The 61933-nt window shown below is 42.5% G+C and overlaps 1 protein-coding gene and 1 pseudogene across 1 annotated transcript; one reads left to right on the plus strand and one right to left on the minus strand.

Moving 5' to 3' along the window:
* Positions 1-31840: 31840 nt before the first annotated feature.
* On the minus strand, positions 31841-32784 carry LOC118988905 (phosphoribosyl pyrophosphate synthase-associated protein 1-like; annotated as a pseudogene).
* Positions 32785-48316: 15532 nt separating this feature from the next.
* On the plus strand, positions 48317-55481 carry LGALSL (galectin like). The gene is made up of 5 exons (XM_037048035.1): positions 48317-48467; positions 49282-49353; positions 49504-49592; positions 50212-50389; positions 52321-55481. The coding sequence occupies exons 1-5, from the start codon at positions 48432-48434 to the stop codon at positions 52462-52464; spliced, it is 519 nt and encodes a 172-aa protein (XP_036903930.1). The 5' UTR covers positions 48317-48431; the 3' UTR covers positions 52465-55481.
* Positions 55482-61933: the final 6452 nt, after the last annotated feature.

Consider the following 61933-nt stretch of genomic DNA (forward strand, 5'->3'; position numbering starts at 1 on the left):
ACATGCTTTTCTCCACCCTGGGCCCAGGGGAAGTGGCTCCTTGTGGTTCCAGCTGGGCAGCAGCCTTAGCTGAACATTGTACTGAAGGGGGCAGGGATTGTCCTGTCTTGTGCTCAAAGAACAATTGCCAGTGGGAAATGTACCAGGGCTGCTGGCTGTGCCATGAATTCCAAGAAGGGCAACAAGAGGAGTCCCAGCCTCAGGGGCATGGAGGAGGTGTGAGCAACCAGGGGAGGCTCTGGGGCTTTGGTGGGGTCATAGAATTATAAACTGGCATCAATTACAGCTTTGGGAGCTGGTTGTTCAGGCTCTGGCCACTGACTTTGGCAGGAGTCCAAGACCCCTATGTTTGGCAGTGACTGAGGAGCCCCCAACCTCAAGGCAGGCCTCTAAGGGGGTTCCAGTTCTGCTTCTCTTAGTCACCTAAGAGAGCAGGAGTAATGCTTGGGTTTCACCTTAGCATCTGGGAACTTGGACTTCTTCAGCTCATCACAGGACACTGGGAAGGGAGAGAAGGCCATCTTTGCAGTAGAGAGGCTGAGGCTGGAGCCAGACTAATATAAGTGATCAAAGAGATGCAACCTCATTTCATTTTTAATTTTTCAAAGAATTTAGTGTTTTGATGAATTTGAGCAATTCTAGATTATCTTATAATAACAATACTCTTATGTGCATTCTTCCTGTGCTCCTAAATTGGAAAAGAAGCAATGGAGTTAAAGCTAGGGAGCCAGGAATTGCACACAAATTTGACAGTTGTGTCAAAATCTGGTAAGGTCCGTAGGAGTGAGTCGTGAGGGTAATGGTAATGTGAGTTCCATTACAATAAAGATCAAGAATGATTGATTTTTATAGATTTTTCCCTCTAGGGGTTCAATGTTGGTTAAATGTATGATTGCCTCTCTCTTCCTCGTTATGGTTTAAAATATCCAGAAGTCTCTGGCAGTGGTCATAACACTGCTCTCAGCTCTTAGCCACCCCCCCCCCACACCTGGGCATTTACCATGTGATGTGACACCAGGCTCTGCAGCAATCAGAGGTAACAGCACAGCATTCAAAGAAAAGTAAAAGTGTAGACCCTGCCTTCCTTTGCATTCCCTGTCTCTTGGCTTCTCTTGGAGTCGGTCCTCCATCTTCCTATAAGGTGTCTGTTTTTTTCTCCCACCCTGGGTTAAGGTTTGCATTTTCCTTTACAAGGCCAAAGTGGAGGATAAGCACCCTGCCTATCGTCCGAGCCCCATTTAAAGAAAGTTCTGGCTTCTGTTGCATTTTTCAGTCTCTGATGCAGCCACAGCCTAAGCCTTGTACAAAAGCCAGCTGATAAGCATCTGAAGCCAGCCTTTGAAATAGTGCCAAGGCCACCAGCTTCCCTTGCTATTTCCCTGGAGCAGGTCCCAAGGCCAGTGCTGAGCTCCAGCCCCTTGGGTCCGCCTGACCTGAGCAGGGCCCAGTTGGGGGTGGAAAACCTTAGGAAAGGGGGACCTTCCCTCACCAATCAGAGGCTGACTCAGCACTGCCAATCTGGAATTCCAGCTCCCACAACATAACAAATCTCTCCTTGCTGCCAGGATGACCCTCGCCCTCACTGGCTGCCAGTGCTCGCCTTCATTGGAAGTGCTCACTGGGTCCTAGAAATATTTTTCCATTCCCTTCAGCACCTAAGGGGGTTGGTTGTTGTGGTGACTTGAGTTCATTTGGAGACCTGCCTGCTCAGTCTCCTCTGTCCCTCCTGCCCCCTCGCTGCCACTGGGAATGGGCAGAGCTAATCCTAACACCTGAGTTGAGCAACACTACAGGGAAGCCATGCTAGAATGAATAAAACCATGCTGGGATTATCTTGCCTTGCCAAATGCAAAGCAGACAGACTCTTACCTCAGGTCCACTTCCATGGAAAGGCTAATGTGTCCGGGTGTCTGCATATTTTTGGCTGGGAGGGATAGAGTGGACTCATATTCTTGGGAGCACCTCTGGCTCCCAGTTTCTGCTTCCACTGAATTCCTTCAGTCTGAGTCACTCTGCCATCTGTGTGCACTGTGCCGTGTCTGCACTCAGATGTGGAATTGGGACCTTGTCTGGAAGTCCATTATAACCAACCCAAACTCCCATGTAAGGCTTGTGTCTGTAGCAGACTCTGCCCAGGGCTGCTCAGGCCAACGGGATTTACACTGTGGCAATGGGAACAACTTCAAATGGGTTTTTGATCTTTAATGAACTTCTTTGAGGCCACTCTGACCTCCAGAGATTTCTCACTGGCCAGATCACCCCCCATTGCTAACCAAGCAATGTCTGCACTCATGAGCTAATAACCAAGCTCATGTTTTTCAAAAAAGTGTTTCATGAAACTCCTGCACTAAAATCACCAGTGTAGGATGAGGGGGGTGGGGGATATCAGTGGAGGTGTGTGTGTGTGTGTGTGTGTGTGTAAGAAAGAGATGGGGTAGGGGTATATTTTGGGCTTTTTGGTTTGAATTTTGTTTTTTGTTAGAACCCTAATTTGTAAATGAGCCTTTACATTTGAGAATGTTTCTCCATTTACAGTGTCCCCTCAGTAAAGTGACCTCTTAGGCCATATCCACAAACTCCAAAGAATTAAAAGGAACAGTAAATGCCATGAATCCAGGGGTTTTCAAGAATTTTTCTTGAATAACCCTTAAAAAATTGAATGATTATGCACTTCCCTTAAACATTCTTGTTTTGATATTTAAAATTTTTCATCTTAAGTTTAAATAGCTAAAAAATTTTAATTTCACTATAACTTTGAAACATCTTAACAGTTTAAACATTTTTAAACAACCTGTGTCACTCATTTAAAATTATCCAAATAGAACTTATGTCTTACAGCAGTAGATATCCTCCATTATCCTTCTAAAAATACCATGAGCCCTGGCCAGGGTGACACAGTTGGTTGGAGCATTATTCCACGCACCAAGAAGTCACGAGTTCTATTCCTGGTCAGGGTGCATGTGTAGGTTGGGGGTTTGGTCCCAGTCGGGGCACGCATGGGAGGCTGATCGATGTTTCTCTCTCACTCTCTCTTCCTCTTTCTCTAAAAGCAATGAATATATCCTTGGGCGAGAATTTTTAAAAAATGAATGCACTCTTATTTAACATTCATAAATATCACACTATCCCTTTTTCTCCTTGAATTTGTATTTTCATTTTTCTTCCCCAAAGAACTTTATCTTAATAGACACTTACGATAAAAATCTCTTAGTCACCTTATCATATTTCTCTTAAAATGTATGCAAATTCAATTTTTTGTCTTTTCTGTGGCCATAAAGTTTTAAAACTGTGCTGTCCAATATTGTAGCCACCACACATATGTAGCTATTTAATTTTTTTCTTTAAATAAAATTTAAAGTTCAGTTTTTTATTCATGCTAGCCACATTTCAAGTTCTTAACAGCCACATGTGACTTATGGAACAATATAGGACAAAGTAAATAGAAATCTATCATTGCATAAAGTTCTATTGAACAGCATGAGCCTATGGAGTAAAAAGATTTTCATCTGGAATCAGTTATTATTACCGTTAATGGTAACACACAATTCTTTAAGAAGAAATATAGCACATTTTGAATTATTAATCATTTTGATAATATTATAATCCAAAAAGTAATATTAGATTAGATATGCCTTTCTTAATGATGTGGTTGGTAATTTTTAAAATATGTGTGTATGTGTATTACTTCTTCTAGAATGAAAGCGACTTCAGCATCAATTCTACCCTTAATTTTCACTTTTAAGGACTGCGCTAAGAAAACTCGTTCAAAATTAAGGGGTTTTATTGCAGTGGTGTTATCTGATTCTTTGTACTTTTTCTGACTGGTGTGCCAACAGTCACTCATGTTGACAAGATTATCAGTGATTTGTCATCTGATATTAAATGTTCATTAGTTTGTCTTTCACCTTTGTTAAAATAATGAGATAATATCCGTCTTGCAAAAGGATTTATAATCCAATCTTTAGAGTAATTTTACCTTCTTGGCCAGAACCAAGAACTTTGAATTGGCTCTTTGAAGTCTGGAAATGTTTACCAGTAACAAGATGACATCTTTCTTCTGTAAAAACTGGGGAGAGAACATTTGTGAAAGAGAAAAGAGGAAAGGAGGGCAGTCCGAACAGCAGCGCCTCAGGGAGAACAGTTTTGGTAAATAGGACATCTGGGAGTGAGCATCAAGAAACTGGTTTCTTTAATATCATCGGTATTGCGACCCTTTAGAGCATCCTCATGAACCCCGGGAGCATGCTTTTCCCAGTTTAAAGACCACTGCTCCAGGAATTCCAGATACTTCTCAGTTCAGCTCTCATCCTTTCCTCTCATGACCACTACATTTGTTAAAATCTAAATATGTGAATGTGTTCAACACAGTTAAGGTTCTATTCTTTTTTCTTTTTCTTTCCAACATTTTATACTTTGTATACATGTGTTTAAATAATATATACATGTATGGTATATGGTAAGCATAAATTTATGCATCTATAAATATACATAGTATAAAATACTTAAGCAAATACCTATGAGTTCACCAATCAACTTAAGCAGTAGAACAATGCCAAATGACCCCAATGTTTCAGGTCCCCTTCTTCTGTCCTTCCCGGGACATGTTGCACACCCCTCTCCATTGAAGTGACACATGACTATGTAACTTGCTCTGGCCAACAGAATGTGGTAGGCAGAAGCAAAAGTGCCACTTCTGGATGAACTTTAAGAACCAGTGCATGATTTATTATGTTCCCTCTCCTGCCACACCTACTAGAGACATCCAATTGATGGAGGCCTATTAGCTTGCCCATAACAGAGCTTTATTGTACAACCCACTGAGATCTGAGGTGATGTTTGTTACTGGAGCCTAACTAGCCCATCATAACTGAAACAGAAATATCTCTGAATCTATGTGTATCCTTCAGCAATGGTACCCTCCACCCCACTGCCGAGAGACAACACTAACCTTCCTTTTCTTTAAGGTTTTACCACATATTCCTATCCATAAATAATATATTTTGTGTGTTTTTGAACTCTATAAATATGAGATCCATTTTTATTTTTATAAAATATTTTTCTGAGAGTCATTGACACTATGAGTATACCACAATTTACCCATCCTACTATTTATAAATACTTACCTTGTTTTTTTGCTTGTTTTTACTTATAAAACCACTATGAACATGCTTGTACACATCTGTTTGGAAAGAAGTGTAACATTCTCTCTGGAGCAGCAGTTTCCAAAGTGCTTTCTAAGGACCTCTGGGAGCCTCTGAGATCCTCTCAGGGGAATCTGTTAAGTCAAAACTATTTTCATAATAATGCTAGGATGTTACTTGCTTTTTACTTTCACAAATAACAATGGAGTTTTCCATCAGCTACTTGACATGCTTTGTCACAAGACACGGATACAGAAGCAGATGGGAAAATCCAGTTGCCTTCCATGAAGTCAGGTTTGCAAAACTACAAAACAATGCCATCTTTCTCACTAAACTGTTTTGCTTTATATAGCTTTTGCAAATATAGCTATTTTTAAAAAATAAAGACATTATTTATGTTAGTGTGTAGGGGTTTATCACTGTTACTTTTAAATGAATTAATAATTTTTGAATACTTTGTCTTAAGTTCTAATATTGTAAATATAACTCACCTAAACAAAAGTTATCGGAGGTCCTCAATAATACAGTATTTCGGAGTACAAAGGGGTCCTTTGGCACTACTAGTTTGAAAAGGAGCTTCCCAGGAGAAAAGGTGTTTCCCACTTTTTGTTTCCTGTCCTGGAATGAAGAACCTAGAAGACTTGATCCTGCCTGAGAAACTTGGAGAGGTAGAGCCGATTTTTGCATTCCATTATTCCACAGCATTCTCAGGCAGGGGCCACAGAGAGCTTCTAATATCCCTTCTCTGAAAACACACACACACACACACACCTGGCAGTAATTTCAGTCACAGGAAGCAGACCATGTGCACAGCAGCCTGGGAGAATAAGAAACCATCCTGATTTTTACCAGGAAAAATGCTCCTGGGTTGTGTCTGCTCCCTCCGTGCCCTTGCCCACAAATCTCCCACTTCCGTCGCAAGCTGGCAGGAACTTGCTGTTTCTCAGCCCTGGGAGGCCTGCCAGAGGCCTCCCATCTTTCCTGAGAGGTTCTCTTCTATTTCTAAACAGAGTTGTTTAAAACTGGATGCCACAGGGAGCCCTGGCTCCTCGACCTTCAACCCCTCTTGTAACCTCTGGCCCCATGGAGGGGCCCCTCCTCCCTTCATTGTTTGGAGCCCACAATGTAACCACAGCAACTTCCTCTGTGAGAGGGGCAGGCATGGGCTTTGGGCCAATGCGGGGGAGGAGGGAGGAACTTCCAGAGGAAATTTCACTGAACCATCACTGAAGCTCCCAGAAGAACTTTCAGCCATTTCTTCCCTCAGTTCCTTCCATTACCTTCTCCCCCTGCCTCAATGTCCTAGAATCCTCACACCAGAAGCATTAGACCAGCTTCTCTAGTCCTAATCCCTCCCTTAGACAGGGCCAGACAAACCAACACAGATTACAAGGATATAGCCTTGTTGAAGAAACAACCAAAGGCGTATCTACTGCTTCCATTCATTTAGTTCTAACACACCACTCCTTAAGCAGAAGGTACTCATTCATTCACTCATACTGCCATTGTTCATTCATTTTCTATTCTAAAAGGTATCTACTATGTACTAGCTACTGTTCACAGTACTGTGCCCTTGTGAATTATATGTACTAATGGATGTTAGAAATGCAATAGAAGGAAGGAAGGAATATGAAGTCGTTGAAAATGATAATAAAGAGACTAATTAGAAGGCTTCTCATTTCCAGAAAATGACAACAGCCTTTGGCCCTGTTGCAATCTTCTGGGTGCGTCTAGGGCTCACCAGGCCTGAAACCCAGATCTGGCAATCAGGAAAGCCAGAAACCCAGACCAGAATGCAATGGTTAATGGGAGTGAGAAACTGGAAATGTGGCTTTGCATTTCCCCCAAGTCAGGTGCAGAAGGAGGTGAGCCATCTGAAGCTTCGGTGAGCAGACCCTGGAGCCAGCAGCAGCCCCTCTGCGGATGTCTTCAGAGCGGTTGGCAGTCAGAGGGTCTCCCTCAGACTCAGGAGGGGCCCTTGGCCTATGTGCCTGCTGCTGTCATTCTGGTTGTGGTAGGAGCTGTGACATTATTATACCTGCAGGCCTCTGACAATGACAGTGAGGGAGAAAGAAACAGCCACTACCTTCCTTAAGAGCTGTGGTGATGTCCCTGTCTCTGCAAATCAAATTCAGTTTCCCTGCAGCAAACTAGTCGTCTGGGAGGGGGTGAGCGGGAAGGAGACTGGATTCCCGCTCCTGATGATTATTCTTGGGCAATGCCTCCAACATTTTGCTTTCAGTTTCCCTGCTTCCCATTTACCTGTCACACGGATTGTGACCTATAGATATTCATTCATTCATTCAAAAAACATACTCTGGGTAGGTGCCAGACCCTGTGCAGGGCACTGGGAATGCTCTTTGAGAGGAGAGGCATGTGTCCCGCCCTGAGGGTTGTAATGGGACAGACAGGCACCACCAGGAATAGGGCGCACTTGAGAAACACTCTCAGGAGGGCCCCAGGAGCCGGGTGGTCTGGAGGCAGATGGGAGGGCACTCCTGCCTCCACCTTGGGCCGCCTTTGACAGTTCAGCTAGTGCTGGTTTCACTGTGCTAGGTGCTTGGATCTCAAAGTGTTACCTCGGAGGAGACGTTGAGCTCCTTCAAAATGAATGAAAATCGGTTTCCAAGACAGGCACCTGGTGAGAAGGGAACTGGGGAGTTTGTAGTCAGAGTAAACAGCTGGTACAAAGGCTATGAAGTGGGAAGGAGCAAAGTTCACGGCAGGGCCAGTGAGTGGTTCCCATGGTCTGAGCCGCAGTGTGGGTGTGGGGAGGCGGCCTGATTGCAGGGGAGCTGGGGCTGAAGGGTGGAGAAGCCAGAGGGTGTGGAGGCTGTGCCAGGGGGAGTTTGGACTTTATCCTATAATAAGAAAAAGGAACTGTGGAAGGTTTTTAAAGCTGGGTATAACATAATTGGATCTGATACATAGACTCACACACAAACACATATATAGTCATGTATTAACACACACTACATATAACTATCAATCAATTAAGATATTTAAATATTCTAAACATATGCACATTTAAAAGACATATGTATGTATACATTTCAGCCATATAAACCTTGGTAAGATAACTATGCTTTTCTTCCTCTATTCTGTCTCCCCTAGCCAGCAAAAGCCTGCACATTTCCCAAGAAAATAATGATTCTCTTCACAGAAATGTAACGAGAAAACCACAGTTAATATTCAGTAGGTGGTTTTTTTTCCCTTTCGTCCAAATGGTGCTCTGGAGAATCAGTTGGCAAGGCTCCTGGGAAGTGAATTTAGAAGAGAACAGAAAAGAGGGGTGGGCAGAGGACAGCCCTTCTGCAGAAGCCTTCCTCCTCCTTCCCCATGAGCGGTGTGGACAGGGGTGGGCACTGAGGGATGGCACAGAGGAAGGCACGGCCTTGGGGATGAAAGGGCCGCGTGAGGGACTGCCGGCACCTTGGATGTTGAGCAGCAGAAACGGTGTCTGCACCTGCGACGCACTTCTCTTTTTTCCCACGAGCAGATCTCCACACCTGATCAGAAGCTTTTCAGTGTCTCGGTGGGTGGGGCGAAGTTATCTGTCACTGCTGGCTGAGCGCTGCTGGGGGTCACGCCACAGCAGGAGGCGCGCCTGAGACAGGCAGCCCTATCCAGACTGGCTGTGTGGAAAGGCCTGCTCCCCCCGCCCCTAAAAATACCCCAGAAGTGTAGTTCTTGACACTCCATGCAGGAAAGGGAAAGAGTGGTGGGAAGGGGAAGCCATATACATACAGCGTACCATTAAAATGTCTTTTGAGGTGACTTACCAAACCCACCGAACGTAAGATTTTTTTTTGGGGGGGAAGGGCTTGATAAAGGAATCATGAAAGGAGAAAATAAAGAAGAGGTAGAAGAAAGAAGATTAAGTAGGGGAAAAGTTAGAACTCACTGATCTATAATGGCCTTATAACATTAACAAAAGTAGGAATTGAATTAGACTCTGAACTTCCTAGAAACAAAGTGAAAATGAAAACAAAATTGACGATGTACAAAAGATAAGAGGAAACTAGTTCCTCGGGAACAGCTCTCCTTTCCCTTGTTCTGAGTCCTGAGTGCACTCTTACCCGCCAGCCCTCACAAAAGGGGAACCCTGGGCTGTCCCCGCAGCTTTTCAGCGATCTTTACAGCACTGTTTTCCATGGAGGTTTCCATGGGATCCCTGTGGATACTCCAAAGCTTGATTAGCAGTTGTGTGAGGTGTCAGAAAAGGAAGGCCAAACGCATCAACCCGCAGTGCCAAACGTACCTGATCTGGATCTGAGGATAAAATCTGCGTTGTCTAAACAACGGACTGACATCCTCCCAGCAATCCTCCACAGTGCTTGCTACAAACTGTGTTGTACTCAGAAGTTAGTCAATTGGAAAGAACCCAGCTAGAGCAATTTTCTAGACCCATGTAAAGGCAGATCAGTAATTTTAAAAGTCAATCTAACACATATCTAAAGAAATTCTAGAAAGCCATTAACAATTACTTTCTATCTAGTAACTTTCGTGATCTCACAAATGTCTATAACACTACAGCTAAATAAAAAATCAGTAGCAAAATATAATGTACAGCATGAAACACTGAGAAAAAAAGGAAGGACATAGAATATTAATTGGTTACTTCTAAGTAGCCAATTAAGAGAAGTGATTGGGATGGAAGAATATAAAATGTTAATTGTCTCTCTCTAAGTGGTAGAATTCTACCACTTTGTCCTGGTCATAGTTTAAATATCACACTCTGAGATAATCCCAGGAAGCACTAGAAGGTGGTGGGGAAGTAAAACAGAGAAAGGAAGAAAGCCAATANAATCAGTAGCAAAATATAATGTACAGCATGAAACACTGAGAAAAAAAGGAAGGACATAAAATATTAATTGGTTACTTCTAAGTAGCCAATTAAGAGAAGTGGGTGGGATGGAAGAATGTAAAATGTTAATTGTCTCTCTCTAAGTGGTAGAATTCTACCACTTTGTCCTGGTCATAGTTTAAATATCACACTCTGAGATAATCCCAGGAAGCACTAGAAGGTGGTGGGGAAGTAAAACAGAGAAAGGAAGAAAGCCAATAAGAAGTGCACTGAGTGGGTTACTACTATCAGCAACAGGAACTAAATCTCCCTAGGGGCCCTCCGAGAGACGCTGTGGAACATCTCTCAGGACTGCCCCACGAAAGAGCGGGGTTTTCACCCACCTACTCTCATCTCTCATTGTTGAGAATTGCTCCCTGGGGCCTTCACTCCAGGCCCTTTTAACCTGCCCTGGTGCAGGCCAAATAAGCTCCAATGGCCAGAGAAAGTCATCAAGGAGGGGATGGAGGTGCTGAAGAAAGGAAGCCACTGACATGCTGTATGAGGGAACTGTCCACCCACTGGTGGGGGGATCCTCTAGCACAGGTTGAGAAATATGCACAGATTACCAACACTGTGGTTTCCAGATTTTCAACATATACTATTTGTGCTATCAGAAAAATAATAATAAACATCAATTTGTCAGAAGCTACCTGTTGAGACCTGTTATGAGAATTAAGGACCTGACCACGATTTTCTCATGAACAATGGCAATTGCATCTCTGTCCAAAAGGTGTCCTGGGGCAGCACTCTTGAATGAATGAAGTTTTTCTCAGAAAATACTTCTGAAACCAATCTAGAACACACTAAAAAGAGAAGTCAGGATCTCAAAACTATAGAATAGCTAGCCACATTGATGATAGCTTAAAATTTGTTCATGTTGGGAATTACCAACTATCTACCCAGAGCTGTAGAGCTCAGTCATGTGTCATGAAATATTTAAACTGGAGCATTATACTTTCCAAGGAAAGATGGCTTTCACTTTAAATTCACAATCACAGATGTCAAATGGGTACCCAGCAATGCCTGGCAGCAGTAAGTTCATCTTCCCTGTTGTTGGGGCCATGAGAATGCCTTTCAGGGAGCACAATTATCCAAAGGCCCAAGTGGCTGTGCTCTGAAATCCATCACCGCATTGATGCTTAAGGCCATCTTCCCAGGGGCTACTCCTAGCCAATGGCTGAGCTCAGCAGGGATAACAAGGAAACAGGTGATTCCTCTGACAACCAACTTTGCCTCCCCTTTGTTCTTGCAAAACCTTCTCTAGATTTCATGGCAATTGAAGTCTGGTATGCTTCTGTCTGGTACGCTTCCACTCAACCTTTCTTTCCTCTCTCCTTTACTGTCTGACAGCTCTCCCAAACTTTCTTCTTCCCTCCCCATTTTTACACACATCACTCTACTAACAAAATCATTGTATGTTCATTCCCACCTTGACATCTGCTTCTTGTAGAACCTAGGCCAATACCCCATCCTTTAAACTGGCTCTTTCCTCCCTCTTCTCCCTTCTCAACAACTCCCTTCTCTTCCCCCTTACAGCTGATGACCTGGTCTCCTGATTTATTGAGACAATGGAAAGCATCAGGTGAGCCTAAGTCTACCAGCACCTCCTTCCATGTGAAGGGAACTATTCCTTTTCTGTCAAAGCCCACCCTTTCCAACAGCACAGAGACCTCATCCCTTCTCAAGAGGATCTTTATTGCGTCAGATCTCTCCTTCCTCTCCTGCAATACCAGTCTCTTCCTCACTCTGCTTTTCAACCCCTCCAGCTCTCATTCTTTCCCCTTTTCCGAAACCAAAATTTCAGACAATATTTACATGTAGTGTCTCCACTTAATTACTTCCCATTCACTCTTAGTCCACTTCATTTAGCCTCAGCAACTGCCACTCTAGTGCTCTTTTTTTAAAAGATTTTATTCATTTATTTTGAGAGAGGGGAAGGAAGGAACAGAAGGAGAGAAACATCAATGTGTGGTTGCCTCTTGAGCGCCCCCTAATGGGGGCCTGGCCCTCAAGCCAGGCATGTGCCCTGACTGGGAATCGAACCAGTAACCCTTTGCTTCACAGGCCAGCACTCAATCCACTGAGCCACACCAGCCAGATCATCCAGTGCTCTTATTAAGCGCAGTATGGCCTCTGCATTAGCAAATTCATGGAACATTGTCTTACCTTCATCACACTCACCTGTTAGCAGTATTTGGCATAGTTAAACATCTCTTCATTCTTTAAAACTTCTCTTTTGACTGATACCATAAAATCCTGGTATTCCTCCTATCTTGCCGGCTACTCTTTTTCATTCTCTTTTTTTGTGACGCTTCTTTTGCCAGATATCCAAAATGTGAGTGTCTTCCAAGGCTCTCAACTCTTTTCTCTACCCTTTCTCTCTGAGTTCATCCACTCCCTTGGGCTTTCAATAACATTGATGTGCATAGGACTGTTCAACTTTATATTGCCAGCTCTTACATTTCCTCTGGACTTCAGACTTATTGCAGTCATTTGCCTACTCTACATCCCCACCCAGATATTTAATGGGCATCTCAAATTTAATAGGTCAGGGGCTTTGATTTCTCTCCCCAAATATGCGTCTCCCTAGCCCATCTCAGTTAATGGCACCATCATCCACTCTGGTTGTATGTGTCAGAGTTCTACGGGTCACCCTTAAATGCTCACTCTTCATGTTTAATCTGTCTGTTAATTCTTCCTCAGAAACAGATCTCAGTCCACATACATCTCTTTCTCTTCACTGGTCCCACCCTAGTCCAAACCCACCATCTCTAGCTTCATGTATTCGTTTGCTAAAGCTGCCATAACAAAGCACCACAGGCAGGGTGGCTGTGAGAAAATTGTGAGAAAAAATTGTATAAATTGTGAGAAATTTATTTTCTCACAACTCTGAAGGCTAGAATTCTGAGATCAAGAGGTTGGTAGGGTTGGTTTCTTCAGAGGCCCCTCTGCTGTGCATATAGATGCCATTTTCTATTTGTATCTTCACACGGTCTCTTTTTCTGTGCTTCTCAGTGTCTTAATGTCTTATACAGAAACCAGTCATGTTGGATTACGGCCCATTCTGCTGATCTCATTTAACCTTAATCACCTCTTTAAAGACCTGTTTCCAAACATAGTCACGTTCTGAAATACTGAGCATTAGGACTTTACCATACAAGTAATCCAAGTCTTATAACACTTGGATTACTATAAGAGTAAAGGGGATGCAAAAACTGTATAATTACTCTCTCCAGTTTCCTCCTTGCCCCTCTCCAATTCACTTCCATAGAGAAGCTAGAGCAACTTTTTAAAAACATAAATCTTATTTCACTCCTCTGCCTGAATCTTTGTAGTGCCTTTCTATTGCACTTAGAGCAAACCCAAACCCCTTGCCCTATATAATCTGGCTCCAGACTACCTCTTCAATCTCATCTCATGTTCCTCTCCTCCTCGGTCACACAAACCCAACTTGTTTCAGATCCTGGGACAATTCCCACTGTTTTACAGCTCAGTGGCTTTGTACACGTGATGTGTTTGCCTTCAACTTCCCTCCTGTTGTACATAACATGGCTGTCTCTTTCTCACTCTTCATGTCTAAATGTCCCTCCACCCCTGTTATTCTTTTATGACAGCACTCTGCACTTCCTTCATAGCACTCAGATGTAATTGTTCATCCCGGCCCTGGCTGGTGTAGCTCAGTGTATTGAACTCCGGCCTGTGAACCAAAGCATCGCCAGTTTGATTCCCAGTCAGGGCACATGCCTGAGTTATTGGCCACATCCCCTGCATGGGGTGTGCCAAAGGCAACCACACATTGATTTTTCACTCCCTCTCTTTCTCCCTCCCTTCCCTATCTCTCTAAAATAAATAAATAAAATCTTTTTAAAAATAAATAATTGTTTATCCCTTTGTCTGGTTATCTATTTATTGCCTGTTTTCTATTTCTCCTACTAAAATATAAGTTCATGAGGGCAGGCACTTTGTCTTCTTTTTCATGACTATATCTCTAGTACCCAGAAGAGTGTCTGGCATATTATAGGTACTCTGTAAATACTAGCTGAATGAAAGAATGATCATACCAGAATAAATTATTTAGAAAATATACCTATAAGGAACTAAATTATTTGACCTGTTGTATCATATTGTTGGATGCACATTAATTAAATTTCCAAGATGCTGCCTAAATGACAGTTGTGTTTTCAGAATAGTTTTTTTCTGGCAGTGGTTGAAGAGCAGGAGCAATTTCCTGTGGAAATCACGTCTAGCTCTCCACCATTAAATCATCACATCAGTGGATTGCAGCATGCTTCTTAATTGACTAGAGCAGGATCAACCGACCACCAGAGTTCCCCACTAGAATGTCAGACTTTGGCCTTGATAAATCCAAATGGTTTGAATCTCATTTCTGTTACTATAAGCTGCATGGCCTGGCAAGGTCAAAAACTCTCTGAGCCTCACTCTCCTCATGGGTAGGTTGAAAAGTATCTACCTCTCATGAATATTCTGAAATTAAACGACATTGTGCACATACTATGCCTAATATAGTTCCCAATACATGGTGAATATTTATAATAAGTGGTAGCCGTTGTTATGGATCCCAGAAACAATGATGCAGGATTTTGGAGCTGAGTTGTGGAGGCAAAGAAGAGATAGATTAAACACATATATGACTGAATCTCTCCATTTCTCTTGCACTGGACGAGGAAAACCTCACCTGGGAGTGGGGCCTTCACTTGGCAGTCCTCCCGAGTTTACAGATTTAAGTTCCAGCCCCTTGGAGGGCTCCACATGCTCCCATGGGGCCCCTCGGCTGTCCAGGTCTTTCAGGTGAGTGTGTGCATGCTGAAGCCATGCACTGAGAAGAGCAGAGAAAGCGTATCCCTGAGAACTAGGAATCTGTACCCCTCTGAAATCAGATTAGCAACCACAATGCAGTCTCTCAAGTTTAGGGTGAGTGGTTGCTGTTTTTTGTTTAACTGGTTGCTGAAAGGAAAAATGGAGAGGCGCGGAATCATCTGGGAGGCTTTCATAAAATAGGGATCTGATCCCTTGGCAAGGGGAGAGGAGGTGAATCTCGATCGTCACAGCAAAACGCAACCTCTCTTTTATCTGCCAGCCCAGTCCTAAATCATGATTCTTTTAAATTGCCCCAAAGACTCTGTAGATAAGTGTTGAATGAATTAAATTAGAGAAGAAAAAACTTTAGCATGCTAATCATATACCCTAGAGAAACGAATGCATATATTTATCTAGAGATGTGTACAAAAATATTTAATACAGTTTATTCATAATACCCAAAACTAGAAACATTGCAACTATTCATTAGTAGCAGAGTAGATAAATAAATTGCAGTCTATTCACACAGAGAAATACTATACAATAATGAAAAAGAATGAACCATGGGTAGACTTATGAATATGCATGGAGTTCATATATATCAGGTTGCACAAAAAAACCACATATGAAGTAGAATGTGGTAGACACATTCTGCATGACTCTGACCTTCTTAATTCCCAGGTGAGGGATGACAGGAGGAGAGGGAGAGAATACAGATGAACCCCACACCCATGTCACTGTCATGGTAACAGCATTTTACCCAAGAGGCAAGTGTCTAAAACTTTCAAAACATTCAGCATCCTCGGAAAGAATCTCCGCCCCGTGACTCCCACAGGCAGCCCTGGTCTGTGTCCTGCATCAGAGCAGCAGGGATCTACTGGAAAGCCCATGAAGATGCAAGATTCACGGACTCTCCTTGCACTGGCTCCTCCATGGCCATTGAAGGGTCCTAGCAATGGGTTCATATGGCCATAAATTTTTGTGAAATTGGCAACATATATGTATGCATGTAGAATATGTATATAGCATGATATATAATATCACATAATGTATAATAAATATATAGTGGATATATGTAGTGAATATATGGGTATGTATTATGTGGAAATCATAGAATCTACCTGTAACATACATTATACCATGTACATTATAAATAATAAAGTATACATATATAAATAAAAATATATATAATTCACCCTTTGACAGCACAGATTTTAACTGTGTGGGTTCACTTACACCATGAATTTTTTTAATCGACAATTTGAAAAAACTTGGAAACCATGTAGCCTAGAGATATTGAAAAATTAAGAAAAAGTTAGGTATGTCATGAATGCATAAAATATGTGCAGTTATTATTCTATTTTACCACTTACTACTGTAAAATAGTCACAAGTTTCTTATAAAAAGTTAAAATTTATCAGAACTCATGCACAAAATCACTTCCAGGCCTTACATGTCTCCATTTGCAGTCAAGAGAAATATAAACCAGAGTAAAGATGGAGCACTAAACCATCACTGCATGAAATGAACCGTGGCCCATACTGCACTACTGTCATAATTTCACAGCCACCCCTGTTACTATTGCCATGAGCTCAAGTGCTGTAAGTCTCCACTTCAGACATGGTGTGAGGCTGATCATCTCCACGTGAGCAGTTTGTCTCTCCAGTAAATTGCCTATCAGGGTAAAAAGTGATCTCTTGTGGTTCTCGCGTATTTTTCACTGTGGTTAGTTTTAACACCACAAACTTTGAATAGCACCATGAGACTCATACGAAGTGCCACTGGTTATGTTGGAAATGCCCAAGAAACTGAAAAGAGTCATGACATGACAAGAAAAAGTTGAGTTGCTTGATCTGTACTGTACATTGAAGCCTGCAGGTGAAGTAGCCAGCCACGCAAGATAAATGAATCCACGGTAAAGACCACTGTGAAATAAAGGGAAAGGGAATTCATGAGGCCATCACAGCAGTGACGCCAGCAGCCATGAAAATCTTGCACTTTTTGCTAAACACCTTTTTTTCTCATATTGAAAATGCAGCTGTTATGTCAATGCATGGTTGCTATAAACTAATATGATTCAAGAAAAAGCAAAGTCATCATGTGACAACGCAAAAGGAAGATAAAAGATCTAAATCTGGAGAATTTAATGACAGCAAAAGATGATTTCATAATTTTAGAAAGAGGTTTTGTTACCAAACAAAAATGGATGCTGGTCTGCCTGCCACCACAAAAGCCAGACTTGTGAGGTGGGTGCTGGTGTAAAAGCAAAGAGGTTTTGTTCAGGTGCCACACCATCGGGGAGAATGGCAGACTCCCCGTCTCACAGCTCATAAGCTGAAGTTCCTGCTCTGGTTTACAGGACAGTTGATTGGAGCCCACAGCCGGCTGCTAAGTAGTCATCCTTATAACTTAGCTCGTTCCCAGATGCAGTCCATCTCAGCCTCCCTTCTGGAGGCCAGGGGCCATGTGGCTGCTAGGGCTGGTGGTAGCCAGTACCCCCAGACGAGAGAGCACACAAATGCACTGGTCATGCATCACCAGGTGGTCAAGAAAGAGAGAGAGGCTCCCTTCTGGAAACCAGGCGGCCCTAGCAGCCACATAGCCCATGGAGAGAACAGGCCACTCCACCATCCAAGTGAAGGTCATGAGCCAGTGAGCCACAAGCAAGAGAGACAGAGAGAGAGGAGAGAGAGAGAGAGAGAGAGAGACAGTGTGTGTGTGTGTGTGTGTGTGTGTGTTTCTTTGTTCCCCTGGGACTGTATTAATTTTGAATGTGGGACAGACCAGGTGCTTTCTCAAAATGTCCAATTAATTTCCCAACTTTCACATGCTTTGTACTTTGGGGGATCCACCTCCCAGCCAATCCCTTCTTTCCCCAGGATAGAATGACAGGTCTCTTTGGCTCAGAACCTCCCCTGTACCATTTCGATTTCTATGGAGCATGTTCCTGACTTGCTCTAGTCCCACCCCCAATCTGGTATCAGAGGGGCCAGGAGAAGGGCTTTTCAAGTGCTCAGTGTAAGAACCTCAACCTGTTGCTTTCCCAGTCAATGAGGGAGACGCCCCAGTGGCCCACCCAACCACCCCATGGTAACAATTTGGCTTAAAAAAAAAACCAAACAAATGGCTTCTGCTAACCAAGAAGCAGCAGGTGAGTTCCCAGATGCCATTAAGAAAGTCATTGAAAAGAATGGATATCTGGGCCCTGGCTGGTGTAGCTCAGTGGATTGAGCACAGGCCTGCAAACCAGAGGATTGTGGTTTGATTCCCAGTCAGTGCACATACCTGGGTTGCAGGCAGGTTCCCTGCAGGCCAGTTCCCAACAGGGGACGCACGAAAGGCAACCATACATTGAGGTTTCTCTCCCTCTCTCCTTTCCCCTAAAGACAAATAAATAAATAAAATCTTTTAAAAAAAGAATGGATATCTGCCTGAACAAGTTTTGAATGCAGACAAAATTTCCCTATTCTGAGAAAAAGTGCCACAGAGGACATTTATTAGTAAGGAGGAGAAGTGAGCACCAGAATTTAAGCAGGAAGGGATAGGCTAATGCTACTGTTTTATGCAAATGCAATCAGGTTTATGATCAGGATAGCCCTCATCTAAACAGAGCAGTTTAGATGCTGGTTAACTGCTGAGCCTTGAAGGAAAAGACAAACACTAGCTGCCAGTCTTTTGGTTTTGCAACAAGAAGGCCTGGACAACAAGAACACTTTTTCTGGATTGGTTCCACTGATTCTTCACTCCAGATCTTGGGAAGTACCTCGCCAGTGAGAAACTATTTTATTTTATTTTATTCTTTATTTTTTCCAACAAGATTCATTTTTAATTGATATTAATACTAATCTACTTCCCAGTGAAACAGCTGTAACAAGATTAGGACTTGGTTTCTAAAGGTAATAAAATAACATCATAGACAAAGCACTGGGAATATTCATTGCAAAGAAAGTTGGCTTTTCTTCTCCCGCCAGAGTGACCAGGGTCTCATTGTCATCCTGGGCACCAACTCCCGGTTCTGTTGGATACGCACACCTTCCTTCATTTTGGCCCTCATCACACTGCCAGCTCCGGGCATGACCAGTGGCCTTCTCTACAGCCCTCCCCATCTTGTGCCCCTCGTTGGTTCACCTGGATCAGTTTCCTCTCAGTGAAGTGAGTGTTCATGAAAGGATGAGCCACAGTCTGGTGACAAAAACAGCTAGCACCAAAAACCTTGTTCTTCTTCACAAGGTAAACACAGCACTTTTTTATTCTCATTAATTTTTTTCTAAAGAACTGCCTTAGAAAGGATATTAGACAATGCCCCAGTGACCCAGAACCCCATGGTTCAACACCAAGGCATCAAAGTGGTCTACTTGCTCCCAAACATGATGTCTCTAATTCAGGGGGTGATAAGGACCTTTAAGGCTTATTATGCATAGTACTCCATGGAAAAAATTGTCAACACCATGGAAGAGAACTCCAATAAAGAGAACATCACAAAAGCCTGGAGGATTGCACCACTGAAGATGCCATCATTGTTATAAAAAAAAGTTGTGAAAGCCATCAAGCCTGAGACAATAAATTCCTGCTGGAGGAAACTATGTCCAGATGTGGTGTATGACATCACAAGATTTATGGCAAAGACAATCAAGGAAATCATGAAAGGGATTATGATATGAAAAAAAAGGTGGGGGATGGATGATTTCAAGATCCAGATCTTTGAAAGACTCAAGAGCTAATCGACACCATACCAGAGGAATTTACAGAAGACAACTTGATGGAGATGAGTGCTCCCCAGTTAGGAACAAACGATGAGGAAGAAGATCTAGAAGAAGCATCGCCCAATAACAAATTGACATTGAACAACCTGGTAGAAAGGTTTTCATTATTCAAGAGGCTGCTTTTAACTTCTTTTGTGACGTGGACCCTTCTATGATATGTGCACTGAAATTAAAGCGAATGGTGAAAGAAGGAATGATACCATATAGAAGCACTTTTAGAGAGACGAAAAGGCAAAAAATCAGACAGAAATTACGAAGCATTTCTGTAAATTACAGTGAGTGTGCCTGCCACTCCTGTCCCCCCTTCTCCCTCCTCCGTCTCTTTCGCCTCTGCCACCCCTGAGACAGCAAGACCCATCTTCTCCCTCCTCTTCCTCAGTACACTCAGTGAGAAGACAACAAGGAAGGACTTTATCCACGTTCACTGAATGAATACTAAATAATCATTATGCTGCACGGTAAATGAAGCTGTTGTGTATGTGTGTGTCTTCATGTAAAAGTCTGAAACTATAGGGCAAGAACTGTATGAGATGTTTTGGGGCCTTCATCACCATCATCATCGTCGTCGTCGTTATCGTCATCAAGTACCAATTCATCATGTATCATCACCATTGTATTCTCAGCACATGTAAGACTTTATGAAAGTGGATAGCCTATTGTTACATAGGCATAAAGTGAGTAATATTTGATATAAAATAAACAACATCTTAGTTTTCTAGCTTTGTCTTAGAACTTTTCTTTTGAAGAATTACATTACTGTATAGTATGCCTCTCTCTCATTATCAAAGAAACTGCATTTTAGCCTACCATCCCAGGTAAGTGGTTTTTTGAAAAATGTAACGATGTTTCCAATACTGTATGACACATATGACTATAATACTGTATGCCATAAAAATGTTGTAACAATCCATTTATTAGTGTATAGGCTAGACTACGGTGAAGCAATTGTGCCAATTACAGTAGGCTCCCATAAAGTAATCATATATCTGCTTCTTCATTATTAATGCATGGATCATTATATCTGTAAATAAATATAAACTTCTTTTACATATTATCTTTTCACTTTTGATGTTTAGCATTAGTGATACATATAACATCTACAGTGTTTGTATAGGACAATATTGATGTAGGTACTGATAAGTAATTTATCTTTTAAATAAGACATAGCAAACTTACAGCATCAGTAAACATGGTACGAGACTGTAAAAGTATTTTCTCATTTCTAATTTGTTTAATAACATTTTCTTTTCTCTAGCTTACTTTATTGTAAGAATACAGTATATAATACATATAACTTACAAAATATGTGTTAGATCAACTGTTTATGTTATCGGTAAGTAGGCTTCCAGTCAACCATAGGCTATTAATAGTTAAGTTTGGGGGGAGTCGAAAGTTATATGCAGATTTTTGACTGCATGGGCTGGTGCCCCTAACCGCCCTGTTGTTTGAGGGGCAACTGTATTTCTAACAGCTCTAGTTAAAGATTACGCAGCCCCTTTCTACTCTTCCTCCCCCTCTTTCATGCATCCCTTCCAGGCCAGCCAGCCCTGGAGGGGTCATGGGTGTTTGGAGAATCTGGCCAAGAAGAATTCAAGTTGGAGACACACTTGGTATGGACTTAAGGGTTTATTTGCGGTCACGTCCATGTGCATTTCAGGGATGGTTAGCCATTCCACTGAAGGAACAGCTTCAACTACCTGTTCTGCCAGCTCTTCCATTGTCCTGATGTGGAGGCGCAGAGGGGATGTTGTGCTGTGAATGGGACCTGTGGCTCCCATCAGAACTAGTCAGGTAATGGAGGGGGAAAGAGCCAAGAATTAACATCTAGATGCCAGAAGGTAGTCTATGGAAAAAATTCTCCAACTCCTACAGCTTTGATATTAAAGAAACTTGATTAAGGTTTTCCCAGATCCAATTTACAATTCTAAAAATACACACAAGTTTACTAAACTATTAACAGCTTTAAAAAACAAATTTCAAACACATTAAAGGAAAGACTTAATCATTGCCTTTCTGTTCTCTCCAAAGAAAGTGATAGTACGAAATTACTGTCACATGAAGAAAAAATTACAGTTATGCATAGCAAAACTATAGGAAAAAGTATTATAAAGGTGTGTCAAGGAAGAAATTAATAAAAATGTTATATTATTTTTCTGGATTCAGTATTTATGATATTTTTTATAAAATAGGTAGTTTGTGATTTCCTTTATCACTCTAAATACTCACTTTTATACTTGATTCTAATGGTGATTCCGTTCTTTTTCTTAAAGAGGACTTCTCAAATTAAGTAAGAGTCAGGCTCCACAAGACCAGGATCCACCTTGAAGGAGAGGTCCCTTGCTTGGGATTCTTTCCCCCTTTGCCTGTCACAGTCATGCTTCTCTTTCCCATCGCCTGTCCTCTCTGCCCCTACAAAGAGATCTCCACAGAACCCCTAAGTGGCTCCAGAAATTTGTGTCATAGACAGTCTTTGAATTCTAATGTGGGTGCTGGTACACTTTTTGGGTCTACCACTCACCTTATAGATGAGAAAACTGAGACCCAGGTAGGCAAAACTGTCTTCACAAGGTCACACAACAAGCTGGTGGTAGAACTTACATACAGGACCCTGACTCCTAGTCCAGTGCTCTTTACACTGTTGCCTGTAGTCTGTTATTTGTTATTCCACCAGTTTGCAAACCAGTCAGTGCATCGAAATTACCTAGTTGTTTGAGATGCACATTATAGGACTCAACTCCCAGAGGCTGTGATTCATTACAGCTGGGTCTAGAAATCTGCATTTTTAAAAACCTTTCCAAGTGAAGCTAAGGCAGAGATGAACTGGCCCAGCTTACTTGCCCCACTTTCTTGCTCCTCAAATCCTACAATTCCTCCTTCCACTTAGCTCCCCCACCACCTCCCAATAACTCTGGGAGAGGAAGTGCCAGATACCAGCTCTCTTCTCAGCTTCTTACCGTCCCACCTCCCTCCAGATTATGAGAATAAATATCCACTGAGCTTCAAGGATTGCCTAGAATCTAAACAGCAAATAGACCTTGGATTACATGCCAGGATTTTGGAAAATAATTCTTGGTAGGTTTCACAAATGTTGACTTGTCCTCCATATGAAATGTAAAATCTGGACCTGTCACATCCAGTTTTATTATTGACCATGAGGATAACCACCGTGTGAACCAGAGAATGGCTGGGCGAGATTAATTTCTGACTCAGGCCTTTAACACCAGCTTGATGCTAACTAGTAGTGATCTGCTCTGTTGGCTCCCGATGTCTGGGACCTCGTGAGACTGGCAACCAGAGCAGGACACACACTCTTAATTTCCTGACACAGTGGATGCCATTTGAGTCCTCAGTAATTATGGTTCCTGAAGTTCACCCACCCGTAGTAGCCCACATTAGGAGAGGACAGCTTTACCATCCCCAGGTAAAGTGAGATAAGGTACATGAAACTCTGCAAATTCTCAATATAAACGTAGTATTTTGTCTCCTCACTATTTATAGAAGGCCCAGATCTGGAAGTCCTCAAAAGATATTCTTGAGCCCAGAGTAATGAGTTGGCACTCCCCTAAAGCATGTAATCATGGGCCTGACTAATAATGTGACCCAGAAAGAATTCCTCTTGGCACTACAATTTTATTTTACTTTTGTAAGAGCTATGAGGAAGATTATTAATGGTGATATTTTTTGTTATTAATAACTGAGCTTGCAAAATCAGTTTCCTGTGATGGGCAGGTCTTCAGGCACAGCGCTGATGGGGCTCCCTGAGAGCTGAGGAGCCTCCTGGGGCTCAAACCAACCAACCCTCAGGAACTGCTGGTTTCTTTTGCTAAAAAAAGTATTACCATCCTAAAAGCATGTCTATTTCATGCTCTTTGACCTTTCTGCTTCCTCTGCATTCAGCGTTTCAAAACTAAATTCAAAAGAGCTATGAGCTACTTGTCTCTCTAAGCAGACTTGGGTTTAGTGTTCCAAGAAGAAACGTTATCCCTACCTTCATAAGCATAATGGCCCTGTTCTGGAGGTGATAGCTACATAGCAGCTTGTCCCAGTGGTTGAGGGAAATTCTCTTCTTCGTTTTTAAGATAAAAATAAAGACCACTCAGATCTGCGATTCTGTGTTGGCAGAGAGTTTCAGAGTCTGGGAACCCGAATCTATTGGATGAACGTTCATAGGCTTAATTTCAGAATCTCAAGTGACAGAAACTTTCTCACTGACTGCAAATGAAGATCAGAATGCTTAGCTAGATTTTAGATTTTAAATTAGTACCTTAAAAATAGTGAAGCTCACCTCTTGATTTTCCTTATATCAAAATGTATTCTCAAACTGACTCAACAAATAAAAGTTGAAGTTCCATCATTAAGAAAATTACCCAGCCCTGGCTGGTGTAGCTCAGTGGATTGAGCACGGGCCTGCAAACCAGAGGATCGCAGTTCGATTCCCAGTCAGGGCACACGCCTGGGTTGCAAGCCAGTTCCCGGCAGGGGACACACGATATATTGTGTGTCCTCGGCAGAGGCAACCATACATTGATATTTCTCTCCCTCTCTCCTTCCCTTCCCCTCTAGATATAAATAAAAAAATATTTTTTAAAAAAGAAAATTACCCAGTAAATTATCAGTAAACATGTATCGATATGCAAAGAATTACGATAATTACTTTTGTGCCATAAAAATAACTGGGGCAACATTTTTACGCAGAGGACTTCACAATCTATTCATGGAGACAAAGCATGTACATTGATAAATACAAGTAGAATATGGAAGTATTGCAAAAGAGGTACAAGCAAAGCTATGGGGTTTCAGAGTACTTCTAGCTGAAGGGAATCCATGAAGATCTCGGAGGTGCCACTTGAGCAGGTCTTAAAGCATATGCACAGTCTTGCTACTGGATCTGCTGTGAATTTCTCCAATTACTCAATAATTTTTTCTTGCCACTTGAGCTCATGGTTATGACTTGCGTTAGTTTTCTATGGTTGTATGACACATTACCACAAACTTGGTGGCTTAAAACAATACATCATCATCTCATAAAGACAATACATTTATCATCTCATAATTTCTGTTGGTCAGGAGTAGCTAGGTTTTCTGCTTAGGGTCCCACAGCTGAAATCAAGATGTCAGCCATCTTGTGTTCTCATCTGGAGTTCTTCCAAATTCAAGTTCAAAGTGCTGGAGAATTTTTTTGCTATTGAAGAACTGAGGTTCCCATATTCTGGCTGGCTGTTGTCTGGGGGGGTTGCTCTTAGTTCCTAGAGGCCACCCTCATATTGTAGCCATATGGCCTTCTCACAGTGTGGCAGCTTACTTCTTCAAAGTGAGCAGGAGAATCTCTCTCTTTAGGGAAGACCTGAACCTACCTTTAAAGAACTCACTTGATTAGGTCAGGCTCACCAAGAGTAATCTCCCTTTTGATTAATCCAAAGTAATTGATTAGGGACCTTAATTACTTTTGCAAAATCCCTTATCCTTTGCCGTCTTATGTAACCTAAACACCCATCCTGTTCACAGGTCCCCCAGACTTAAGGAGAGGGGATTATAGAGGGTATACAACAGGGGGCAGATAGCTTTGGCTCCATTCCGACGCCATTCTGCCTATCACATGATTCAAGCAAAAGTGCAAGCTTTAGCACCCCTGTGATGACAACCCTTATTACAAATTCCATCTCTGTCTATAAATTTAAGCCAATAAGACTATAAGAATACATATGTACTCTGCATTGCTGCTATATACTGTGCATACATATACTACACACACAACTTGTACAATGTGGCACTGAACACTTTTCCCATTGAGTAGTGGAGTCTATGTCATCCCCTTTTGGACTTGGAGAGAACTTTGTTACTGCCTCAGCCAATAGAGTATGGCAGAAGTGATGCTAAATGACTTCTGAAACTAAGTCATAAAAATAATATGCACTTTCACCTTGTTTCTTGTGACATTCACTTTTGAAAACCAGCCACCATAAAGTACGATCAACGGTCACATAGAAAAGCCACATGTAAGTGTCCAAGCTGACAATCCCAGCTGAAGTCCCAGCCAACAACCTGTAACAAACACCAGACACATAAGTTTCCGATAACTCGAGACTCCAGTTGTGGAGTACCCCTCAACTTCAAACCACCCCAGGAAGTGCCATGCAGAAGAGCCCTGTCCAAACCACAGATTCATGAGGGAAATAAATGAGTGTTGTTTCAAGTCGCTTAATTTGGGGGTGGTTTATTAAACAGCAATACATGCCTGGAACAGATGTGGAATGGTAAACCGGACCCTAGCAGCTCTGTAGTCCCCAGAACCAAGAGGAAAACCTCCCGTAACCAGGGTGATAGAAGTATTGAAGGCTCTGAGGCATCCAGCAATTGTACAGCATTCTAGTCTTCCCTGCTTTGACCTCAGGTGTCTTCCATGCAGGAAATCAACCCATGAGCTACTGTCCACAGTAAAAAGACAGAGCAAGGGGGCTGGAGAAATAAGTGAGTAGCAATAAAACCAGAGGAAGAGATGCAGAGGGAAGAAGAGGTTGAATTTAAAATTGGAGTCTGAGATGCAAATGCACACGTAAATAGGGGAACACTAGAGAAGGCAGAGAATTTAGTGAAAGATAACCCCTGCACACACACTAAACACACACACACCTTTAGCCACCAGCAAGAGACAGCCCAGCCTGTACCCATCCTTTCCAACTCAGATTTGGGAAAAGGAATTTGGCTTCCAAATACAAATTGAATTTCTCATTGCCATGCCACGTCTCTGGCCCTCTACAAAGCATGTAATTCCAGCTGTTTGGCTGCATCTCAAGGGGCACTGAAATAAGAAAGGCTTTTCACATGTGTTCTTGTTTATTTGGCTGGGTGTGGGAGGGAGGATTTCTGAAGGATCCAGAAATCCAGTATAGATGAGGCAATGTAGGGGGTTGCTCTGGATAGCAAGAGTAAATAGTGCAGGACACATCAAACACATGTATACTATACACAGAACCCACTCATAACACATGCACATTGCACACATATGCCACACACAACACATACACACACTGCATGTGTACGCTACACCTAGACCACACATGTACGTACACACACTATACATGCACAGTACACACACACACACTGAACACACAGACAGCCATCTCACCTTCAGGAAGGGGAACCTAGAGACAGGGTTTGATGGAAACCCCTTTAAGAATTTAAGTAGGAATTACAGATCCTAGATTTATAATATTTTGTAGTCATTTAATCCAACCTCTCCATTTGATAGGTAAAGAAGTTGGGGGTTAGCTGAAAGTAGGAGTGTGTGTTCTCACTCCCAGGCTGGAGTGTTTTCCTCACATCTCAGTGCTAAGGAAACCCACACTGTGCCTCTCCTTGGGTTTTAGAAATATCCACATTGGGTAAGACTTTGGCCCCGGTATCTCTTCTTCTCTCTCTCTCTCTCTCCCCCTTTATCTCCCTCCCTTCCTCATCTGTGCAACTGTTGTTTTGACTTAAGTCGAAAAAAAATTAAAGAAAGGAAGGAATCTCTTGCTTCTGCTCATTACCCATGCATAAAACCATGGGCTTCCTTTTGCTGTAACATATACAAATTCATCATTTATTTTTCAATTTGAGCACCAAATTCAGATCTAAAAACTCCAAGGATAAGGCTGCTGTGGTAGCTGAGGCTCAGAGCAAAATGAGAAAATGCAGACCACCACAAAGCCTCTCTTGTCCCCCAGTTGTCCCTCACTTCCCCACACTGAGAGGTCACCCTTTGCCTTGGGGCCTGAAAATAGTATCTGAGACTCTGAAGTACTTACCCCAGGAGGTAAGCCTTTCAATGAATCCTCCACCCAAGGCTTTCTAGAACTCCTCAGGAATGCAAATCCCTGGGTCTTGATGTGGATGGTTGTTGTCAGAAGCTTTGCTGGTCACTTGTCATTCCATATCTTGCCTCTCCAGGCCACCCTCAGCCTGGTTAGAAAAGGCAGGTCCCCACCAAGTCAATGAATCCTGTGAGAGGAACAGTCCAATTTCCCCTCACCCTTTTCTCCCAGAGGCTCAGCCCCTTCACAAGCAGGTTAATCATAACCTACCAAGAGGCAGCCCTGTCAGCCATGAAGGACTTCTACACCTGTGACCAGAAAGGTTGTCACCTAGTCTGGCCCCACTCAAGTTCCTCTGCTGGTTCTCCCCTTCCACACCATCCCCACCACTCTGGGGCCAAGGACCTTCTGTTGTGGAGGGGCTCACAAGTGCCCAGGGCTGTCGTTGAAGAAGTGTGTCACGGGTGGCAGATGGAGCTCATCAGAGTTACAGATCATGAGGTGTCTTTTCCGTGGTTGAGGGGGACCCTTTCCAGATGGCAGATGTATTCATCTGCTAGCATTGTCATAATAAAACACCACAGACTGGGTGGCTTAAACAACAGAAATTTATTTTCTCACAGTGGCAGAGACTAGAGATCCAAGATCAAGGTATCAGCAGGTTTGGCTTTTCTTGGAGCCTCACTCCTTGGCCGGTACAGCTGTCTTCTTGCTGGGTCACCACATGGCCTTTGCACCTTCTGTCTCTTTCTTCTTTTGTCAGTCTTGATAGAAGTTTTTCAGTTCTATCAAACACACAGCCTTTGAAAAACCAGCACTTCATTGCATCAATTTTCTCCATTGTCTTTCTGTTTTCTGTATCACTGATTTTCCTGCTGTTGTCTTTATTATTTCATTCCTTGTGCTTGCTTTGGGATTACTTTGCTCTTCTTTTCCTAGGTTCTGGTGGTGGGAACTTAGATATTGACCTGAGACTTTTCCTCGGCAAGCGGGGAAGGGGTACTGTGGGTAGAGGCAGAAGTCCAGGGTTTCCGTATGGTCTTTACACTAGATCACCCAGTTAGTCAGTTGTGGAGTCGGAACTCAGGCCAAAGCCCAAAGTCTTAAGTACTCCACCACAATACTATGAACTGTGGTTATAACTTCTTAGAAATATTTACATGCATGGCCAAAGACTGGGGAGCTGTGGAGGCATGAGACCAATGACTCTGCTAGAGTAAAGTATAATGATCCTTTTTGTTTAAAAAATAGTTTAAAGTACTTCTGCCTCTACGAAGATAAAGTAGCATACTTTTCCCTATTCATCCCATTAGGTACTGCTAAAAACTCTGGATATGATATATAAACTAAATATAAGAAAATTATAAAAGATTGAGATAACAAGGAAGACAAACCAGGAACCTCAGGACCTGAGGTTTATGCTCAATCGTCATGAGCCTAAGTTTCATCTTCTATAAAACGTGGATGCTAATAGCACCTCATGAGGTTGTTGAGAGGCTTCAGTGAGATAATGCACATCAAATGCCTGTCACGGGGCTCAGCCTGTAGGATGTGTTTATTGTTAGAATCGCCATCGTTATTAACTGTCATACACAGTTGGGGCTGCAAACACTGGCTTTCAAGACAAGGGAATCCTCGCCCCTGGTGAGTTTTGATCCCCTTCAAGTTTGGCATTTCCATGAGGGTTGAGTTCATGAATGTCTCTGAGATTGTAGATTTTGAAGCTTCTTTCTTAACCTTGTGTTGTTGTTCATTTGCTCCAAATGACAGTCCACTGGCTCCATCAGAATCATTTGGAATCCTTGTTACAAATACAGATTTCCAAGACCCGCCCAACCTACTGAATTAGAAAGGCTGGGGTAGACTCCCTGTAATCCCTTTCATTCTTAACATTCCTGAACTGTCTCCCCTTTGCTTATCCCTTTGCCTCTTACTCACTCCTGAGATCTGTAGTGCTTCTTTCTTACCTGCTTCTGAGATTCTGACCCAATAAAATTTCCTTCAAGAAAGGAATAAATTCTACTATTCAGATTCCTAAAAAAGATCAAGTAACAGCATTAACATTCTAATTTGTTTCTAGTTGAAGGCTAAATTAGACAAACTAAATAGTCTGCTAATAATACTCAAAAATTGAATTAAGTGAAACCTTCGCTCCACAATCTTGAATCAATTTGTGAAGGCTCAGATTACCTAGCCACTCTGAAACACCTTAATGCCAGAACACCTGTGCTGAATATCTCCCGTTTGTTCTTCCAAACACATTCACCTCTCCTTTTCATCCTGCTCAGGGCTTCAGGAGACTGACCTTTCTGGATTACATTAACTGCCCTCTGACAGCTGGGCCGGGGAGGAGGGGCAGTGGGAGGCACCCCAGGAGATCGGAGAAATCATTATGGTCAAAATGTTCATACCCTGTTCCCTTCTTCCCAGGTAACCATGGGTTGACTGTGTCTTTCAAAAGCTGCAGCTCCTCAGAGGGAGCCCTTTCCTGTAACTATTGCTCTGGGTTTTATTACCTGGGCCTTCTCTTTAACACTTCAGGCCTAGACATGGCACCATTGATGGCAGTCCTGGGCAAGGCATCATCCCGTTAGCTTCTCTTAACATTACCCTGACTTTGTAAATATCCCCTTTATTAAATGCTCCTCCCTCACCGTGTTCAAGATTAAGACCTTGACTGACAGAATATCCTACCCATTTCTTCATTTTCTTTCAACTTTCCAAGGGCAACTTCCATAAGCCTTTAATTTTAAAAAAATTATGTATTTTCAAATTTTTCAACTGCAGTTTACTTTCAGTATTATTTTATATTGGTTTCAGGTGTACAGCATAGTAGTTAGACAATTATATACTTTACAAAGTGGCGCCCTTGATGTTTCACGTACCTACCTGGCACCGTACATTATTATTATAATATCGTTGATGATATTCCTATGCTGTGCTTTACATTCCGGTGACTATTCTGTAACTACCAATTTGTACTTCTTAATCTCTTTATCTTTTCACCCAGTTCCCCAGCATTCCTACACTCTGGCAACACCACTTCCATCTCTGCATATATGATCTGTTTCAATTTTGTTTGTTTATTTTTTTTCTTTAGATTGTACACATAAGAGAAATCACATGTATTTGTCTTTCTCTCACTGACTTATTTCATGAGCATAACACCCTCTAGTTCCATCTAATGCTGTCACAGATGATAATATTTCATTCCCTTTTATGACTGAGGAATATTCTACTGTATATATGTACCACAACTTTTTTATCGATTCATGTATTTATATGTATTTGAGGGTGCTTCCATATCTTGGCTATTGTAAATAACACTGTAATGAACATAGAGGTGCATTTGAATTAGTGTTTTGGATTTGTTCAGGTAAATATTCAGAAGTGGAATCGCTGTCATAAGGCATTTCATTTTTAATTTTTTGAGGACCCTATATACTGTTTTTTATAGTTCACCCTTTAATTTTTAAAAGTGAACAAATGTGTCATCAACAAGGTTACCTTTGTACTAATATCAACAGGACTTTTCTACAGGAGAAGATATAGTTAGTAAAATAAACATATGGGAAATTATTCATTATCTAGCTCCATTTTGTAATCAAAAGGCAAATTAAGTAACAATAAACTTTTTTCTGTGAGTCAGTTTCCATTACTCTGGCAAAAATATAAAAAAACAATTAGATCGCTAGTTCTGGAGAGGACAGTGAGTCTGGCACACTCAGACTTTGTTAACAGGTACAACCCTTGGAAACTATGCTAATTGATACAACTCTTGGAAAGTCAAATCGGCAATGTATTTTCAAATCATTCACTGTTCATACCTTTTGACTCAATAATTCTCCTGCTGATAGTTCATCCAAAAGGAAATAATTAATAAAAATTAAAGGGCTATATTAACATTTAAATTAATTAGATAATCATTTTATGGGTTTTTTTCAAGACAACAGATTCTTTTACTTGCACTGAAGAGCGATGCAGACACCCAGTGAGGGTGTTATCCTCTAATCTGGCGTCCTTGCCGGGGAGTAACACTACAAGCACTTACTTGTTCCATGGCTGCAGGCACAGTAGATTCTCAGAGAAAAATATGATTCTCTGTAAAATAAGTATGTGAGGTTGACTAAGGAGAGGACAATTGGCATGGAAACAGTGCCAGAACACTCAGCTTCCCTGACCAAGTTCAATATTAACACATTTCCCTGCAGTTGACACAAGCGAATGAAAATTACAGAGTTAAACCTTTATCTGCCATTAACTTCTTTTCAATATCAAAATATTTTCAGATTCTTTGCAGGAAAGTGCCTGGGACTTTTCTTTAATGAACAGAATGATGAGAGCATACATTTCAGGCCATTTATTCATTGTCTTTGTCTCCCTCTTGACTAACTGACTCCCTTGAAAGGGAACACTGTGTACATAATTGCTGGCACTGTCTTCTTTAGGAGTGCCGGGTCAAGGAAACCGTGAAAGCTAGTCATCCACACTGATGTTTCAGAAAAGGTACACCATGGACTCCCCACTGCAGATTCTCCAAATTGCCTCAGTAAGAATCAAACTGATATTACAGTTTTTATCTTGGACATTGTAGCTTCTGCATCTTATGAAGAACATTATTGGTCACCACCACCTCATCAATCAGGCGAGGGGCCTCTGCAGAAAGGACACTGTGAGTGGCCATGACATAGATCTCGTAAGCACCTCTCTTTCAGGATCTTTGCAGCTGCAGTGAAACTTTCCACATCATTAATAATGTCATCCATCATGATTACTATGCTCCTACCAATGTCTCAGACTACGGTTGTTGGTGGCTTCTCTTTGAACATCATCAATGACAACTCCAGGCTAGGATAGAAAGTAACATTTTTGACCATTGGGGCAAAGTGACGCCCATCATTCATGTCCAGCACGGCACACTGAGCTTCTCCGTGGGTCAAAGCTAAACCCAGACAGTCTCTCAGAAGATGACTGGCTTTTTTTGCAGCATTAGGAAACTTAGCTACAATGACCACATTTCTGTAACTTGGAATTTCATACTGGTTACACTGAAGCAGGAAAGGTGAGGCTCTAAGATTGTCCACGGGGCAGCTGAAAATGCTTTGAATTTCCTTTTGATGAAGATCCATAATGATAATGTGTTAAACCCACTTTCACCAACATAGGTGCTAGGATCTTGCACACCTATCTATCCCATCTATCTCATCTTGCTCTTCTGGCTGGGGGGGAAAGATGAATGATTCCAATAACATTTCTGGCACAGTCTTCAGTGTGTAAGCCATGATCAATAACTCTATCACCGCTGTATTCACATCTCTGGATATTGTCTGTATAATGAGAATATTTTGGTCATGAACAGACTCTTTTATCTCAATTCTTGTTTCTCCATTGCTCTCTTGATATAACACAGACTTCTCAATTCAGCACCAAGATGCAGTTCTGGAGGTCAGATGTTCTAAAATCAAGGTGTATTCAGGGCTGCATTCAGGAGGCTCTGGGGGAGAATCCATTTCCTTGCCTTTTCCAGTTTCTAGAGGCCACTCACATTCCTTGGCTCACGGTCCCCTCTCCCCATGTTCAAAACCAGCAGCATAGCATCTTCAAAGCTCTGTTTCACTCTGATCTTTGCTTCCATTGTCACATCTTTGCTAGATCATCATTTTAAATAAAGCAAGCAACCACATTGGAAACAACTTAAATGTCCACTGATTAAAAAATTATTGAGTAAGTAAACTGATAAATAAGCAAATTAAGTAACAATGAGAGGAATTTCTTAGGGTATAAAGTTAACTTTAAAAGCATTCAAAATTGTAATGATGCTAAATGGAGCAACTTAAATACAAAGAATTGATTTTTAAGATAATAGAAATATGGTTGATTATTTCTCTTTCTCACCTATTTTATCCATACAACTAATTTTTATAGAGTCAAGGACACTTCAGTAAGATAATAATAATATGTAATACAGTGTAACACATATACCATTATCTACCATTTTACACGGTATTACATTAGGCACTCATCTATAGCATGAAGACAATGGAATCCTCATTTTACACATGAGGAAACAGGCTCTGAGAGGTTGAGTATACTTGCTCAAGAACACAACGTAAAGAAGAAGAGCTGGGAGTCAGGCCCAAAGCCGGCAGCAACTGAATCACTTATGCATGACAGGCTTGTCTGCTGAAAGGTCTGGCTGGGAGAAGAGGACCCTGACTGAACCGATGCATGCTTCTGGATGCCTTCCTCCGGAACATTCACAATACAGTTCGTGGCTGTTCTGCTTCTCTGACCATTCCTACTGAATTCCAAGCCTGGAATATGGGTTTTCCCATGGCTTTAGTCCTGGCTTTCCTCTTCTCTACACCTCATTCCTTGGAACACTTGGCATCCCAAGTTGTAAGCACCATTTCTCCATGGGTCTAGACTCCTTCATTCTCTTGCACTGGAAAGCTGCCTTTCCAATGGCCTGGTAAACCTTCACATATGTGGCATCCCAATCAAAACATGTCCAAAGCCACCCAGGCTCCTATGTGATGCCTGGGCCTATAGTCAGGCTTGTGTGACACTCTCATGACTTTGTGACTGACTGGTATCTTCCATATGGACTGTGTGGTCTGGTTGGAGACACCCCCCGCCCCCATCCCATACATCCCACTGTTGGGGCAGCCAGGACTGTTCTCATCTTCCTAGAATGAGGGAAACTTCCTAATGCCCCGCCCACACCACTTCGCCAATAAAGACCTGTGCCCTCAGCAATGGCTCTCCATGTGCTGCTGCTGAGATGTTTGTACAAAACAAAACAAAGTGTCCAAGGCCAGAACATCCTCTTCTCTCAAAATACTGACTTGTCCCCTAACTTCAACCTCCAATAGTTATACCTTCATCATCCTCAATAGACCAGGAATCAAAGAGGTGCTTAAAACCTCTTTTATTCCTCCCTGTTCTATGCCAGCCTCACATTCAATCTCTTGCCAGGGCATGTAGAGTTTTGCTTCACTTTGTTTATTTCATCCTTCCCACTTTTTATTCCCACTGCCTATATCCAAGAACTAGTCTCACTAACTTTTAAGTGGACTATTATAATTCTCATAATTAATTTGAACTCATAAATTCCCAACACTAGCTTCTATATTACACACACACACTTCCAGGCCCAACTCACGCCTACTGAATCTAGAAGTGCAATAAAGTCTAGAAAATTTTTTTAATCCCGAGTGATTCTAATACGTAGCCAGGTTGAGGAGCCTCTGGCCTAAGGATCCCTTACCTTTAGTTTTTCCTTCAAACACCCTCTTCCCTAAATCTTGACCCAGGATATATATATTGTTTTCAGAATTATTTCTACAGCATATGGTAATATTACTCTTTTCGAAGACCTGCAATGGCTCCCCACTGCCCCTCCAGTATCTTTCACAGCGTATGAATCCTTGCTAACAGGTATTAGGAGAGGGGGAAGTCAACCTGAATGAAGTTTAACCACCTCCTTTAATGCAGAACTCAGCCTTTAATATGTAACTATAAGTGTGAGTTTTTGAGAGGGGTATAGCATGCATAGTTTTCAAATTTATCTGACCATGGAACTCTCCTTTTGCGAAACATCTTATTGTTTCACGGTTCTAATGAAGCCTTTGGGAAAAGCCATCTTCCAGGGTAAATTCCAAACTTCCGAACCTGGCCTCAAAGTACCCTACAGTCTACCTTCCCAGGCTCGTTCACACACAGGTGTCAAGCACCCCACTCCAACTGAACTATTCACTGTGGAGGGGCTTTATTAAGAAAGCCAAACAGGAGTCCACTACTCTGTATTCTTGTCATCTCAATTCATAGGCCCATTTCTGCTTACCAACATAAAATATACTTTCACATAATTTAAACTAGATCTTAGAGTGAAAGAAAAAATAAGTCTACGTTTCCCTTCTTTGCTAAAGAACAATGTCATTGATGCACATGTACACACAAGTTCACATGTACATGCACAGATGCACACATACTAAGGAAGTCTTGATCATTTGGTGCTTCCAGGTATGAAACTGACTTTTGTTCTTGATGTTACTTGTTTACTGGAGAAACGTAAACAAGTTTACGTTTGGGACCATTGGGAGAGGGGGACCTATGACATCACTGCCACCAGGAGCACCCAGATGGATCTCATCGAGTTAAACCCCCCACTACATCTCTGCAGATAAACACCATCTTGCTTTTTTTGGTCGAAGTGACCATTGAAAGAAACTCGAGGACTAAGAGAAATTTCAGAGACTTTTATTTTATTCTCTTGGTTAATCAATTCCTTGGGATATTTGAAAATTTATTTTTCTCAAATCCTAAGTGCAGTTACTTCCTGGGGCAACTGAGCCACTTTAGTTTAGAACTGGGGCTCCTTAGGTAAGCACCCCACTCTGAGGAAATTAGGCAATATGCATAAGTGATTCAGTTGCATGAAATAGAAACCTGACTCTAGTGGCTAAAAAAATACTTTATTTCTCTTGCATGAAAACTGTGGAGACAGCATTCCAGGGGTAGCCATTCGAGGGTCCTCAATACCATCAAGGACCAGATTCCTCCCCATTTTAAGCCCTGCCATGATTCACATGCAGCTTCTGCCCTCAGTATGTCCATGTTTCACTAAGAGAAAAGGAGGAAGACCAAAGATCAAAAGGCTCAGGCCAGCTTTTCATGGGGGAAAACAGCGGCTTTTCTGAAAGCCTCATTATCTAGGCTTCTATTTAAATTTCATTGGCCAGAACTGTTACATGATGATTTTCCAGAACAACAAGAGAGTCTGAGGGAATAGAGCTTTATAGCTGGCAAGCAGCCACTTGCCCCAAAATAGGTTCTGGGATAAGAACCAAGGGAGAATTGGATAATAGGTAATCAACTACAAGTGTCTGACATAATAGAAACACCAGTCTACCTGCCCTGCCCCACTAATTCATGACTTTTCACACAGCCTGAAGAGGGAAGAACTGTCTTCCTCAGCTTGCTGTTGCTGAACCTACCACAGTTTTTTAGTTGAAGCTTTTCCAAAACAGTGCAATGCGCGTTTACTATGCATTTAGTGACTTGGATTTTAAAACCTGCACGGCTTCAGACTTTACCTTCCCAGTAAGGCAGACAAAAGAAATGTTAACAACAAAAAACAGTGAAAAAGAACAACTCATTCCTTCCATAAAGGTGCAAGAGAAATAATCATTAAAGATATAATCATTTTCCAAAAAACTTTATTGCCATTTCAAGCAAGGCTTTCCAGAGCTTTCCATGGTGTCATGTGACAGCAATGCCAAGAGAACTAGCTGGCATCCTTCCCCCGTGACTCAGGCCGGGTAGCTCTTTTCAACAGCACTTGTTAATCTTGTTAAATTGTAAGTGCCTCTTGGTTTTATAAGCCAGGCTCACTTTCTCTTCCAGCCCTCCCTGACCTTGCTGTCTTCATGTGGCTTGAATGTCATCTCATGGAAGAAGTGTACAGTTAACTCTAGGACAACACCAGGCTGAAGAGTATGTGTACGGCCTGCATCACAGGGGAGAGGCACAGGGACAAGGGTCCACCCATATCAAGTGCCCTTCCAATTCATTTTAGCTCTATCTGTGACCAAACGTCTTCTAGAGATTAAATTTTAGTGACTTGGATGTTTTGCCCTAGGGTTGGTTCAGCTATGTGGAGATACATCACATATGAGAATGGAAAAATGTATTTAGTTGGTCCAGCCACTCTGGACAGAAATCTAGCAGTATCTACAAAACTATTAGATGCGCATACCCTATAATCGAGAAGTGTCACCTCTAAGTACTCAAATGCTTTGATTTTTTCACAAGAACGTGCCCGATTTTTCTGGTATGCATAGCATTCTACGAAACAGTACATTTTTTGATACTGAATCTTGGTAGAGACAAATGTCCTAGAAGTCAAGATGGCTTCCAAAGGCAGTGTCTAAGGATTGAATGTAGGTACCTCAAAGTCCTGAAACCACCCACCTTTTGAGTGCTTTCTGAGATAAAGCTCATTTTCACTGGGTCCCATGAACTACGACCAGCACTATGACCTGCGGAAAGGCAGATCAGAATTGGCAATGGGTCACTGGGGCGCCTGAAGGGTTCCAAGATACCTCCTCTCCCTTCTAGCATTGCTCCGCTCACTACTGCTCGACGGTGACCCTCCACGTTTATCCCTGCTTCTGCTTTCATAAGCCTGTCATGTTTAGGAAAAGAGTCTTTAGTAGAATCCCAGAGTTCATAAAATATTTGTTGGTCTCCCATTCCAAATACAAACCATTTACTCCAGGAAACAGCTGCGTTTCTCTGAAATCATGTTCATTTTCAAGAGGATGGCATTAAAATATTCTACTTTCCAGATACATGAATACATTCTCTTCACATTCTTCCCATTTGGTTTAGTGTAATAAGTCAGTTTGAGTATCTATTCTGAAGTCTGCATCATGAGTTCTCTTGTAATTGTAAATTAGATTCTAACATCTTCATATTTGCTTTGCTTTGTGAATTATGTAGAGTATTGTTATTCTGTGGGTTTATAGGGCAAGTTTCTAAGACGGCTTTATGTGGTATGAATATGGGCAAAGTGTGTTGAAACACCCATAAGAGAACGTGACAGAGTATGTGACAAGGGAAAGAACCTGTTAACATAAGGGTCAGTGACAGTGACATAATCCGTTCAGTAGCAAGAATGACCTTTATTCAGATCCCAAGTAGAATCCTTTAATCCCTCTAGCTCACAGGACGCATTTGGTCTGCTGGGAAGTTTACATGTCATGTTGCTGAATTTTATCCCTGCTTACTATTTTTGCAGACAGCACTTCCTACCAAGGTTTTGTTTCAGCCTTTTGGACCATGTTTTCATATACAAGTAAAGTAGTGCAGGCTTAAAACAGAATTTCTCAACTGGGCTCAAAGAGGGGATTTCACCAAACTCCAGAAAAGGAATGTGCAACCAGTGAATCCCACTGGAGCTAAAGATCTTAAAGATAATGAATGACTTCTCTTGCATGATCTCTTCTAGACAAAAATAGAATTGCAAAATGGGAAAATGTGTATTCAGAATCATCCAAGACAACACTCACCATCCTTGGCCCTGGCCGGGTACCTCAATTGGTTGGAGCATTGTCCCGTAAACCAAATTGGTCAGGGCACATGCCTGGGTTCCATGCCTTGAGCCCCAGTCAGGTGCTTAGGGAAGGCAACTTCTCAATGCTTCTCTCTCACGCCAATGTTTCTCCCTCCCTTCCTCTCTCTAAAATCAATAAACATCCTTGGGTGAGGATTAAATTTTTTAAAAAAAAACTTGCTATCCTTGGATTTCCTCCTTACCTAAGCCTGGTCTTTAGAAACAAGAAGTCTAATTTTCAAAAAAATATATAGTTCCAAAAACAGCGATGAAAAAATGCTCTGCTCTCACTGGGTTCCCTCTTTCCTCCCCACCTCTGTCCAAGTCCACACGTTTCCCTTTGAGGAAAAGCCCAGACCCCTGTCCCTCAACTCCTTTGATGCCCCCCTGGACCATCACAGTGTTGTACTACCTTAGAGACCCTCTGAAGAGTGCCCAGGGCCCACCCTGCTCACACCTGCTGAACCCTCTTCTCCTTCCTTTACCCTTTTCCTAAGGTGCCACCTGCTTTGCCCTCAGGCCCTTTTATCTAATATCTCACTCTTGTGCCTTGCAGAGCACAAAACTGGCTGGCCTTTCCCTGCATTTTAGTCTTTCTTCCACCTACTCACTCCTTCCACCTACTCACTCCTTTCTTCCACCTACTCACTCCTTCCCTAAACTCCAAAGGGACCTTTCCTTCTTCCTATGCAGGAATTCAAGCCCAGTCATTGCCCCTCGGCATCTAGTCCTGATTCTTAAATTTTTACAAGCAGGGTTGATATTTGAAGGCAGTAAGTAGACAGCCCCAAATGATCACCTTTTGGTATTATTCTTAATAAATGCACCAATACAAAGTGAGGCCTACACACACACTTGTACATACCACTTTTGTAAGAACTAAATAAAAAACTAAAACACTAATGCAAAAGCACTTTACAGTGTCAAAGTGCAATACCAATATTGTTTTGTTATTATTATCAGGCTATTCTCAACTCTCTCTATGAAGTAATAGCTAACGCAGCAAAGCTGGCTAGTTAAGAGCTCTGGTTCTGGAACCACACTGCCTGGGTCAAATCTCAGTTCTAATACCTGACTGAGGACTGGCAATTACCCAATTTCTCCATGCACAGTTTTCCTGTCTGTTAAATGGGACCTAGAAAAGGACCAACCTCATAAGGTTGTCACGAGAGTTAAATGCGTTAGTATTTGAGTAGACACAGAGATGTGCTGCGCAGCTGCAGGGAAGATGGTCAGCAGACAAACTCCAGCTCTGGGCAACTCCAGTCTGTCTCAGCTGCAGAGAGCTGCTCGGCCCGAGGAGGCCATGCCCTTCCTGGGGATGCCTATGATTGGTGACGGAGCAACGTGGGTGTATAAAGGTGGGCCACCCCAGTCTGATGCAGACACCCTGCCAAGCAGCCCTTGTCCCCAGCTTCCTGCCAGGTTGGCAGAGAGGTTTTGCTGAGCCAGTATTGCAACTTTTCCCTGCTTTCTCTCCCTTCTCTTCAAAGGCATTGTTAGTCCCTAATAAACATCCCAAACTCTGTCTCAACTACTGCTTCCGGGGAACTTAACCTGAGAAGGCATTGTCAAGTATTCAGAGAAGTACCTGGAGCATAATGAACACTATGTAAGTGCTTGTTAAGTAAGATTAAAGAAGAAATCTGGAGAGACAACCCCTTCATTGCTCATCCCTCTTAATGTTCAATATCAGGTTACTTCAAAGAGCCTCAGAGTCTATTAATCAGGACGGGGAAACAATAATACCACTAATACAGCTATTGTATTGCTATACTTGTGTTTTGGGCTTTTCCCCCCCACCTTTATCTTTTCTGTGCTCATCTTACCAATTCAATTTTCACCACTTACAAGAGTATTTTCTAACATTTTAAATTTAGGTTCAACCACTTTGACTGTTGCCTAACATGAACTTACACATAACCCCTATGGCATCTACAACCCAGACTTCTCAGTCATCACATGTCAACCCAGGGAGGGCTGACTATTCTCAGGCTGAGTAAAGGAGGGCCACAAGGGGACTCCTCAACAGCTCTTCCTCTACAGATCTGTGGCTGTGCATTATTCACCAGTTCATTCATTTAGTCAGTGTGTCTTCGCTTCTCACAGCTGTGAAGAAGAAAGGCCAGCTCCTCCTCTCAAGGCTCTTACCCACTGGTGTGGAAAGGCCACACCAGGTAATAGAGAACAATTTAAAATGGGGTAAATACTGTGGAGAAGATGACTTCGCAGTAAAGAGCCCAGGCTAGGGGCCTACATTAAAAAAGGCCTTTCGCGAGACGTGATATTTGAGTTAAGAATTTAAGGATGAAAAACTAGAGAAGTGCCCGGGGAACCATGTTCCAGGCAGGAGGCACAGCAAATGAAATGAGTGTGCTCGGCTGTTGGAAGAACACCAGAGCGGCCAGTCTCAGCTGACGAGCAGTCAGCCGGGGAGGCTGTGGCGCCCAGGTGAAGTTGGACAGACAGGGCCAGATCCTGCAGGGCTTTAAAAGCCATGAAGAGAAATCAGGGTTTCATCCTAAATACAATGAGAACCACAAAATGGTTTTAAGGAGGGCTGACATCACACAATTTGTGTTTTTTAAAGATCACACTGACTAAACACAAGCTCCACACTGAAGGGGACTGAATGACAATTTACTAAAAGATGCGGACACTCACAAACTTCTGGGTGATATTCTATGTTAACATTGCATAAAAATTTCTAAGGGCTTTTGGGTCAACCTCTGGATGTTTTTTTATGAGTGGTTATCAGGGCACTAAGGATAAACATCAACAAAACTATCACCAGACCTGAAAAAAAACCTTTTGCCCATAGTTAGAAATTCTACCCATCTTCTCTCCTTAGTTGCGACTTCTCTAAAGTAATTGTCAGCTGTATCACTTTGGCCTGAAATGGGATGGTACTCGCTCTTCGGTCTGTCCTGGCTGTGGCATTAAGCCTGTCGATGGTGACTAAAAAGAAAAGGGTGAATACTGGCCTGGTTAAAGACAAAAACTCCTGCCAAAGTAGGTAAAAGGGGCTTGTTTGTTTTTAATTTTCTCTCTTGGGTTGAGAACTGATTCACCGAACATAAGTATGGGGGAGAGTCCAGAGCTAATGGAAGGGTAGGGAGGAGGCTGAAGAGACAGAAGTGAAGCGGGCCAACCTGTCCAGGAGAAATGCTGGGATTACTGGGGAAAATGAGTTATTTGGGATCGTTAAGTGTCTTGCAACTGATGTACAGGCCAGGAGTCCAGCCATGTGTGGGAAGACTCCAAACTGGTGTCGAAGACAGCAACTATTAGCAGAGAAAGGTGTAAAGGATAGATATTAAATCTCTGCTTCGGTCGTCTAAAAAAAAAAAGACGTGTTTCCTCTCTTGTCTTGATGGAGCCTTCCCTCACACTCACTCAATGGAATCAAAAACCAGCACAGGCAGCTACTTTGCTTCCTCTCCCCAAGTTACATTTGTTTATTCCTGGTAATTAAAATGAGGATTGCCTTTCCCTCCCTCCCCACTCTTCCCCGCTTTCTCTCTCTCTCTCTCTTTCTCTCTCTCTCTCTCTCTCTCTCACACACACACACACACACACACACACACACACGGCAATCTGGAGAAGTCACGCCCAACCAAACCCTCCTGAGTTTACAGAATGCCAGCTAATCCATAGGTTTGGAAGCAACGCCGAGCCAACAAGACCAAAGTCGTGAATGAATGAAATGTAATAACTTTAATTAATATAGACTGCTCTTTGAACTTCTCCTGCAATTTAAAACATTTAACTCTTCACTTAATCTTCTCTATGAGATAAATCAATCACTGGAACAATTCACGTCTAAAATCAACACATATCAGATAAACTAAATTTAGATAGAAGATGTTATCTGATTGGAGGTGGACTAGAACCAGCCTCTGAATTCAGAACATTTGATTTCTATTTTCTGGGCTATGTTGCCTGTTGGTGGGGGAGCTCTGGACCCATTCATTCTGAGTGCTGTTAGATGGAAGAGTTAATGGACAGGGAGGGATATATAATATGAGATAATCCTTAAAAACTCATGTCTAAAAGGAGGGCAAATACTTTAAGTTCGAGTGTGTGTATGGTTTGTTGTTGTTGTTGTTTTTAAAGAAAGTAAAATAAAGTCTGTTTTCTCTATCAGTTTGGTTCATCAAATTTGGGTGCCAAGTTTAAATCCAGGTCTCTCAGGCTAGTGATTTGTGCAGAAGCCGTGTGGTGCTCATCCCGACTTTGTGTTCTCCTTTCAAGTCGCCCAAATGTGATTCCTCTAAAAGTCAAATTGGCACCTTGGCTGCATGCCTCCTGAGTTTTCTTCCGCATTAGTCAGAATTTCCACCTGACTCTTAGATCCAATCTTGGTCTCCTTCTACCCAGCAAGTTTTCCTAAAACTACGAAACTAAGAAACCCTTCATGCCACTTAACAACGAGAAGATAAAATCACAGGGGCAATAAAAAGGAGAACTAAAAAGCAGCAGATGAAAACAGAAACACCATGGACAATGAGAAAAATGAAACTGGGCCTGGGGCACTGCCATCCAGACCTGTTGCATTCCTCACTGGCAAAGGACGGGTGGAAGAACAGACCCGCCTCTTGGAATCGCCAAAGGTGAGGCTGGAGAGAAGCGCAGAAGAAATACATCTTGGCTCTCAGTAGACACACAAAGCCCTGCTGGAAAGAATCTTAAAATATCTTTCATTCATGCCACCAGTTCTGAAAGCTGGAAGCAGTGTCCTTTCTGTTACCCTGAGCGGAGTAGAACGCTCTCCGCTTCCCGTCATCGAGGGTTCTCATTACCTTTCACAGGAGTGAGCTTTCTCCGGAGGGGGTGCACTTCGTGGATGTCTCAGACACGCTAATGGGCCCACAGTGACATCCCTGGGGCAGGAAGCAGCGCATGCCTTTGAAACCTTGAACTCCTCCTGGGAGGAGGCTCATTATTCTTCAGCGCGGAGGTTTGCTGAAATCAATCCTTCCTGCGCTAAGTAATTAAAACACAAGCAGGAGGCTGGTTCTAGTTTCCTCATAAATAAACCGAAAATAATGAAATGTTAGGAGCTGGCATTGACTGCCAAGTTTTATGGTTGTCCCCTAATTACTTTGCTACAACACAATTTTGTGTGTGTCCAACATAATGATTTGATAACCATGACCATTGTTCCTGAAATAATTAAGAACTTTAATCATGAATTGAAAGATAGGAAAATAGCTTGATAAATGTTTACCCTCCTACCTAACTAGGTAAACAAAAGAGTGCTGAGTTTGTATAGTTTGTGGCCTACATGAATATTTATCATGAGCAGAGACTGGCCTGACAAAAACAATGACGGAAAGTCGAAAGCCTGGCTGGCCTATAAAACTGTGCAGTGCCCTGTTCCTCAGAGTGTACTATAACCACGCTTTGGGGTCTGGGCTGGGGAGCGAATCGAACCACAGGATAAAGAAGGTAAACATTTGGGATGCTTTAATTGTACTGTATTTATGGGTGTGGAGAGAACATTATGTTCTTACCAAAAATAAACATGGCAATATTGAGGAACGGAATGCCAAATTGACACAAATTTCTCAATATTACAAAGGCATTACAGCCACAGGTCCTCCTTCGCTTTAGGAATTCCTTGTGGAACGTTTGCGAAGTGCTCGTATTGTGTCAGGAAACAATGACTTGCCAACAAAAAGGAAGGGGCTTCTGATATGCAAGTGTCTACTCTAGGTTTGCCTGAATAAATTTCATGTCATTTGTATAAATATGAATAATGGAAATAACTGGTTCTTTGCCCTCCCCCGCCCCCAACATTTGTTAATTTCTGAGGACTTTCTTGGTTGTCACACCGAGGAGGGGGATACTACTGACATCTAGTGCTGAACATCCCATAATATACAGGACAGCCCCCATGACAAAGGATTTCCCAGACTATAATGTCAATATTGCTGAGTTTGAGAACCCCAGCTCTAGTCCATGTGCATATACACACACATAGAAAGCAAGTGGTCTGAAGGTCAAAGCCAGGCCTTGGCAAAGGAAGCCTAAGAAGACAGTGATGGTACAGGGAAGGAGGCCAAGTCTACCTGGACCAACGCAGGGGACAAAAGGCAGCCTCTGGGAACAGAGCTCAGCTGGTTGCCAGGTCAAGAGAAGAACAGGTTTAGAGTTCAGACCATGAACAGAGCTGCAATATGGTCTTCGAAGACTTGCTTTTGTGGGTTTTCTGGAAGTTGCTGGTATGCATGTGGTCAGAAATATGCTGTGTCCTCCAGAAAGCTGACTTAGTCCTCCAAATGGGGGTGAATCCTTCTCCAGCCCCCACTCCCCCCACCCCCAGTGCTAAGGCTATAGGTCTGAGGCCTTTATTATTTTACCCACCACTACCTTCTGCCTCAGTCACCAGAGTGAACTGTAAGCTTCTCAAGGACAATACTTGACAATGCATTTTCAAGTATGTCTCTTTCGGTCCATGGTATATCATAGCACACAGCAATACTCATAGAATGGCTTCAGCATGGATGTCAGTGCTGTAGTCTCCTCCCTAGATAAGAAATTCTGCATGTGTACATCTGAACACAACATGAACTAGGAAGGAAAAAGGAAGTGATCTACTCTTGCTACCTGGGAAAGTCATTTGGCAAAGTCTATTTTGAAAAGCCTGCTTATGCTTCCTTTTTTCCTGCTAGTCATCTGTTCGGCCACCTCCCCCTTCTTTGGCCTTTTTAGCAGTTTCCAGTAGCCACGCAGTCCTTTGAAATTTTATTATTGCATGTCATAAAAGGGTCACAATCTCAGTGATTGTTTTTAGACACAAATGCCTGTAATCGAAGCACAGAGCAAAGTTTGTCTATCCATCACTGTACAACCAGGAAAATGTTTTTACGTTCTGTAATTCATTAACTTGCTAATGACTTTTTCCCTGTAAAGGGAAGTTTGACTCTGCTTAGCTTTAATTTTAACAAAAAAATTCATTTAGGCTTTCTCCCTGCTCTCCAAGCGAACCATTCCATAGATTGAGAAGAAGTGGAGCACTTTTAAAATAAAAGGCGATTTTCCATGTAAAAATATTCTGTGCAGGTTTGGTACTTTTTATTCTATTCTTTATATTCCCAAAATGTAAGAAACTCATTGATGCAATCTAAATATCTTTAAATCCCTCTACAAAAGAAATCAAAGGGTTATTTTTCACCCCACAAAACCATTTATCAAAAGATTGAATCCAAGATTATTTTCATTCAGCAGCATCTACTCTCGAACCCAAATGTAGATGCTACTTACACAGCTCTTCAGAAACTAGGAGAACTTCGCAAGATCCAAGAAGGAATGATGAACGAGCCCAACCCCTTAGCTGTGTGGTGAGGAAACTGAGGTTTAGAAGTCAACATAAACTTTCAAAGCTACCTAATGACAATAGCTAAGACTTACCAAGGGCCCTTGGCTTCTCACACCTTCACCACGTCCAACGTGTCAAAGCCGCCATTATATCTCACTCAGACTGTGCCAGAGTTGCTGAGGCCTGATTCTGCCCTGTCTCCTACACCACCCTGCCCACAAAGGCAGGCCAGTCCACACAGCAGCCAGAGGGAGGTGTGCATAGACAACAGGAGGCAAACTGTGGCACTCCTTTGCTGAGAAACCTCCAATGTCTTCCCAGTCTCCTAAGTAAAAGCCGGTCCTCCCATGGTCTACACGGCCTATTCCATTTCCAATTACTTCCCAGCTGCACCCAACACTTTCTTCATACATTTCTCCCCTAGGTCTTGGCCCTTGTAGTTCCCTCTGCCAGCAACTTCTTCGGACTTCAAATGACTCCCTCCCTCCCTTAGGGATCTTCTCAAACATCACTTTTCTGTAGGTGGCCTCCCTGACCACCCTATGCCCTGTTGTCTAGCTCTCTCTCCCACTTTACTTGCTTTAATCTTTTATCTAAAACTTTTTACCAGTTGACATATTATAAATTTGTTTATTGACTACCTTTCCCCACTCAAATGTAAGCTCAACCAAAAACATCCCAGATGGACCCCCAGTGCCTGGCACATGGCAGGCACTTAATATTTTTGTAGTAAGTGCTTCTATGTGTCAGGCACTACTCCAAGGTACAGGACCCAACTTAATCTCCCCAATAAGTGAGATAAGCACTATTTTCACCACCATCACTGTGGCCTCTGGTTCCAAGATGAAGAAACTGACTCACAGGGAAGTTCAGTAACTTGCCCCAAATCACCTAGCTAGTCAATAGCAGAGACAGGATTTGAACCCATGATGCACACTCTTTAACCATCATGATGTACTGTGTCACTTAGCTTAGCTAATGACAACGTCAGTGACACCAGCCTCTCAGAAATTGAGATATACCGAAGTACACTTTTACAATTTCAATAGTTTTCTAAAGCTGCCTAATATTTTTAAAGTATTCAGTTAAGTGTGATTTTGACCTAAGACTGGTAAGAGCAAAACTGTGAACAACTGTGAAGCACTTCAGTGCCTAATTCAGAAAACACACAGATGACTGCGGCTCACAAGCACGTGCAGGTAATTCTCCCTTCTCTACTGAGATTACCACAATTAGCTCTGGTCCATAAAGGGAAAGCTAAGACACAAAAGCCGCAATGATGTTCCAGGCCACACAGCCACCAACAGTGGCTGGCAGGGCCCCTCTGGGATTGCAGTAGGTCACACGTGCTCTGTACTTATTAGTTTAAAACACCCTGATGATTCCACTTAATGGAACGTTTAAGCCAAGATGTCACCATTAGGTATGTTGATACAGTTTTATCTGAGAAGTTACATAATCACCCTAATGTGGAACTGCCATAAAGGAATTTGTGCCTTGGAATAAAGAGGGGTGTACCTCCTGGAAATTACTCCACAAAGATTTTTCAGTGACAAGTTTATTATCCTACACGGGGCAGGTCTCCTGTAAAAATGGCCCAAACAGAGGCTCTTTGAGGACAGTCGCTGTGCCCAGTTCATTTTGGTAAGACTTAGCCAGACCCCTGCCTGAAAGAGCCTCCAGGGATCCCCAAGAGACGGAAGTCTGCTCTGTATCTCATCTCCTGGGATACGAAAGTGCCCACGGTGAATCCCCTCTGCCTCTGGCTGTTGGGACAAATATTTACTTATGCAAGCCTACAGACCTTTCATTATCTTTCTACCCTAGAGAGCCGAAAGGCTCTTACCTCCCACTTTTGGGGGGGAATTCTCTGGCTGAAATCTCGAGTTCTGGAATAACACCCACACTTCCAGTCTTCCATAGACCTCGGCCTCCACTGCCCCACGTGCCCCAGAACACAGCTGGAGAAGAAAGAGGGTTGGCTGTAAGGGAGGGGCGGGGATGTCACAAGCACCTGTCACCTGGTAAGCTCCCTCACTGCCCCATGACCACCCCAGCCCCACCCACCCTCACTCCCAGGAGGGCTGACTTGATCTTCGCACCCCCACGCACCCCTACCCGAACAGGCCGGTCCTCCCGCCCCAGCCTCCTGTCACCGTCCAATGGCCGAAAGGCAAGGCAAGCTGAGCAAGCCGCGGCAGCCCGGCCGGGTCCCCGCCCTGTTCCCGGTTCCCAAGGTGGGCCCCTGCGGCCTTTAAATGCCGCCCAGGGCCGGCGCGGTGCAGCTCTTGCCACCCTTCTTCTTCGGGCGGCGACAGCAGCACCCTGCGGCAGAAGGCAGCCCGACTGGTCAGCTGCGGTCAGGGCAGCTGCGTCCACCTCCGACCTCCTGGCGGGCGCCGCCTCCAACTCCCCTCCCCCACCTCTCCCGCCTGCCTACCGGGTCGGCTTGGGGCCCAGGCGCGCGCCCGCGCGCGCCCGTGTGTGTGCGCGCGCCCGAGCCATTCTCGGACCCGCGCCCCCGCCCGGCGCAGGAGTACCCCGGGATCTCTGTCGGCTCGCAGAGTCTCTAGTCCCCCGACACCCGGCTTACAGCCGTGCAGCCCGCCGCGCTCTGCAAGAAGATGGCGGGATCGGTGGCAGACAGTGATGCCGTAGTGGTGAGTGTGGCTGGGAGCACGCGAGGCGCCCCCTTCCTGAGGTTCCCTAAGCCGCGCCGCCTGCTCCAGCCGAGCGTGGCAGAGAGAAACTGAGGCCCAGCCTGGCGCCCCCAGCGTGGGAGGGCTCCCGGGTACCTGTTAGCAAGAGCCCTTGTACGCGGCCGGCGTGAGAGCGGGAGGGGTGCCCCCGGCTGAGCGGGGCGGCGACGGGGGGGGAGGGGGTGCCGCGCTGCTGGCGGCGAGGGTGTTTGGGGACAGAATGGGGGTAACTAACAGCCTCCTTCTCGCTGTGCAGCCCCCAGCCAGGTGTGTGCACGTTGCACGTGTGTGGGTGCGCGTGCGTGAGTGTGTCGGGGTGCGCGCCCTGCGTCCACCCCCCAGCTGGGGATTCCCCCTTGGAAATGGGTCCGCGCCGGCTGCTCCCGGGAGAAGTTGAGCGCGTCTGGGAGGACAGGCCTGTGAGACAGGGGGTGCAGATGCGTTTGCGGTTGGAGAGGGGCCTGCCCTTCTTCCGTGCTGGGCTCCAGCTTTCCGGTGTGCCTCGACCTTGATTTTGAGCTAGATCTGAAAGATTTGGCTATCTTCAGAGACTTAGCTAGCAGTTGGAAAGGACGGGTTTTGTTCCGGGGGGGTTATGCGGTTATTCAATGGACAGTGAGGCGGCAGCATCTGCAGACGCTGCCAGTATTCTTGTAAGGGTTTTTGGATTACAGCAGATCTGTGTAGGTTCTTCCTGGCATTCTCCCATACTCCGCACCCCCACTCTCCAAAACAAGAGCTTTTGGAAAGACAATGTGTGTGATTCTATTTTTAGAAACTAGATGGTGGACATTTAAACAACTCCTTGAGCTCTCCAGTTCAAGCCGACGTGTACTTCCCACGACTGGTAAATGATTTTGTTCTGTGCTCTGTGTCTCTGCCTGCATCCTGTTCCTTTTCTACTTGCATTTTCTAATGGTCAGGACCTCAGGATCTGAGGGCTTGGCTCCTCCCTTACAGGCTGTAAATGTCCTGTTTCCCTTTTCATTCTTTGCAGATAGTTCCATTTTGTGGGCATATTAAAGGGGGCATGAGACCAGGCAAGAAGGTGTTAGTGATGGGCATCGTTGACCTTAACCCTGAGAGGTAAGAGCTATCAGGCAGTTACAAGGTCCTGCACACTGCTATTTACTGCTGCTCCTCCTCTTCCTCTCCCCGTGGCCAGTGTTGCTAGTTGGAAGTGCCAAGAAAGTACCATGTTCCCATGAAAAGAATGTGTATGAATCCCAGCCATCATTTCTCCAGACAGCTATTTATATCAGAGATTATAAATATAGGCCCACATCATTTTCTCTTTGACCCTTAGGGAAGCCAAAAGAATTTTTAATGGTTTTTAAACATGATGCTTAGAGCGAGAACTATCAAATAAATGAGAACCAAATTTACAAGATAGTATTTTCCCTGGTCAGTTTTAGGGGTGTTTTTGAGAATTCTGAAATGGATTAAGATACAGTTGTGTGGGTAGTTTGGGGTATTTGAAATTCCAAATGTCATCATTTTCGACACCACCAGAGCCTCCTTTATGTAACAAAATACTGTAACTGGTTTGATCATAATCTCCATACTTAGTCGAACCTCCTGTATAAAGAGTAGTGCCCAATCAACAGCTGACAAACCCTGAGAAGAGAGAGAAAATGTGGGATGTTGGATCATTGTTAAATGTTGTTATATCCAACCCTGAATAAATGAGATATTTTCTTACCAGCTTTGCCATCAGCTTGACCTGTGGTGACTCGGAAGATCCTCCAGCTGATGTGGCAATTGAACTCAAAGCTGTGTTCACAGACCGGCAGCTACTCAGAAATTCTTGTATAAATGGAGAAAGGGGTGAAGAGCAGTCAGCAATCCCTTACTTTCCATTCATCCCGGACCAGCCATTCAGGGTGAGTACCTCGAGTGCGTCAGCTCCAACCACTGGCAGGGTGATGATGTTTTCCTCCACTGACGTGTGCCAAGAACACTTTAAGCAGCCAGAATTTTTGCATGTCCAGGAAATTTGTCACTCAATGTTGAAAAAAAGATCAAAAGAGCTCTGTTTGATGATATGAAGTAATGTTCACCATAGTAGCTGTTGCTCTATTTAGCCAATACATTCAGTAAATAAATCCATACTTTACATGTCCTGATTGTTAAGAATACTTTTCCATGTAGGGCTTACTGTAGAACTAGGCATATAATAGGTATCTGTCTCAAAATAGCTGATTGGTTAATAAATATTACTTTTCCCCATTTTCCGGCTCAACCTTTAGGTAGCACTAAGCCTTATGAGTGTGACTTTTTAAAGAATATAGTGGTTAGCATTTCATTTTCTCAAGGCCTGGCTCTGTCTTTGTTTCCCGCTCTGGGTTAAGTACCCTCAGTCTGTTTCATTGTCACAGACTATGTGGCTGACACATTTCTGTCTGTGGGCCTGGATGAGTATAAATTTGCTCCCCACTATCTCCCGGGCTAGAAGCATAGCCCAAACTTCCCATCCAGTTAAGCTGCATTAGCACCTTCCTCTAAAGGACAACATCAAGTAAGCGATGCAAGTCAGTAATGTGTTAAGAAGGGATTTATTGAAATGCCAAACCAGGTGATAAAGTTGTCCACGTTACCCCTGCTTAACAAAAATCATAATAATAACAACTCAGTTAAAAGCTCTGTGTTGCATATACTCCTAATAAATTAGAACTACCTACTTGTTGCTATTCATCCAGAAATTTACAAGGGCCTTATGAAGAAGTAATTATTTTTCTTCCCATCTTACAGTCTGAGGACAGGGGGAATAAGAATCCATGACTTTTCACATCAATAATAGAATTGAGATTGTTGTCCTTTTAATCATAGTCTGGGGAAGACACCCCTACTCATTATCCCTTTCTCTAGGATGGTAATGGTCCCTTCAGCGGCTCTTGACTGTGACAGTTTCTTAATTATGAATCTTAATGCAGAACTCATGAGCGTGAGTAGACAGAGCTGCTGACTGCCAAGAGGAATATAATGCTCCCCAACAACAAAACTGGAATGAAGTCAGCCCTTCTTGGTGATATAATTTTAGTAACAGTATGAATTAAATGTGACTAATATCACATATGGAATCTCTCCTTGCATAGTGAATACCAATGCTTTTAATAAATACACAGCACAGAACCAGTGATTAAACTCTATGGTGAATTACTTAATGAAAAGAGGAAGAAAAAGCTTTTACCATATGGAATCAGTATTTCTGTTTGGCTTAACAAAGCCTTGTTAATTATACATCCTTGCTCCAGGGGTAATTACTGTGTAACCTGTCTACTTTAGTGTTTACCAGGTTTGAGAGTCTCCACTATTATTACATGCTACTAGCAGGCACAGTTCTGCATTGTGAGGGTCTCCTCTGAATGTGGGGTGGATTGTTCAGGGGGATGACAGTGGAGGCATTAAGTGCCATGTAAATAAAGCTATGCTACCTTCACTTTTCTAGAGTGCAAAGAGAAGGGAGAAACGTTCGAGCATAAGCAATTTTTTGATTTTTAAAAGATACTAAGTAGTGTAGAGCAATGGTTGACAAAGTGTTTTCCTCCTTCCAGCAAAAGCAGCATCCTCTTGGAACTTGGTGGAAATGTTGATTTTTAGATCTTACCCTAAACCTCCTAAAATTGAAAAATTTAGGAATGGAGCCCAGCAGTCTGTGTTCTAACAAAGCTTCTGTGTGATTTCACTGCATTGCGTGAGAACCACTGGCGATGTTGCCTCTCTTCCTCTAAAACAAAGCGTTGTTTGTTTGTTTGTTTTCCCCCGCAGAATTCATTGAAATTGTGAACTGAGGTTATTATTTTATTTCTTCCAGGTGGAAATTCTCTGTGAGCACCCACGTTTCAGAGTGTTTGTGGATGGACATCAACTTTTTGATTTTTACCACCGCATTAACACGTTATCTGCAATTGACACCATAAAGATAAATGGGGACCTCCAGATCACTAAGCTTGGCTGATGTTTAAACCACCTCTGTTTCCTAAACAGGAACAGGTGCCACAACTCCCTGACTGTTGGTCTGGAAGAAGTGTCTTGGCAACATCTGGAGACTTAAAAAGGAAACAAAAACAAAAGGCAAGCTCTACTGTCTCTTCTTTGCAGTTTAAACCCAAAATGGCTTCAACTGAGGTTCGCTCTTAAGAAGCTGTCGGCACACAAACACCGAGCCCTTAGTCCCAGAACAAAGTAATACATTTATGCTGGATTTTATTCAGACTAAACTGAAGTGGATTTGTGACGATTTGTGATTTGGTAGCAAGTTATCTTTTCAAAGCAAGGTGATGCTTAGAAACAAGTGCTAAAGACAAAATAACAAAAACGGTACACCGAAGTCAACTCATGCTGCGCTGAAGTGGAATTGCGTCGTCGCACAACCAACATTTTAGTCAGGGTATTTACATGGAATGTAGGCTGTTCAAGGTTTGTTTGGTTGTCATTGTTTGTTGTTGTTTTTTGGCATAGCATTATGTTAATTCAGGTTTTTAAAGCTTTCTCATATTTATTTATACTCAATGTATGTATTAGAGAATGATTAATATCTCAACAAGTTAAGAACTTCTGAATGTACAAATATCTTAGGTCCCAGGGGGAAAAGTACATATCACAGTCATGAAACAGGTGGGTTTCTGCCTTAAAGAATTGACTCATATCCTCCAGACCCGTACTCTTAGGATCTCTTGATATAAATTGCTATAAGTGCTTTGGGGAAGATTTTCCAACATTTTGGGAAAACTGCTTTTTGAGTTATTGATAATTAATGTAAAATTATATTTACATTGCTTTTTCTCCTTACTGTGAATTACCACAGTATTGGCTTTTTAAAAATACTCTAGCTACTTTTCCCTAGATTTACATAATGTCTCCTTAAGTTGCTATTAAACTAATTGACAACATATGAGAAGTGATTGCATAGACAATTTTTAAATGACTATTACATGAACTTTTAAGGGGATAATATGAAAATGATACTGGACTGCAGTGTAAAGCAGAAGCAAATGTCCCCAGATAACTTACTTGCAAATAATTTATATCAACTTACGCTGTTAGCTCATTGTATCAGTTTTATTACGTGACCCTCACCAGTATCCCTAAGCAATGCCTCTGCAGCTTCAGAGTAGAAGATGCTTCCTATTTTGTTGGTTGGCTCTGCTGAGATACTAGGGTAAGACAGGCTCCAGATTAGGAAGTGATCCAATTAGTTTGTCTAAAAGGTTAACCCCCAGAAGTCCAGGTCTCTGAGTCCAGCGAGCAGTGTGAGCACTCCCAGCTGAGCTGTAGGCGATTCCCGCACCTGTGGAGCTGATCGGACAGCGGCGCCTCTCCAGCAGGAGCCTGCAGTGCTGTCAGTGGAGAGTTGGGGGTGGTGGGCGTCCTGGGTGCCAAACTTCTCCAACCACATTGGCCCTGGAGGGAAGGACCCTTGGCATTGCTTTGGTCAGGTAGTGGGGGGATGGGGAGAAAGGGGTGCTGGGGCAGGGGTGTATTTATATATAATTTAGATTTTGTTTGTACAGCATACCACATCTTATTATGACATGTCATTGCCCAGCTTCGCTTTTGAGGTTTTTTTTATACAACATGCAGAGGCACTGAAATGGCCATGTCGTTTCACGTGTCAAGAATGTAGACAGTGTTTCGGTACCAAAGTCTCAGAAAAAGAAAACTAAAACTTCAAAAATTTTTATAGGTGATATATTTGAATTCTTCTAACCTTTGAAACTGTTTAGCACAGTTCCATTGTGATATATAAGAAAATACTTTACCCAAACAAGACTGGCTGAGCACTGAAAAGCTGTATGGACCAGCTGACTTAATCAGCCATATTCAGCCAAGAGGGCTGTTCTGTGGCTCCGGGTATTTATTTTCAAGTCTGTGTTTAACTTCTCATGGCTCACAAAGCCACTAGATTTTGAGGAGTGTCTGTAGAGAGACTTGGAGGGTATCCTGAAATATATCTGTAGGGGTTTTGATTCTACTTATGGTGGAAGACCCTCACAGGAGGTTTCCCTTTCATGGCCATCCATTCCCACCCACTGCATAATTCAGCGGAAACTAGAGGAGTTGGAAGTGTAACTGATTGGAACTGACACTCTGTACTATCCACCTATCAGCTAACCAGTTAGCAGCCAAGCCCTTAGGCAGCTTAGTGTAAAGATGGGCTGTTAACCTGTCATAACTCTATGGGGTCTGTGGGAACCTCTTGGTTAAACCTCTTGGAATTCATCTAAAGGATGTGATAGTTTGATTCAGATATAGGTAAATTAGCAGGGGCCTAACCCAGCAGTACTGATCTTTAGCTATAGACTAGAGACAATGTTCAAACAATGTTCAAACAGCCTCTCATTGGCATGTGAGGTCCACGGTGGGAGTTCAGGATAGAAAGTGCAATTTAAAGCTTCACAGGAAAGCATCTGGGTACCTAAGGAGTTATTTCTAAACAGAGCCCTCTTTTGCAATGTGACCAAAACCAAGGAGTGTTACAACAGTCAGGCTCTAGGGGAATAAAAGGCAGGCTTTAGACAATCTGTCCATTTCTGCATCGAAATTGGAGTGAATGTTTATATCTGAGTAAAAGTCAATGGAAGTGACTTCTACTTCTGGGCTATCCCAGAATTGTCTTAAAGTTCTTCATTATTATTTTTTTAATTTGAAACCCCATTTCAGATCTTGCCACCTTCAGTTCAAAACCCTCTAACAGATCACTCATAGAATTGATGGTGATTTGTTAAAATGGCAAATCTTTTCATTTGTATTAAAAAGAAAATGTCCAAAAAGAGGGAGGGAGCCCTATTGCCTGGAGAGAAACAGCCTCGGCATTTTCCGGCATTAATGTGGAGATAATGTTCCTCTGATGGATATTTTCAAAGAAACACTTTCTTATTTACTGTGTGGTGTAAAATGTGCATAATATGTTCTTACATTATTATGTCACTGCTGAAAGTTATTTGCACTATAATAAAGAAATTTTGTACAAAATGGTTTCCAGCTGATAACATGCTAAATTTGGCACCGTTGTGATGTACTTCCCATAAACCGTATATAGCAGTGTTTCCTCACTTTCACACACACCTTCCAAGACCACGTGTTCCCGGGTCCCACATTGATAAACTGGTTGAAGGGAAGGAGATTGTCTCAGGGCCGTGAGAGACCTCACGAGTTTATGTTGTGTATGCAATGGATTCTTTTACTTTCTTTAATTTTTTTTCCATTCCTATTTATCCTCCCTTGAGCCCCCCCCTTATCCTGCCCCATAACTACCAAACTGTTGTTCATGTCCATGAGTCCTTCTTTTCTCTTGCTTCCTCCACCCGCTCACCTCCTTCCCCCTTAGCTCTCCTCTGGACATCTGTCTATAAGTCTGTGTCTGTGTTTTGCTTGTTAGTTCAGTTTGTTCATTAGATCCCACATATGAGTGAAATCAGGTATTTGTGTTTCTCTGACTGGCTTATTTCACTTAGCATAATGTCTCCAGGTCCATTCATGCTATTGCAAAGGGTAAAATTTTTTTTCTTTTTTCACAGCCAAATAGTAGTCCATTGTGTAAATGTCCCATAGTTGTTTTATCCACTCATCTGCTGATGGACGTTTGGGCTGCTTCCATATCTTGGTGATTATAAATAACACTGCAACAAACAAACGGGTGCTTATATTCTTTCAAAGTAGTGTTTTGAGTTTCTTCAGATACATTCCCAGACAAGGGATCATTGGGTGAAAAAGCAGATCCATTTTTAATTTTTTGAGGCATCTGCATACTCCTTCCCACAGTGGCTGCACCAATCTGCATTCCCACAAACAGTGCAAAAGTGTTCCCTTTTCTCCATCACCCTCACCAGCACTTGTTTGTTGATTTATTGATGATGGCCATTCTGACAGGTGTGAGGTAATATTGTGGTTTTAATTTGCATTTCTTTGGTGATTAGTGACATTGAGCATCTTCATGTATCAGCCATTTGTATGTCCCCTTTGGAGAAGTGTCTATTCAGGCAGGGCCTTTGCCCATTTTTTAATTGGATGGCTTTTTTTTTATGTTGAGTTTTATAAATTCTTTATAAATTTGGGGTATTAATCCCTTATCAGATGTATCAGTAAATATATTTTCCCATTCTGTAAGTTGTCTTTTTTTGTTGATGTTTCCTTTGCTGTGCAAAAGCCTGTTAGTTTGATGTAGTCCCATTTGTTTATTTTTTCTCTTGTTTCCCTTCCCTGAGGACATATATCAGAAAAAATACTGCTATGAGCAATGTCCGAGGTTTTACTGCTAAAGTTTTCTTCTAGGATTTTTGTAGTTTCAGGTGTAAAATTTAAGTCTTTAATCCACTTTGAATTTATTCTTGTGTATAGTGTAGGAAGATAGTCTAGTTTCCTTTTTCTGCACATATCTGACCAATTTTCCCCACACCATTTTTGGAATACACTATCTTTAGCCTATTATGGGTTCTTTTTAAACACAATTTACATACAGTAAATTAATTATTTGGAAGGAGGGTACAGTTCCATGAGTTATTTTAACACATGCATAGATTTATATAACTATCCCTTCAAGCAGGATACAGAATTGTCCCGTCATCCCCCAGAATTCCCTGTGCTACACCTTTTCAGTTAAACTTGTCCTCCACTTCTAACCCTAATTAGGTAACCACTGATTCGCTCCCTCTTCCTTTAGTTTTGCCTTTTCCTGGATGCCATATAGTAAGAGGATCCTATATTTATACTCTTTTGAAGCTGCCTTTTTCCATTAGCGTAATGGAGATTCACGTGTGTATCAATAGTTTTCCTTGTTATTACTGAGGAGTGTTCCATTGTATAGATCTATCAGTTGTTTTTTAACTTCTTTCCTGTTAATGATAGGGTGGATTCTTAATAAATTATGAAATGCAGTCTTAGTACAATATATTAAAAAGCAAGACTGCATTTTGCTTGCCTTCTCTTTCCTGTGGTTTTAATGATTAGGAAGGAAACTTGATCCCTTGGCTATTTTACCGACAAGTAGAGCTATGACTTATGTTTTCCTAGCTTCAGTGATGGGTGGTTAGCACAGAGATACTTACTCACATGCTGGATCTAGGGTCCTACTTATGCCTTAATTAGTTTTATTAATCCCTTTTTAAAGAATTTTTTAAGTATGCAAAGATGTGAGGCAGGTCTCAGAGCTTTGCAGTTAAAAATAGGCAGGGAGAGGCCTGTTAAGGTGGGGACAATTTGCTGAGGCTGTTGGGCAGAGATAGGAGAGAGTCCCCTACTCCAGCCTCGCTGGGAAGGTCCCTTGGGGGATATGACATTTGTGAGGAAAATAAGTTTTCCTCCCACTTTCTAAGTTCTTGCTGGGTTAATAATCAAATTAACATGAAACAGATTAGTAGGAGAAAATGTCTAAAATTTATTACATTCAGAATGCCATAGAATGCAACTGGAAGATGCATTGAACAGTGAGGACTGTAAACCGTTTTGGACCAAGAAGAAGGAGGCAGGGGTCTAGGATTTCAAGAGGAAAGCAGGTCATCTGCAGGTAGAGGCGGAAAGAGCAAACGTGAACAAATTCTTGCTGGGCCACACAATACTAATGGGACACGGAGGCAAGTTCAACCAACAGGCTGTGCTGAATTCCTTCCTTTGCCACGTTTAGTTTATATGATGGGGCTAAGTGATGCGCCCCTTCCTTTAAGCAGATAATGGGAAGGATCAAAGATTCTGAGTCTTTTGTTTCTTAATAACCAGTTTAAAATCAATATCCCAAAAGGCATATTTTGGAGGGGCAAAATTTCAGTGTCCCCTTCATGTTACACTTGTTTTATGGCATCATTTCGGATTAAATGGTGTGGAAGAGATCCGTTATTTGGAGTGCCTCAGACACTTTGGACCTTCATTCATTTAATAGGTGTTTATTGAATGAGCTGTGTCAGTTGCTGTTCTAAGCACCTGGATACATCAATGAGTAAAACAGAGAAGGGTCGCTGGTGGTTTAAACTTCAGTGTGCTCAAGAATCACCCAGAAAGTCTCCTTAAAGACCAGAAGTCCAGCCTTGCTGTTCAATGGGATTCTGCTGCCTGCCACCCATAGAAAAACTCTGGAGGCAGAGGTCTAGTGAAAAAGAAAAGTGGTCAGTTATTCAAAGGCTACACAATTTTGGAAGAATGGCAGGCCTCAGAGCGCCTCCCCTCAGAACACCCAGAGAAAAATAACCCTGCCACTCTCTGCCCTACCCATGCAAGGCTGTGCCCAGAGTTTGTTCTTCCACTTAAAAAATATATATATCATCCTTTGGGAAACTGCAGGCAGCTGCTGCATGATCATCCAGGCAGCTTAGCTTGCTCCTAGTCTGCATGCGCCTCAGGTCCGTGCCACAATGTGAGCGAGGAGAATAAAGAGGCCATGTTTCTCCCTACCCCCATTTAAATCTCCTGTGCACTCCAGAAGGGTCTAGCTCCCCAGCCAATACTGTACTTTTCCCAGGCTAGACTGGCAAGTCAATACCTCCCTGCCCTCAAGTTGGGAAGGGAGTAGGAGGCCTTTTCCCTTCCTCAAATACCTTAGCCAGCTTGCTGCAGACTTTGTTCACAGCTTCCTCCCAGTGAATCTGTGTCTGAGGCTAGGGAAATCTGTCATTCTGTGCCCTGCATTTCCTGAGACCCCTTCCTCACTCAGCCCCTCCTCTGCCCCATGGTCTGGCCAGGTCGATACAGATCTATTTGTATCATCAGCCCTGGAAGATTCTGTTTCAGCAGAGCTCAAGTAAGTCTCAGGAATCTGTATTTTTTAATTTTTTTAAAGACTTTATTTATTTATCTTAGAGGGGAAGGGAAGGAGAGAGAGAGAGAGAAATATCAATGTATGGTCGTCCCCTGCCGGAACCAGGAACTGGCCTGCAACCCAGGCATGTGCGTGCCCTGACTGGGAATCGAACCGAGATCATGGGGTTCGCAGGCCCGCGCTCAATCCACTGAGCTACACCAGCCATGGCAGGAATCTATATTTTCAAGAAACATCCTGGGTGGTGTGGGTTCTCCTGGATCTCAAATTAAGCAGCTCTGCCTTCAGGAACTCCATAAACATTTACTAAATCAAATCGTCCAGTTGTGCAGGGTCGGAAAATACTGATCTGTGGATATCTTTATATGAAAACTTTATTTCAACACTGGGCAGTCAGCTCTGCCAAAAAAAATCACACAACTGTTATTGCAATGTTAAAACTGTGTCATTATCCCTGATTTAACCTCCTTTTCTGCCCCTGCCTCAAATATACAACACTGTAGTCAGCGAAAATGCTTTTCAAATGAGTTTTGTAAAAATCCTCCTTGTCTGAGTTGATTAAGGACTTCAGCAGCACCCTGACACCTACTTTAAACAGTGGATGCTCTGAGGAAGAAGACTGAGGTTCTGGGGCAAGGCTGCTTCCTCTGGGGTAACATTTCAATTAGTTATTCATGCCCCAGAGAATCTCCAGAGTGGAGCCCAATTGTTCTATGAGGCAAATATACAAAATAACTTGTAACTTGTAAAGAGGACATAGGGCAAGTGGCAATGGCCCAAATGAGCCATTCATAGCATTTCGGAAACGAATTTAAAGTCTTCCAAGAAAATGCAGCTCAGTTTATACAGGATAGTGTATGCTTGCCTTGCTTGCTAATCACCATGTTAATTTTACAGTGACTTTTCTGTAAAAATGTCTTCAAAGAGCAAAGAATTACCTTGTAAGATACACGCTTTTTAAATTTTTTATGTATTGATTTTAGAGAGAGGAAGTGGAGAGGAGAGAGAGAGAGAGAGAAACATCAATTTGTTGTTCCACTTATTTATGCATTCATTGCTTGATTCTTGTATGTGCCCTGACCAGATATCGAACCTGCAACCTTGGCGTATCAGGATGACACTCTATAACCAACTGAGCTATCTGGCCAGGGCCAAGATATATACTTCATAATTAACTAAAGTGGATGTATATATAAAGTCTGGAAACAATGCTCAATCAACCAAGAGAGGAGGGGGAAAAACAGCCACTGATGCTTCCACTTGCTTTGATACAGCCTCCCATCTCCCAGGGAAAGACGGTGACTAAGCCAGCAAACACGGAAGGTAAAGAGGGCACTATGGTTTGATAGGGCAACGCAGACAGCCCCTGAGTAATAGATTCTGAGAGGGTGCAAGCAGGCCACAGGCTGTGGGGATGATGCAGGGCTTGGCGGGGCCTTCCAAGCTTTCACAAGAGAGGACAATAACAAACATTCGCTAATACTCCAGCACCTCCTTTTCTTATTAATCTGTCAATAATTCTAAAAAGGCAGTAGCAAGTAATCAAAGCTTACCTACACAGTTGGTTCTGCAATAGGAGGAAAAGGCTTTTGTCTTTTGTGAGGATGAAAAATGGGAGCGGGAATGGGATACCCGGCCTCAGGGATTTGGAGTGTGTGCTCAGGTGGGTGCTTTCAACCTCCAGCCTTAATTCCTCTCTGGTAGGCACTGGAAATAATGACACTTATGATGTGTTTGGAGAGCCAGGGGCGACAACAGGTGGTACAGGAATAAAACATTTCTTACAACTGGTAAGGCCAGAGTGAGATAATCATGACACTAATTTCTATAACAATACTCTACAATTTTGTAAAGCAATATTATTAAAGGGGATAAACCTGAGACTGGGTCTAATCCATTGGAATATGATCTTTATATAATTTCATTGGAATCTATTTTACTTAAAGTCTAGCCTATATTTGCCGTGTGTTAGGCAATATATAGAATGATGCTCGTAAATTGTACTTAGGAATTTTTTTGTTATAGTGCATTGTTATAGTGGTTCCAACCACATTGTTGTAATGGTTCCAACATTAAAAGCACAAGTTTCTCCTAATACAATGAAAATAATATTTAGTTCAACATAAAACAGTTTTTAATATTATTTTAAAAAGTGAACAAGAGAGATATGCACAAAGTGCTGAGAAACTTCTGAAAATATTTTTGTCATACGAATCTTCATGGAGTAATGTGGTCTGTTACCCTAAGATTCAAATTAACTATTCCTTTATCCCCCATTTTAAAATCCTCAAATGAAAAAACCCATACACAATACAGGACACAAAACCATGGTCTCTTTCCTTGAGATGGTTAGAAATAGACACACATTCATAAGCTCTGATATATCAAAATTTGGGGTTACCTCACAATTTGGGATTTTTTAAAAGGCAACTATCATTCTCTTTACTTTTTCAAATGATGTAAATTCCTGACTTGGAAGTCCCCTTGCAATCCTCAATCCTGAAGTTACAATCCTCAGTAACTTCAAAATCAAGTAAATGATTTAAAAAATTTCACTGGCTAAGTTGAAGGGGCAAATATTGGCCTTTTTATATAGTTTGTGCTCTTAAAGTATGTCTATATAGTTAGTTCCTGTCCATAGTTACTCTCTCCTATAAAAGAATCACTTATAATTGATGCT

The sequence above is a fragment of the Sturnira hondurensis genome, unplaced genomic scaffold, assembly GCF_014824575.4.
Source record: "Sturnira hondurensis isolate 20B ecotype Veracruz unplaced genomic scaffold, ASM1482457v3 Scaffold0006413, whole genome shotgun sequence".
In the NCBI taxonomy this organism is placed as follows: Eukaryota; Metazoa; Chordata; class Mammalia; order Chiroptera; family Phyllostomidae; genus Sturnira; species Sturnira hondurensis.

Bases quoted from the DNA above. Each gene is read 5' to 3' on its own strand.
- LGALSL (XM_037048035.1), top strand. From the start codon at position 48,432: ATGGCGGGATCGGTGGCAGACAGTGATGCCGTAGTG. The intron at 48,468-49,281 runs GTGAGTGTGGCT...TTCTATTTTTAG, and splicing joins CAGACAGTGATGCCGTAGTG to AAACTAGATGGTGGACATTT. The intron at 49,354-49,503 runs GTAAATGATTTT...CATTCTTTGCAG, and splicing joins ACGTGTACTTCCCACGACTG to ATAGTTCCATTTTGTGGGCA.